Raw genomic sequence first — 71,919 nt, forward strand, 5'->3', positions numbered from 1 at the left:
ATTGGAGCACTTGTTAGGGCCTTCTTTAATAACTCATAAGATTGATGACATTCTTCCGTCCAGTGAAACTCGATAAGAAGCTTGTACAATGGACGCGCTATCTCGGCAAAGTTTAAAATAAACCTTTGATAATAACCAACATGGCCCATAAATCTTTGAACTCCTTTATAGTTAGTAGGTGGTGGCAAATCGGCAATGGCTTTAATCTTACTCTCATCTGTGGATATCCCGTTCTTGGACACTATATGCCCTAGAATGACTCCATGCTTAACCCAAAATTGGCATTTGAAAGGGTTCAATGAGATGCGATAAAATCTGCACCTTTCAAATATTTTTCGTAGATATAACAAATGCTTCTCCCAAGAAGAATAAACACAAAGGTCGTCTAGGAAAGCTTCACAAAACTCCCTTAGAAATTCTTTAAACGCAGTGTTTATTAATCGTTGGAATGTAGCAGGGGCATTTGTTAAGCCAAAAGCCATAACACGAAATGCAAACACTCCAAACTCTGTGATAAAAGCAGTTTTAGCTTGGTCCTCTAATGCAATTGTGATTTGATTGTAACCAGAGTACCCATCTAAAAAGCTATAAGCTTCCTTGCCCGCAACTCTTTCAAGCACATGTTCTGAATATGGCAAGGGATAATGATCTCTCCTAGTAGCTGCATTAACTTTCTTGAGGTCCACGCACACTCTTAGTTTCCCATTCTTTTTTGGCACAATGACTATTGGAGAAACCCATTTTGAGTGCTCAATAGGGTATATGAATCCACATTGGATAAGTTTTTCAATCTCCTCTTGTACAATTTTGGCGTACTTAGGATTCATTGGATAGGGTCGTTGCTGGATGGGTTTAGCAATGTTGATCATGGGAATTGTATGTTGCACCACAGAAGGTGGAACGCCCTTCATGTCATGATATGTCCAAGCAAAGATATCCTTGTATTCCTTGAGGAGCTCCTTAAGTACAGCCTCTTCAGTTTCGGTAAGGTCTTGAGCAATAAAGACTGGTTTAGACTCCTCACCTGGTTCTGCTAATTCTATCTCTTTAACTACCGCTGGACCATCAAAGACTCCACTGCTTCCATTGGTAGGTATTCGTTGGGCTTTGGCATACACAACCTTTCGCTCCCCCGTGGTATAAGATTTAAAATGTTCAGGAGCCGTATGTAAGTCAGCAGGCTCTTGTCCTGACGGAGACCTTTCTTTTAGTTCTGCCTCCTTTTGTTGTTGTGCTAACTCTCGGTTTTGACGTCTTCTTATAGTTCGGCTCAATTTCGGCTCTGTAACCTCCAATTGAGCGAGGTCAATGGGTCGCAGGCTGCACCACATGACACTCTAGAGATGTTCACCCCAATTGTCTACTAGCTTTCGATGAGCATCACATGCCCCTAGATAGCTAAGCCATTCTGCAGTAGATCTTTCCTTGTTTATCCTAGCTCTCACATTTGCTCGATATCGTCGTCTCTTATATGACCTTTGTTTCTTGTTAAGGTTTCGATTTTGGTAAATGTTTGAACTCGACTCGCCTAATAGGTCTTCGCTTGTATCTTCTTCACTCTCATATAAATTACCATAGATGGTCGTACTAGGCCTTGAGTGTTCAGTTTCTATACTTGGTTCACTCGATGTTTCTTCAGGTTCTGAATCCATTTCTCCCTAAGATTCCGTTTCTGATGTGTATTGCCCTGAAGCCTTTGAGGAATCATCGGTTTCACTCTCAGGTAGGTGTGCCTCTTTCTTATCATCGGATGTTACATGCACTACACCTAACATGTTTACTGGTGCAATGTGTGGTATCTCTTCCCCATCTGGTGTTACCCAGGTTGTTCCTCTAGCTCCCCATGTATCTATAGTTGCCGCTAGGTGCACCCAATCGACATTGTCTGACTCAGCCATTCCGGGTAGGATATCCATATAAGGAGAGTTCTCCCCAATATCCGTGTCTTCGTTACATGTGTAACAATACTGTAATGGAGCTGAGTGAATTGTTGTGTCTGATCGATTATCAATGATGAATTTATTTCCTAGAGGATGCGTTCGACCACTTAAAAGATCAACTCGAATGACAGAGTCTTGGAACTGTAAGTAGACGTGGTTTTTGGATCAGTCATGCACCATTTTTGCTTCCCTCATGAATGGACGTCCTAAGATCATCTCAAATGACATAGGATGCTTGGAAAAATCCATAACAATGAAAGTATGCTTTACCTTGTGTCCCAAGACCTTGATCTTGAGATCCTTTAGCATTCCAATAGGTGTAACAATAGATCCATTAGCCATTTTTACCACTACGCTTGTGGCTTCAAGGTGAGGTCTCCCCATAGACTCCCAACAACTCTTTGTCACCATGCTGACTCCCGCACCACCGTCAAGGACCCCCTTTACAGTTAATCCTTTAGTAGTGATTGGTAGAGTAGCATTAGATTCATCACCTTCAAAGTATGGCCCCAACTTGTTAACGGGTATTTCAATTACAGATTCATGTCCCGCTAGGTCATATGGTGGTGCTAAATGTTCCTCATCATTCATTACCGAGTCAGGTTTGTTCATATGTGCAAACTGTGGTAATCCGACCTGTAATTCTCCATTGAGGAAGGCTCGAAGAGCTGAGACTAGCTCGGGGTCTTTATATAGTTTGGACATGATGGTGGTTCTAACTTCTGAAGACATGAAATCCATCAATTTGGCAACATTTAATGGCATCTTGTGGGACGTAGGACCCTGACAAGAGAATGGTGAAGATGGAATCTCCACTTCCTCAAGGGGGTCGGGCATTCCCTCACCAAACATTCTCTCTAGTAGGAAAGGTGTGTGTCTACTTTCAGATGTCCTACCCTCACTCTCTTCCCGAATCATACTAGGTATAGCTAACGGCCTGTAGTTCTTGTGAGGTTGAACTTGTGTGGGAAACACTGTGTCCGACATCTAGATGTGTTTGGGTTCAGGTTCTAATTTTCGTTGAGTTTCTTCCACCAAACCCCTCAGTTGTTGGACTCGTTCAATTTCCACTGTTGGGTTTGGATAGGTTCCAATCTTTCTCTTGCGATCCTCATTTTTTGTCTCTCGTGGCTTATCTTTGGGGTTCGCAACTGGGTGGTTTAACTTTGAATACTCTTTTGGTGTTCGTCGTAATTCCCTCTCGTGATCCTCCTCACTGGCTTTTTCCTTTGTAGTAACAGTTTTGGTCTCCGTGGTCTCTATCGAATCTGAGTCATCCTCAGGGTCATTCATATACACGGGATCCTCTCCTGTCCCTATGTTAGTCTTTGAACTAGGTTTTGAGCTAGAAGCATTAAGGGATTTCTTTCTTCGTGTTTTCTTCTTTCTCGCTCGGCCAATGGATGCAGCATCTCTCTCTTCAAGGATGTAATTTTGCTTTTGGAGCATCGACCGTGTGAGTGCATTCACTGGTGCTATGTTTATAGTTGGTGGTGTCCCATCAACAATCTCTATTATGTTCAATGGTGTGATTTTCGGTGCGTTTGGATTGTTAGGACACTGTGCGATCAAATGATCTATGCCACAACGATTACAAGTGAGTATTGGCATTGCCAATGCACTCCCTTGACTTGTTTGCATTAGTGCAGCATTCTTTTGCATTCTAATGGGGCACTTAGCTACTCGATGTGGTCCACCACATTCGTAGCATTGAAGAGGTGGTCTCCTGGCAAAACTATTAATGTGGCCTCTTGCTGCTAGCGCAGTAGCTTGATATACCGGTTTGATTTGTCCCCAATGGTCTTCCATATAGTAAATGGGACACTCCTCAAGCATGTCGACTCCATAGGTGATACTAGAGTCTATGTCCTCTTCGCAATCTACATAAGTACTAGATGACTCGCAACCTATTTGGTTCATAGGTGTAACTCTTGGATGAGGGCGTTGCGGTCCTAGCACTGGAGGTGGCAACGGTGTGGTTTGGACCACATTTTGGGTTCTAGGGACCATGTGCTGTAATGGCAATTTTTGCTCCATGGGTGGGGTAGGCATCAATGCAGGAACTCGATGTGAGTCTGCCCAAGCTATAGGCGGTCTATTTTCCATGATGCGTTTAAGCATTAGGCAATCCTTCACTTGATGGCCATACCTACCACACGCGTTACAAGTCCCGTTAAACTTTACTATGAAAGTAGGGCATTCACTCGTAGTATGTGGGCCCAAGAAAATTGAGCACCATTGTTGCTCCCTTCTTGGATACATATGAGTGTTTTGTGGAGCACGATTACCCCTAAGGCTTTCTTGGATGGCCTTTGTGAGATCTGCCAAAGTCATCTCAGATATCGTTTGCTCTTTCACGATTGGCTTTATCTTCATTGGCTCATGCCCTGACGCTTGCGAGCTACTAGACTTCGGCTCGGCAGACACTCTTTCTCCTGCAATCATTAAATTATCCTCCAATTGGATTGCATTCATGGTGACTGCTTCCCAAGTAGTGATACCTCTAATGACTAGGCCATTATAAATACTTTCATGTCGTAGTCCCCTAATGAATCTATCGAGCAATTGGTTGTTGTTGAATCTCTCGTTTGGATTGCATCGAGAATTCAAATTCTTTAGGCGACTAATGAAGTCTCTCACGGATTCACCTTCTTCTCGTTGGGCTTTCTGGAGCTGAGAGGCTACACCCCAAAGTACTCCCTCTCGTATGTATTCTTTTAAGAACAGTCTCCTAAGAGTAGAGTAGATCGTTTTCTCTTCTACTTTTAAGGTTCTATACCAATCTCCAGCCTTTCCGCTTAGGGTCAAACTCAAAGCCTTACACTTATGTAGCTCATTGTGCTCTTCCAAGGAATCGCACACATGTTCAAAGACTTTCATATGCTTTCTAGCATCTCTGTCTCCACTAAATTTCTGTGTGAGCTTAGCTACTTGAACTGCCTTTCTCCTAGGCTCTCTATCAGGTGCACTACGCATGTTTTCCGCAATAGAGCGACCGATAGTTTGAGCAAATGCTGCCAAATCTCCTATTTGAGCAGGTATAATGGGTGTATGTGCTCCTGGAACCACATGTGAGATGGGAGTTGGCCTTGGCCTTGGCATACGCGCGGCTCTTGGGTCCCATATTTCGTATGGTGGTGTACCAGACGGTGGTCCAAAGTTTACAGGCGTGGCCCTAGGCATAGGGGGTGCCTGATATGGCATGTTATTATTAAATGGCATGGTTCCACTTGTATAAGATCTTGGATAATGCCATTGTGGATTGTAAGCTCTTGGAATAATCGAAGGTGTAGGAGCTACATGAGGCTGAGGTACGACAGGTGCACACGATTGATACATACATGTAGGTATAGTTGGGGGCACTGTGCTACTAGGCATCGGCGCAGTGTTAACAAATGAACTCCATGGTGTACTTCTTGTCATGCTCACCACTGGGATATGCATGGTAGCCGTAGTTTCATTAAGAGAAAGATGAGCTAGATCTGGGAAGGTAAAGCTGCCACTTGTGGGCTCAGATTGTACTGAGGCTCCTGGCGAAACAACATATGGAGGATCAATGGGGCTCACTGAGGGAGTCTCCATTTGTGATAGGGTTGGTTGGTTGGCCTTTCCCGTATCCAAGAATCTCATTAGGCCTGTTGAAGGCATGTTGATCCCTGTGTTCTGTCTTTCTAACTCGACAATCCTATGGAGGACATCACAGACTTTCTGTTGTTGCTCATCTATGCTAGTAGCACTCGATGTGGATTGTAGAACATCTAACCAACCCACATGATAGGTGCGTCCTGTGTACCGATCAGTTAAAGCTTTCGCTTGTAGGTCATACTCCCAATTTTCGTTTAGGAATATCCCATCTAGGCCTGGCGTGCTGGAGGTTTCCCTCAAGGTGGAAGCATTATTGCTCCCCATCACTTGCCCCTCTGTGACTGCTACCTTGGGAGCACTCGGTTGCTCGGCTGGCATGATTGTTGTCATAGGAGCCTTTGCTTTCAGGGCTCGACTTTGTTCTAGCCTTCGTAGGTTCTCAATTTCCCTCTCCCTTGTTGCTTGCATATAGCGTTCGATCTCTTGTACTTCGGCAAGACTCCTACCATCGAGTAGTAAAACCTCAGAGGGAGATAGTCCTAAAGGATCAGGAGGTGCAGTGGATGGAACATTCACATGCACACTCTCAAGAAGCATAGGGTCTATTTTAGGCATGAATGACGAATTTACTTCCCCACTCCCTTCATTTATTTCATTAACCGCATGTTCGGAACGAGTAGCTCTACTAAGGGTCTCTTTTAAGCGGCTAAACACGCTGGACCCGGGCCGTGGGCCCATGGCATGCATGTCTCAACGTGAACTATCAGGGTTTGGTGTAGGATACCCCTCCATGACTTCGTAGTCAGAGGAAGAATCACTAGACGCGATATGAGGATCTTGGGTCGCGCTACCTTGAGTCCCGACCTAAGGTCCAGAACCTAGGGTGGAGGAATAATGGGTGCCCGCGTAAATGGAGGCACTACCAATATGCTCGTGCTCTAACACTCGTCCAGAGCGTAGGTTCATATGACTTGGATCCCCTAGAAGTGTCAGTGAGTGCCCGTGAAGGCTGCTCACCTAGTAATTTTGGGTGTTTTGCAACCCAAGTCTTTTCTTATTTATTTATTTTTTGATTTTTTGATCCTTTTTTTCTGACCCAGCTATAGAATAGAACGTATGATAGCTCAAAACGAGCGTCTCAGTCAGAGGGACGTGCCGTGCTTTACAGCCCTCCGTTTGGTTACTTTATGCCCTCGGAATCCCTAAAACCGTCAATTTCTAGTAGGGAACTAAGCCCAAATTAGAAAGTCTAAGGGTGCAAGTGGGAAGAGAAGGGAGGAGAGTGGAGGACTTGCCCCACATGCTCTCATTCCCTATTGAGGAGGTAGGGTATATATATAAGAGTGAGTCTAATATATATCATAGGACTGAGGCCTGGGCCTGGGCCTGGGCCTGGGTCTGGGTCTGGGCTTCCGATCCCGATCAAAATTTTAGTGTAGCCCCCCAGTCACTCACGCTTAAATATTTTCGGGTTTTTTTTTAATTTTTTAATTTTTTAATTTTTTTTGAGGCGACAACCACGCGCGGTTTAGGTGACCCTTTCTTGGCCACACACACTGTCAACACCTACCTAACCTCTCTGTCAATAGCTCACTACCTTATCTACCTACTAACAGTGCTGCTAACCACTAACTAATCTGTTAACCACTTTGCTAACTGCTTACTGACAGTGAGCTAACTGTCCACCTACTTCCTCTCTCACTACCTTACTGTGCAAAGACTGTGTGCAGGCAAACCTTGACAGAAAACTGTGTACAGATTGTGTGCAAACAGAAATTGCTAACTGTCTACCTACTTATTCATTCACTACGAACAAGCTAACGACTACTAATTGTGCAAAGATTGTGTGCAAACAGAAAACACAACATTATGCAGAAATCACAGAACTTGCAGACAATACAGAAATTAACAACTTGCAGAAAAATAACTCATTCCTCTTCCTCTTCCTCTTCTTTCCTACTACAAACAACTCATAGGAGAAGCACAAAGTGCCTCTTGGGCTTAGTGCAGGGCGATTCCCCGATAGCGGCGCCAAAAATGTGCGCTCCTTGTCGTACTGTCGAAGCAAGGGCCTTGCCTAACACTGTGTGCGAGCCACAGACGGCTCCAAGCACACAACTAGCTTAACTAGTAAGCTCAAAAGAGAGCAATGGTGTGTCACTCACCGCTATATGCTCCTGCCGTGGAGGATTCCTCGCCGCGAAGAAGAAGGAGATGCCGCTACGTCGCGCTCAACTGCTTCACCGCCGTCGTGCCACCGCAATGCTCGATCGCACTCTCTCTCTCTCACACACACACATACACACACACACACAAGGAGGTGAAGAAGAAGAAGATGGAGATGGAGATGGAGCAAGAGCACTCTTCTATTGCACAAATGAGAGAATGAGTGAATTTTAGGTTTAGTTGGCTTTTATATGAGCTCACCCCCTTCACACTTGGGCACCCATGCTTAGCCAACCAATCCCTTGAATGTCCCAGTTAGAGTGCGCCTCTCATCGGCGATCACTCTTACCCTTTTCCTATTGGTCCGACAAGCCCGATACCTGACTCTACCAAATACATAATACACGTCCGTCGTAGGTGATGGGGTGTCCGTGAGCCATGAGGGTTGCCAATAGGAAAAGGGTAAGAGTGATCACCGATGAGAGGCGCACTCTAACTGGGACATTCAAGGGATTAGTTGGCTAAGCATGGGCGCCCAAGTGTGAAGGAGGTGAGCTCATATAAAAGCCAACTAAACCTAAAATTCACTCATTCTCTCATTTGTGCAATAGAAGAGTGCTCTTGCTCCATCTCCATCTCCATCTTCTTCTTCTTCACCTCCTTGTGTGTGTGTGTGTGTGTGTGTGTGTGTGTGTGTGTGTGTGTGTGTGAGAGAGAGAGAGAGAGAGAGAGAGAGTGCGATCGAGCACTGCGGCGGCACGACGGCGGTGAAGCGGTTGAGCGCGACGTAGCGGTGTCTCCTTCTTCTTCGCGGCGAGGAATCCTCCACGGCAGGAGCATAGAGCGGTGAGTGACACACCATTGCCCTCTTTTGAGCTTACTAGTTAAGCTAGTTGTGTGCTTGGAGCCGTCTGTGGCTCACACACAGTGTTAGGCAAGGCCCTTGCTTCGACAGTGCAGCAAGGAGCGCACAGAAGGCTAGGGCTCTCATAGCGGTGAGGAGGCTCTCATCGGGAAAGCGAAACCGGGTGCCCAATTGAGGGCAGTAAGCTGTCCACTCTTTGGGTGCACACAAGTATGGGCCTTGCTCCGCAGGGTTCTCTCTCTCTCTCTCTCTCTGCATTAAAATCGGGGTGGCACAATCTGGGAATTTTAGAAAGGGAAAAATTACCAAAATACTCCTCTAATTTGTGGAAATTCCCAAAATACCCGTCAAATTTCAAAAATTCCCAAAATACCCTTGTATCTATTTTGGTTGGATTGTTCAAGATTTTTTTATCTTTATTCCTTTTTTTATAATTCAGATCCATTTTTTCATGCTTAACATGTAATTTGTCACAAATTACCTCACAAAAAAGGCAATTATGTCTAAAGATAATGAAGCAATTCATCTCCAAAGCCTACATAATCAACTCAAATTCTGGATTTAGCATCTTATATTGATAAGCAACGAGTCTTCTTATGAAAAGCTACAAATTTTTTAATCTTTGGAGAAATTTAATTTCACAACTAGGAGTATTTTGGGAATTTTGGAAAATTTGAAGGGCATTTTGGGAATTTATGGCAAAATATCGGGAGTGTTTTTGGAATTTTTGAAATTTGAGGGGTATTTTGGGAATTTCCACAAATTAGAGGGGTATTTTGGTAATTTTCCCTTTAGAAAATGTGTCTTTTTGTGGGAATTCAACAATGTAAATATCTTTTCTATGATTCAACGCATATGTGAATATATTGGCTTGTCATTCTAAAGAGTATCTTCTATCTCTTCTAACCACTCAAAAATTGTGCATTAAAAAAGAAAAAACCTTCGTTTTTTCATTAGCAAAAAGGGGAGGCATCACTAAGACCTCACCCCTAAAGGGGCAGGCAAAAAACATGCCCACCCTCCATAGTAAAGGGAAAATTACCAAAATACCCCTCTAATTTGTGGAAATTCCCAAGATGCCCTTCAAATTTTCCAAAATTCCCAAAATACTCTTGGTTGTGAGATTAAATATTTCCAAAAATAAAAAACGTTGTAGCTTTTCATAAGAAGACTGATTGTATATCAATGCAAGATGCTAAAAGTAGACTTTGAGTTGGTTATATAGGTTTTGGAGATGAATTGCTTCATTATTTTTACACATAATTGTCTTTCTTTGCGAGGTAATTTGTGACAAATTACGTTCTAAGCACTCAAAAACGGATCTCAATTGTCAAAAAGGAAGAAAGATTAGAAAATCCTTAACAATCCAACAAAACTAGATACAAGGGTATTTTGGGAATTTTTGAAATTTGAGGGATATTTTTGGAATTAGAGGGTAATTTTCCCTATAATAAAATAGTTGATACGGGAGGCCGAGAGTTCAAAAAGAGAACAAGAAATAACAAGCCGAGAACCTGATAATCGTTGCGAGTTGCCCATTTCGCAGAACGACTATAGAGAGAGAGAGAGAGAGAGAGAGAGGGCACAACAGTATACGACGCAGAAAGAAGAGAGTCGCCCAGAAACCCTAAAGTTGGTTGCAGGTAATTCCATGACTGCGCTTTTTTGTTCCACTCAAGCAATCCTCCCTTCCACTAGTGTGTGATTGAACCAGTGCATTCGGCGTGCATTGAAATTGGTAGAACATAATGGTGTATGGGTTGGCAGCTAATTTCTTGGTCTCTGCTTGTGAAGATTCCTACTGCTTGCATTTAGTGCCAGATACAGCTAATCAGTGCACTTTTAGTACATCCCTGCTTGTATTTACTCTTTCCACGTTACTGAAGCGGGGAAGTTTAAACATTAGTCATATACTTCACTTAATTTTGCTCATGTTCTATTGAAAACTTACCCAAATTGATGGTCTAAGGTCACAATGCCTCCTATGTTTTGAACCTATGCTAGCTCGTTGAATTCACAAAGACTTTGTTTATTAATGAGCTTTGCATTTTGTGGTGTTTGTGTGCCATGAAGCTTATTTGAATATTATGCTTATTACCTGTTTTGACATTTCCGTGTGGCATCATGTTGTTGGTACCTATATGCTTAGTGTTGGTCGAAGCTATATATAATGCAGTCTTAGAATCTGGACATTATGCTCAAGTTGTATTAGATGACCATGCAGATTTTATGATGTGAAGTTTTCATGTGATGTCTAATTAGTTGATATGTTGAAATACTTTAGTTCGTTTTGTTTAATTGCTTTTGTTTAGGGCTAGGCTTTGATACAATTGAGTCTGTTGAGTAGAGAGAGAGAGAGAGAGAGAGAGAGAGAGAGAGAGAGAGAGAGAGAGAGAGAGAGAGAGAGAGAGAGAGAGAGAGTTGGCTATTGGAGATTCTTGGGTGGAGTTTTTTTGGCCTTCTCTTGATGTGAGAGAGAGAGAGAGAGAGAGAGAGAGAGAGAGAGAGAGAGAGAGTTGGCCTTCTCTTGATGTCGGGGTAGCCTGTTTCTGCTTCAGCTCTCTGCTACTTTCTTCCCTCATTCCCCTGCTCCTAGCTTTTGTCGTATCACCCATCTTTTGTAACTTTGTGTCATTGGTAGTTTTTCGCCTATATCATTGGGTTTTTTCACTATCAGATCCATTATCTTTGTACGTCTACAAGCTGATCTAATGCCTTCGGGCATGTAATTTTGATTACGTGATACAAAAGCCTTACTTTTGAGAGAGAGAGAGAGAGAGAGAGAGAGAGCAACCGAATCCTTGCTACGCCAAATCTCTGTCGTGCCCTTGTTGAACTATGCATGCTCATCTACATCCATCCATACTCCTTTATAGGCCACTTGGCCCCTCTTTAGGAGACCTCTTGACAACGTATGCCCTAGGGCCATTGCCTTGACATTATTGTCCTACCATTGCCTTGACATTATTCCTCCTTTGGAGAAGCGTTTTTGTTCGAAAACAAATGTGGGCTATTTCTTCCTAAGAACATTAATGTTTTTTCCAAGTGCCCCTGTCTTCAGGTCTATCTTTACAGTTGACCTAGACCATGCTAGTCAAGAATATGCTCAGGTTCATTCGGTTGAGGGTGAGGTTCAATATAATCAACAAGAACACCTTGATCGACTGCATCGTTATCCCTTTGTAAGCGTTGACTTAAACGGTTTACATGAAAAACCGGATGAATATGAGATTGTGCAGACCATATCGCCAACTTGCTTGAGGATTGTGAATGGGCCACAACATGTAAGAGGTAACTAAATGGATGATGAGTTTACAGACTTTCTGAAGGTTCAACAAAGTTTGTTCCGTTCACATCGCCCTCTTCCACCATGGGGTCCCGTCTTCACCTTTAGTCTCCTTTGCTTTTCAACCGCAATCCATCTACACACATCTGGTGTTTCGAACCTTGGTTGGGTGGTTCATACCCTGCCATGCATTCTTTGACGAGCCGGAGCATTAGATTGCGTCAATGGGTTCTTCGACGCAATGTCAAGGAAACTACTTGGAGGGCCTGAAACGAACCTTGCAAGCAAGGACTCACGTTGCAAACCTTTGGTACAAGCTACTAGGCGCGTTTGCTTTTTGTTCACCTTTCTACTTTGCTTTGCTTTATTTTTGGTTTTGCAGCTTGCAATTCCTTGACGTGGTTTATGCGTGTGTATGTCGGGTGTGTATGTAGAGTTTAATTTTGCATGCTTTGTTTTCCTCATGCTCTTTAAACTAACTTTTGGGTGGGTGAAGGTGTGCGTGCGCATGCTTATATGTTTTTGGGTGGGTGTGTGGGTGTCGGTGAAGTCCGTTTTTAGAGCATGTTTTTTTGTTTGATTTTCTTGGCTTCCTTATTTTATTGTTTACTTCATTGTCTTCTCTCCTTAATTTGTTGTGTTCTCCGCATTTGGTTGGTTGGGTTTGTTGTTGTTAGCTTGCAGCTCTGCTATCTACTTGCTCTACCAGGTTACTACGTTAGGTTGTTGTCTTAAAACCTCCTTCACTTTCTTCTTGGAGTTCCCTCCCCAACTCTGGTTCTCGGGAGCCACATTTAGCAAGTCGATTGGTGTCTTTACTGGATGATAGCCCCTTGTTAGCTCTAGCATAGTGCTTTTTTGTTGCTATCTTTTGGCATCCTCCTGTAGTTCCTTGGTGATGTCAGTTGTCTCTTCTCTCTTATCTTCATCACGGATTGCGCTCTCCCCTCTGTTTATCCATTGCCTTTTGTTGTCAGATTATACCAGTTATTGGACCATGTCTAACGTTTGAGCTCTTGCCATTGTAGATGTTCCTTGTTTTTTTCACAGTGATGTACTTGCACCATTTGGGCGTTTCGAGGGATTTTTCAAGTAATTTTTCTAGAAAAGCTAGTGCATAAGGAGTTCCTTTTCGATGAGATGACTAGATAGTGATCCTATTGTATCAAGAGTTTCATATAGATGAGATGACTTCTGAAAGGATGAGATGACTAGATAGTGATCCTATTGTATCAAGAGTTTCATATAGATGAGATGACTTCCGAAAGGATGAGATGGATCGTGATTCTAGTGTATCAAGAGTTGGATGAGATGACTAGATGGATAGTTTGCAACTGAATGTTCAGTGTGAACTATGTGGACGCAGACTGTTATTTGAAATCAAGTGTGGATAGGATATGCACAGATGCATGCTTTGTGAATGGACCGTCTTGTGAGGATGGTCCTTGGCATGTCTCCATGGAGTCAGTGTCTACTAAAAAATTAGTTTTATGCCTTTTCTGAAGTAGTAATTGAGGGCGATTACTCTCTTGTCAAGGGAGGGTATGTCCCAAAGTGATGAGGTGGCATGACCTGACAGACCGGAAGAGGAGAGGAAGAGCCGAACTGGAACTAAACCAAAAAAGCTCAGAAAGGCAGCGCAAATTGTGGCGGGATATTGGGTGGATTTGCGGTGCAAATTTCGGATGCTGATGTGGTAGTTTGTACAGACGTTGAGTTTTGGAAATGCTGACTTTTGGGCATCAGTTTTTCATAGACTAATAAGTTCCGGGGAATGCTCACCAAGAATGATCTCTTTGAGAGGAGTAATCAATGCTGATTACTCTTTGGGGTATGCCACAAAGTGATGATGTGGCATGACCCGACGGACCAGAAGAGTTGAACCGGAACTAAACCAGAAAAGCGCCAGAAAGGCAGCACAAATTGTGCTGGCGGATTTGTGGCACGAAATTCAGGTGCTGATGTGGCAGTCCATATTGACTCTTGAGTTTTGAAAGTGTTGACTTTTGGGCATCAGTTTTTGATAGACTAATAAGTTCTGGGGAATGCTCACCAAAAATGATCTCAGCGAGAGATCATGAAGGCTGACGACGCTGCCCAGGAAGCCCCGGCCTGATCTGATTCCAATGTTGGAGTTAGGGTTGCAGGAACGTGTGCACACAGCTTGGAGAAGGAGAAGCTTGAGACCACACAGCACGTAGTGTTTAATTCTTATTGTCAATGTACAAAAAGTGTTTTATTCTTATTGTCGATGTACAAAGATAAGGTTTGCCCTAGAATGATGACCATACATACAAGCCGGGGGTGAAAAACCTTCTAATGAGAGAAGAAGTGCCCTGGCAGTCCTGTGTGTGTTCAAACTTCGCACACATCACTACCATAATATGGTGACAGATGCCAACCCTGTGTGTGTTTGTATGGTAAAGTCAGTATTCATCCATAGGTACGCATGCAACCTTTCTGTGCACTGTAACATATGTTTGTAGGCACATGTAAGATCAGTTTAAAGCACTGTTAACCTGTTTTTGCAGCTCTGAATAATCGCCATCCTTCTCTCTTTTTTCCAGTTATTTGGAACTAGTCTGGCTTCGAACTGGAGGGATGAACAGTGCTTTTAATGAACAGATTCTAGCTGAGAAGCTGAAAAAGCTCAACAATACGCAACAGAGCATAGAAAGTATGCCCTAGTTTTTTAAAATTCTCAGTGCAAGTTTCAAGTTTTGCTGTGGCATGTGCACAAATAACAAGGGACTTTCAAAGGGTAGAAACATACAAAGGCACCTTTTTATACATGAGTTTATTAGTACAGGGTTCATTTCTGCTATTCATTTCTAAAATCAACATTAACGTTTGTTTCTCTGGAGTTTTCAGCGCTATCTCATTGGTGCATTTTCCACCGGAAAAAAGCACAGACAGTGGTAGAGACTTGGGACAAGCAGCTTCGAGAACTGCCCAAGGAGCAGCAAGTGCCCTTCTTGTACCTTGCAAATGATATCTTGCAGAACAGCAGGCGTCGGGGATTGGAGTTCGTCCGTGAGTTTTGGAAAGTACTGCCCGGAGCTTTAAAGGATGTAATTGAGAAGGGTGATAGCCGTGCACACACTGTAGTGTTCCGCTTGGTAGGGTTACCATTGCTTTCATAGGTATCTTGCAAGGTTAAATTTACTATGTTTATGTGCGTTGATATGTCTGCTAGGCAGGTAGATATCTGGGACGAGAGGAAGGTGTTTGGATCAAGGACAAGAAGTTTGAGAGAAGAATTGCTTGGGAACGACCCACCGGCAGATCTATTGGAGCATCGTGTTAAATCCAATCACAGCATCAAAATTGTAAGCTCACCAGCATTATTCTGTTGAAATTTTAGATGCACTTCATTTAAGAAATCTTGATATGCTTCTTGACATACTGCCTTTTCTTGCATGCAGAAAGTTCCGGCAGGTGGAATACAGGAAAAATTGGCCTCAGCATATCGATCGGTGCAAGATGTTGTATCTGATGAGGATGCAACACTGGGTCGATGCAATGCAGCAGTCAGCCGTATTGATGGTTTGGAAAAGGAAGCAAACACTGTTCGAGGTTCTCGTAAGTACTCCACTTATCTGATTAATTGAGCACCACAAAATCACGACCAATTGAGAAATCACAAGAGGCCTTATGCTCTCTTAAACATTCATGTAGTACATACTTGGGAAATGGTTAAATGCCCGTGAGGTTAGCAAGCACACCATCTGCTCTCAAATTGCTAGACTTTTGCTCAAGAGTTGCAAATGTGGAGATGGGTTGTTGACTGCTAGCACACACAAGAATGGTCGAATTTGGTGAAGTCATCACTTGCATGTATGTGAGAGCACTCATCATTGTCTTGTATTTGTTATTCAGCACAAGGCTTTGAGTGATTCAAGGCAATCAAAAGCTCTAATAAGCGTGGAGTGCCAGCTTCGATACAGGTCGTGATTTTGGCCCTTTTGTGTTTGCAGGAGAGTCACAGGACACCACAACGCTTGTTGAAGAGCTACAAGAGCAACAGAAGATACTGTCGCACTGCATCGAGCAGCTAGAGATGTGTGAGCTTGCAAGAGCAGCTCTTGTCTCATGCTTGAAAGAGGCATTGAGAGAACAGGTAATTACGTCTTTATTGGTTACAGATGGATTTGTTAAAAGGCTTTTCTTAATCGTTGCTTTTGCTTTATCAGGAAAGCAAGCTAGAGCTGATTCGCTCCCAGCGCCAGGTGGGCTTGTCGATTGCTTGTACTGTTTTTCCCATGTACTAGCATTCAAGGCACTTCAATGCAACTTCCAAATCTCATTGTCTTCATGTGTTTATAGACTGCACGAACTCAAGTTGAACATGCAGCCAATTTGCATCAGCAGCTCCTTTCAAGCAGCAGTGCTGGGGCTGGTGAGATTGTTCAGCTTGCACCTAAAGAAAACGAATCAAACAGCACAAAAGATTTAGAAGGAGATAAATATCAGTGGCCGCCTCCTGCTACCACTGAAGGCACGGCTTCTGTTATGGATGAACCAAAGAAACCCACGAGTGCAGCTTCTGCTGCAGCTGCTGAAGTTGCAGCGAAGCTTGCGGCTTCATCCTCATCAGCGCAGGTCTTGACATCTGTATTATCGTCGATGGTAGCAGAAGAGGCGTCCAATTTGCGGTCCACAAGTGCACCTTTAGATACATCCACAGGCTCTATGTTTGGGGAAAAGAGGCAGCGTCTGCATGGCCAAGTTGATGTCCTGCAAAGCACAGAGGGCAGCCTAGGTAATGTACATCAACCCCATACATCTCTCTTGCCACTTCAAAGTGCAAGCATGCAGCACTATTCCGGTCCATTGCAGCTGCACATGCCGTCATCGCAGCATGCACAAAGCCAGTATCCTCTTCCACCCCCACTGCCCCCTTTACCTCATTTTAACACTAGCAATTATGCTCCTGCTGGCATGCAATCGTTTGGGTATACAGGGGTACTTCATCCACCCCCGACACCCCCTGGAATGCAGGGCCAGGTGTTTGCTGGTGGCCCGCAGATGGTTGTGAACCCTTATAACCCTGTCATCTATCCTCCTCTTCAACCACCTGGAGTAAGTGTATATGGGCAATCAAGTTTGCCGGCACCCCATCCACCAAGGCCTTAAGAGCACCCTTCTGGAATTTGCGTTTTGCCAACCGTGAGTGCCTTCTCGCTATTATTCATGGGTGATGATGTTGGTAGATATGTACAGATTGTCAACTCAGCTCGAGGTTGGGGCCATTTGAGGCTGATAATGAGTATTTGCGACCAAATGCTGTGTATCAGTGAGATGATTGGCCAGGAATTGACTAGCATGGAGGAAACGATGAAATTCGTGGGGATCACAAGGATTGTCTTGTCGACATGTCACTTCTGGAAGACAACTGACATCCTTTCTATCTGGAATATCGCCGTGGCAATGGGAGAGGTCTGATGCTGCAAATGTGAATCTCTTACATGCAAAGACTAATGAGGAAATAGAGCTTTGCCAGGGCAGAATTAATTATGTTGTCAAATCTTTAGCATGAATGGGCAGTTCCACATTCGTTTTACTTCAGTGATTTTTTTTTGGCCAGAATCAAGCGTCACACTAGCTAGCGTTCGGGTGTGAATTCATGCTCAAAAGCAATACAATGACTCATCTCATGGATCAATTTTGACATACACCAATGGCCCCATTGTGATTGAGAAAATTCTAGAGGTAGAGTCATGCTTGCTCTTCTTCTATCAATTAGCAAGGTCTTTGGCGGTTCTACTGTGCATTGAGGTTACCTTTTTCCTGTGGTGATCATTGAAGATGTATACTTCATTCTCTTGACATTTTTGAATGAAACCATAGCTTAAGAAATGTGGGAAGCGTAAGGGTTCTGTTATCTGTCATTCCGTGGTGAGTTTAAGGCCTGTGACACTCCTATTTTGGATTTGATGCTAGATGCCCATGCGTTCCCCCACTTACTAGCTTTTCTGAGATAATGTTTCGCTGCCGTAGCTATCTATACAACTTATGTGCTGAGTTACTGGATGTCCTTTTATTTTTACCAGGGGATGTTGTTGCAATGGGGTAGTGGTCACCCAAATTTTCTTTTTTGAGAGCAATGGAAAAAATTTCGAACTCAAATTCCTGTCCATTGTCTGAGATGATTTTACTCTTAAATGTGTTAAATTTTACCCGCTTTCAAGGTAAGAAATATCTGTTTTAGCCAAAAAGCTTGCATTTGCTCAAAAATAGCTGTAGTAGAGTCTGTTTTCTGAGGACTCGGGAGAGGGCACCAGTAAAATTTCCATTATTTTGATAATTTTTTGTGAGGTACAATTTCATTATGTGAGTGGATTCGCGAGATTTACATGCAACTAAACTGTGTCCACCCACCCTTTGCACATTTTAGGAGAATTAAGGGGAGAACATCCTGAATTGTAGTAAACATATTAATTTCACCTATTTTCCTTGTAATAATAGCTTTTTAAATGTACTATCAAATGAAAACTTAAGGGTAATTTGTAGCCACACGCGCACAATCCCTGTGGGAGCACTTTTGGTAAGTCAAAAGTTTACTGTTTTTCCCATACTTCTTCTAGTGTTAACCAAGTTGCCATTTTCCTTTCATAATATCACACTATTCTAAATGCAATAGGGGATCTGGTCTTTGAGGGTGTATGGGGGAGCCCTCTAAAAACAAGAAAAGGGAGTCCTTTTGTATACTTATGATGTACAAATTTTGGAAATAAAGGAGCTCTCTCCCTCTCTTTGTGGGGGTGTGTACATAGCAAGAGCTTTAGGCTTAGCCCCCTACACATGCGCGGAATGAATCATGTAAGAGCTATCAAGACACTCTTACTTCTCTATTGTAATGCTTTGTATTGTATTTACACTAGGCCATGTTGCCAAATGAAATTTAAGCAAAGCCACATTGGCATTTTGTAGACATAAACATATCCTTCTTTTTTTCTGTCTATCTCTATCATATCACTCTCCACATCTCTAGCTCCAGCAAGTCTTCTGCACAGATTGGGGTTCAATAAGGGACCCCCTCATGCGTAGTATTTGCGTCACTTATTGCCAAACTCTGTAAATGTCGTTGGTTTTGCCGAACTGCACTTAAGCAATGCAACAATGGACTGACCTCCTCAAATTCCTAAAATCTGACCTTGTTACTTAACAATCTTGAGAAAATAGCTGGCAGTGAGTGCTGCCTCTGTGTTTCCCAATTCCAGATCGTACGGTGTGAAAGATGGTCAACTTTGGAAAGTAATTAAGCTTCTTACATTGGGAACTGATTCTCTCTCATAAGTGATTGTGTCACTACCCAAGCCTCTTTGCCTTACTTCCCCATTTCACAATCTTGCAACTATGACAGGAACATACAGAAGAAAGAGGGCAGAAAGAATATCAATTTGCCTTTTCATTTCCAAGATACACACTTCTAATTAGATCATTGAAGCATACATGTTCGAAAGAAGAACAGGCCCACAAGTACTTTGAGGTCCAAGGCTCAGGACAGACTCTGCAGCTTGCTCTCCCTGGCTCGACTCTCCATGCAGGCTACAAGCCCCGAGTAAGGTCACCCACACCTGTTTATCTGGTTTAAAGGGTATTCTATGGATCACCTTCTCAGCCTCCTGAACATTCCCTGCCCTTCCTAGGACATCGATAATGGCATTATAATGCTCCATCTCAGGCACTATGCTCCATTTGTTGATCATGCTGAGAAAAGCGAACTCAGCTTCCTCTACTAAACCCTCTCTGCAGCATGCAGATATAAAGCAGACGAAAGTAACACCATCTGGCCTGAAACCTAGCTGCTCCATCTCATGCATCAACAGATTAACTGTTTGTATCATCCCAAACTGTGAATAAGCAGCTACAAAGGCGTTCCATGAAATATTGTTATGTTGTCTCATTTTTCTAAACACGACACCTGCATCCATGAGGGCACCCCATTTTCCATACAAATTCAAAAGGGCATTTCCAATTATGATGTCAGAGTCAAAGCCCCTTTCGAGAATTTCAGCATGTATGCTCAAGCCAACTTCCAAAGATGCGAGCCACTCACAAGGACCCATCAAGCCAATCTGTTCCGAATCTTTGCATGCCTCAGACCCAGCTTCCCCATGGTGGGAATAAGCAGAAAGAATAGCAGTCCACAAAGCCGCATCATGCTCTTGTACTTTTGAGAGCACCAACCAAGCATCTAGCAAACATGCAAACTTGGCGTAAAAATCGATGATGGTTGTCGCAAGCACGACATCAGACTCCCAGCCATACTCCACTATGTCAGCATGAATCGCTCTGCCCTCAGTTAAGCTTGCTGAGACAACACATGCCGCGAGTGCACTAACAAACGTTTCCTTGTACGGTGGAACACCCAGCAGCCTCATTTCCTTGTAAACCGTGAGCGCTTCCCTTCCCTTGCCATGATCACAATACCTTGCAATCATGGAGTTCCAAGAGATTACACTTTTTTGATGCAAGTCATCAAACATAGCACGAGCTTTATTGAGAGCTCCACACTTGCCATACATGTTGATAAGAGCATTGTGCAGGATAACATCGGATTTGCAAATGGAACCAAGGATGCGAACATGTATGGTGCAGCCAAGGGCCAAAGCCAATGGTTGGGCACATGCACATACCAAATTGACGAAGGTTCTCTCATTTGGATCCATGCCGCATTGAAGCATCAGATGAAAGACATGGAAAGCTTCCTCAGGTTGCAATCGTTTGGAATATGCACCAAGCATAGCATTCCATGTGACAATATTGCGGTGAGGCATGCAGTTGAACACAGAGCGAGCGTCATGCAAAGCATCGTTGCGTTCATACATACACAGAAGGAGGTTGCTGATAAAGGTGTCATTGGAAAGCCCGGATGAGTGGACTTGGGTGTGGATGCGCTTTCCTTCAGGTAAGTTTCTGCATGTTTTCAGAAGATCGACAATAAGTTGCCGGTCTGCAGGCTTGCCGAGGCTAGTGTGAGTACCACTACCATGAAGAGGTTGCACTGCAACCTCGTCTGGGAGCATATGCAAGTTCAGCTGGCCCCCAAGCGCCGTTTCCATTTGCTCTCTCTCTCTCTCTCTCTCTCTCTCTCTCTCTCTCCGTGTTGAAGCCTGCACAGAGATCTCTCTCTCTCCCGCTTCTTTCACCACATGTTCGAGCGCCAGGATGCATGACCTGTCTGCTGTCGAGTTGGTTTTTGTCACAGGCTAGCATCTACGTCATGGCTCTTGCCCATGAAATTCGCAGGCTAACATCTTCGTCTTTCACGGGTGGGCAACCACATCATAAGTTAGAGCTTATATTAGGATTAGGATTAGGAGAGCTCTGGTGGTGACACTATGGAAATGGTGTGAATCATAGCTTATTCTGAGGCTTGGTAACAGCCCTCCTCCAACGAGCTGGCCGAAAGCTCGACGACCTCGCAACATGATTAAGATTTGGAGTCAAACGATGTGTGATGAAGGAGAATTTGCAAATGATAACCTCTAAAAATGTTGAGAGATGCAATTTGTGCATTGTGATGCTTGTGCCCATCAAAAACAAAAAAAAACCATACAGTATGTGTGAAATTAGCACCATTCTCTACATTTGTAATAATATCATAGGGAAGCTTCTCTTCCCGAGTCACTATTATCCCGTCTAGTGTTGAAGGGGGACTAATGCTTCTCCTCTAGTGTTTGAGGGACTTTGTCATTTTAAAATACTTTAGTTGCACAAAGAAGAAATCATTACATTTGATGTTATGGAGGCTTATATCATTCCAGATTGTCATGCCTCCCTTCGTTGAGCAGTGCAAAAGTTCTTCAATCCTTGTCACCTTCTTTTAAAATCTTTTCAAAAAGATGACATAAATTGCTTTAATTCATGTGTGATGAAATTCAATTTTTAAGTACTTTTGAGATCACATGCAAAAAATTGAATATATGAAATATAAGTATAACTTTGGTATTAGTCGTATGTATCAAAGGAAAACCTTGGATGGATCGGCTCATAAACCTTACTTTTAATGTTCCACCACGTGGCCACTAGTTTTTGTTTTGTTGATATACACCATCAAAGCACAAATTGACTCTTAAACCTTCCATTCACTATTGCACCACCTAGCCACTATTGTGTTGCTATACCTCTTCTTGTACACTTTATGTCATGTCAACTCATCAAATGGGTCAGTAGCAACAACAAAAGCTCTTAGCATTCCAAAGAATTTGGTCACAGCTCTTGGTATCATTTCATTCTTGTACACGCTCTCTATGTACAAACGATAGCACTTTCCTAGCCTCATTCTAATTGCTCACCCTACTCTTTGCTTTGGGAAGGTGGCTTCTTCCACCAGATATCTTCCTTGCACATTGACCATAGGGAATTACAATGGTCAGCAATCCAAGACCGTAATAGAAGAAGAGTATACACCTGTCTAGCAGCCACCATAGCATCAAAGAGCATGTCTCGAAAAAACCAATCAGACATGCGAGCACCATCAGCCAAGGGACAGAATGGACAAAAAGTCATCCAGCATGTGTTGAACCTCTCTCCAAAGCTGACGGTAATGCATACCCAATCCAAAACGTCAAGCGGCAAGGGGAAACTGAAAAGTGTAGCTCGCCTCATCAACCACATCACCAACTACTTGAAGGCCATGACAAGAGATAAAGTATGCCCAGCGAGGCGAACGGTCAACCAAAGTAAGAGAGAATGCCTGACTCCAATGAAGACTCTCCAGTCAAAGCGAATTCCCTTCCCGCTATTGTTGACCATGCCAAGATAAATGAATTGTAACCTCTTTCCACACAAAAATAAAATTGGAAGTAAGTGGGCATCTCAGAATGTGTCCTTCCATCTTGCCAAACACGACCTCCCAGAGAGAAGGTTGCTAGTGACCAAAGGAGGAAGCGACAACATGCTGACACAAGCAGGCAATCATAAGAGCCCAAGGCTGAGATTGTTGCAAAAGAGCAGGTAACAACGTGGCCTTCCTAGCAAAAACATGTCGTTGCAAATCTAAGATATTTAGACCGTCAAAGCACTTGGGAGTGGAAAGCTTCTCCATCAACATCAAATGCATGCCTTTTTTGTAAGCATGAGTTCGCCACAAATAGGACAAAAGTGATGACATAAGAGAAGTGAGACAATGGCGAGGCCAATGTAGTAATGGCAAAAAGAACTGAACATAAGCCATCAAGATACTTTAAATGATTTTCAAGCGAGCATGCAACGGCCATGTAGATAATTTCCAGTAATGCAATTTAACATTCAAGCATTGCATAATCCGATGCACTTTTTGACCGTGAGAGACGTTCCTTTGAAGTGGATACCCCAAATGCCTGACAATCACATTCGAAGGAGCAATCACTCCTAGCCACAACAAAGCATGTCAAAAACAAGGATTCATCGGTAGAAGCTTCGATTTGTGAAAATTGACTCTAAGACCAGTCGCAAGCCCATACAACTCCAAAGTGTCCATATTCACTCGAACGTTAGCATGGAAATTTTGAGGCATAAACAAAGAGTCGTCGACATAAGCGTGCCCAATGAAGTTGTGACCCGGTGGTAACTGCAAGCCATGAAGACGACCAAAAGAAGTGAAGTGATCGAGTTGCATCAACAAAGGGTGTGTGGCAATACATACAACAATGCACTACTAAGGGGGCAGCCCTGCCTAATTGAACAACCAAGAGGCCAAGAATCTTTCAGTTCACCTTCAAGAATCCCCGAAGACGAACTGCGAGCATATAAGAAATAAACGACATTGGCTAATTTGGGACCAAACCCAAGACACCGCATTGTAGAAACAATGTCTTCCCATTGCACAATGTCAAAAGCCTTCTCAATGTCAACTTGTATAACAAGTACATCCTGATGCGTATACTGTGCATACTCCATGCCAATCAGAACATTAGCCAAATCGTTAGTGATTTGGCGACGCGGTATGAAACCATACTGAGCCTAATGAATTCCAGTAAGAAGGTGATCTTTAATTCAATTCACCAACAACTTAACCAATATCTTAGAAACAACAGGCATCAAAGTAATAGGTCACCAATGAGAAGAACGCTCGCAAAGTTCTTGCTCAGGCAACAATTTAAGCAAACCCTCTTTCCATGATACTGGCAAGTCTTTTAAGAATCTCCCAAAAGGAGAGGAAGAACTCCACAGTAAGCATATCCAAGCCAGGGGATTGCCAATGGACCAATGCAAGCAACGCGCAATGCAGTTCAGAATCTGTGAAAGGTTCCTCAAGGCTTTGTGCATCCTAAGAAGAAATGATTGGTTGTACATGAGAGAGCAACATCTGTTGTGCTTGACAAACTGTTATAGATGGCCGAGGAGGAGCAGCAAACACCTATCTATAATGCGAGACCATAGCATCAGCAAGCTCCTGTTTGGATGATGTCCAAACACCTGAAAGAAGCTTTACTCGCTTAATGTCCTGGGAAACCCTCGAGTGATGCAGATGCTTTAAAAACTGTTTCGAAGCACAACCTTTATCCACAAAGGCCCGTTGACGAGCATGCGTATGGCATTTGTCAGGTCTTTGTTTATTATTAAGTTGTATATATACTCGAGCTTCACATAACTCTGATAATTCAAAGTCCGATAACGATCGCGAGTCAGCTAATTCGTACAACTGTTGCTTGTTGGCATCATTAACATTGCTTCGAATCCGATGCATGTAATGTTTACCATAATCTTGAATAGCACATTGCACTCGCATAACAAAACGAAACCAAGCAACATCAATATCAAGATGCATGTGAGCAAGCAAAGGGGAAACCCGTTCGGAGATCAAATCTTGAAAGGCCTCATGAGTAAGATAAGCATTGTTAATAAGAGCAGACTCTTTTGAGAAAGAGGTCTGTCACAAAGAGATTGCCCGGAGTACAAATTCAATAAAACAGGGTGACGATCTGCAATAACTGCAAAGTGTAATCCATTCTCCTATCGTAAACAAAATAGTCTTACTGCTGTGAGTTTAGTGTACACACACAATGCATAAGATATATATCCGCTCTCGTAATAGGACTTGTGTCCCTCGCCTTTTGAACATGTGGCCTATGTAACAGTATGTAACATGTTCATTAGTGTGCCTTCAAAGCAACCCGTCTCTCTTCTCCTACGCACGGTACCGCGACCCCGCCGTACACCGACATAGCCAGGCAGACTGCGTCGTCGATCACTTGACCCTTTTCCTCTAGGCTCTTTTCTCTTCTGTTTTCAGCAGAATCGCCTTCGCCCGTTAATCGATTTATTGTACCGGTTGAATTTGTCACGTGGGCGCACTACGGCAGTCACTGAAAGCTCCATGTCACGCTTCGCAGACTCTGCCTAGAAGGATTGTGAACGCAGCAGTCTGTTGATGTATTGCGGCTGTGGAGAGCAAAAAACGTTCATAAAATAGCGCTCTGATCTTCAACTCAGAGATTGTATCTTTGTCTTGTGCTAATTCACCAGCACCATGGCAAGGGCAGCAGAGAATTTAAGCCTTTCAGTTCTTCTGTTGTTATCCTTGCTTGTATTTCCTGTGTTCGGCAGGTTCGTTGTGGAGAAAAATAGTATTTCTGTGCTCTCTCCCGAATCTATAGCAGGAAAGCAAGACAGTGCTATTGGCAACTTTGGAGCCCCAGACTATGGAGGCTCCATGATTTTGGATGTCAAGCTGCCAGAGAAGGGTGCTGATGGATGCAAACCCTTCGAAACCTCTTTTAAGCGAATGAATCCAAAAGCAAATCCAACAGTTGCCTTACTTGATCGAGGAGGTATAAGCTAGTTCTTGATCATCCTCCTTAGATGCATATAAAAAGCTGATGGTGATAGTATCTTTTCATTTATGGTTCAAAAGGGGTTTTTGAAACCTCAGGGTTTTTGAGCCGGGGTTCTGTGACAGTCAGCTTTTGGGAGCTCCCTTCTTTTGTTACATGCTATGATGTCGTTTTCGATAGAGTACTTTATGTTCGGTTTCTTGGATCTTTAGGTGCATTGAAAAGTTCATCATTCTGTGTGGAATTTGAACTTTTTATCATTGTTTTTGCAGGATGTTACTTTGCATTAAAGGTTTGGAATGCCCAAAATGCCGGTGCTGCATGTGTGTTGGTGGCAGATGATCGTGTTGAGCCTCTCATCACGATGGACTCTCCACAAGAGGATGAGAAAGCTGCAGAATACTTACAAAACATCACAATTCCTTCTGCTTTAATTGAGAAAACGTTTGGTGACCAAATCAAGGGAGAGTTGGCGAAGAAACAAACTGTGACAGTAAAGCTGGATTGGTCGGAGTCTTTGCCTCACCCGGATGAGAAGGTTGAGTATGAGTTTTGGACCAGCAGCAATGATGAGTGTGGAGCAAAATGTGACGCTCAGGTGGACTTTGTGAAGAATTTCAAGGGTGCAGCACAACTGCTTGAGAAGGGGGGCTACACATCATTCACTCCTCATTACATCACTTGGTATTGTCCTGACGCATTCGTAAAGAGCAAACAATGTCAGTCACAGTGCATCAATCATGGGAGATATTGTGCTCCCGATCCCGAACAGGACTTTTCAAAAGGGTATGATGGAAAAGATGTGGTCACAGAAAATCTGAGGCAGCTCTGTGTGTTCAAGGTTGCAAATGCTTCCAATAAACCATGGGTGTGGTGGGACTATGTCACGGATTTCCATATAAGGTGTCCCATGAGTGAAAAGAAGTACAATCAAGAGTGTGCAGAGAAGGTCATAGGCTCCCTAGGCAAGAAAATGTTTGCTTTTGTCTGTTCTGTTTTCAAATCTTATCCAACAATGTGTAGGCAGCGTTTCAAAATGTGTGTGTGTGTGTACATATGCTTGAGCAGGAATTCCAGCAAACAAGGTTCGTGAATGCATGGGAAATCCAGATGCGGATACGAGTAACCCCTTGTTGAAGTCCGAACAGGATGCTCAGGTTTTCAAAAACTTTACAACCGCTTATTTCTGCTGGGATGTTTTTATGCAATAATCAGCTAACAGGAAGAGCTTGTAGGTAGGGCAAGGAGCACGAGGGGATGTTACGATCTTGCCAACTCTTATCATCAATGACAGGCAATATCGAGGTGAGTTACCGAGAAAGTGTCAAAAGGCCTTTATCCCAGATTGAGGTTGGTTTCTTATGGGCTAACACCACTGCAGGCAAACTGGACAAAGGAGCCGTTTTGAAAGCCATTTGTGCTGGGTTCAAAGAGAGCACTGAACCTCCTGTATGCCTGAGTGATGGTAATTCTCTTGTGGCCTGGGCCAAAAGCCATATCACATATTCACTTGTTCATTTCGATTTGCTGTCATTTCAGATATGGAGACAAATGAATGCTTGACTAACAATGGTGGTTGTTGGAAGAGTACTGAAGCAAACATTACTGCGTGCAAGGTAATGTACCCCGTGATTCGTGCATCCTCATTTATCGTTTAAATTTGCATCAGAAATCTTTTTCTGTCAGACATTTGTTTTCTAGTGTTGTATATTGAATGTCTTGTCATGCAAATTATACCATCATCATTGCAAATTGAATATTGAGCCCTTATGTGTCTCAATGATCTTGTTTTGGCTCTGAAATCTTCAGAGGGATTTATTTTTTCTGTGCCCATAATGTATTTGGCAGAACACGTATTATATTTTTAATATCCTGCAGTAGTTGTGCATTGTTCATGATAAATACTGGTGCTAGGTTGCTATTTTCATCGGTTAAGATGATTCAAAGGTACTCACTGTACTCTGATTTGGTGGTGATAGGATACTTTCCGAGGGCGCATTTGTGAGTGCCCTACAGTGCAAGGTGTTCAATTTCAAGGCGATGGCTATACTTATTGTGAAGGTAACTCTTGTGGTGCTTTCCCATCTCAGAGGTGTACTGACTTTACGCACAAGAATTGATAACGCTACTCCAGACTGAGTATTTAAAAGAGAACTTTGCATTTGTGTTACTATTTCAGCTGTAGGTCCAGGCCGGTGCAAATTAGATAATGGGGGTTGTTGGTCGGAAACAAGAAATGGGCAAACGTTTTCTGCTTGTAAGTCAAGTCATTTGAAGGGCTGTGACTGTCCTCCCGGTTTCCATGGAGATGGTAAAAAGCATTGCGAAGGTAAGTCTTCATGCAAGAGTGTGTTTTTCTGGGTTCTGGTGTATATCTGGTTGGGTGTGACTAATGGGTCTGGATCATTATCATCCACTATCTAGATGTCGATGAATGCAAGGAGAAGACTGCTTGCCAGTGTGCAGATTGCAGCTGTAAAAATAAGTGGGGCGGTTACGACTGTACGTGCAAAGGTGGCCTCCTTTACATGAAGGAGCAAGACACATGCATTGGTATGTCGATGTTGGCTTGCCTTTGAGCTTTTTATCTACCTAGTGCAACAAGTTATTTATTCGTGTGTGGGTCCTCCGACTCTAGATTTAAACTTTTCCTCCTTTTCATTATTTTGGGAAAATAACCAAAATACTCCTCAAATGTGTGGACATTCTCTAAATACCCTGCAAATTTCTAAAATACCCCTCAGATTTGGCAAAGTTTGTCAAAAATTCCAAAATTCCCTTAAATTTTAGAAAAAATTCTCAATCTTGCAACATCTCTTAAGGCATTCGTTTCCGCATCAATTTATAGGAAGATTGGTTCTCCCTCATTGCAAGATGATAAGAGGATTTCTTATGGTATTTGCGGGTTCTTGGGAGGAAAATGTTCGTTATTTGTGGACGCACATGAGCTAGTTGGTGAAAACTTTTGTCTGAGGCATGTAAAGATAGATTTTCATTATCATAAAAAGAAAAGCTATGTGAAAATTGGAGCAATTCATCCAAAATTGGTGCAAAGGTAGTCTGGTAAACATTTCTAGGGTATTTTGGGTATTTTCGCTAAGTACAGGGGTAATTTAGTAATTTTCCCCATTATTTAACTGACGTTGAGTGCTAATACATCCAATCTGGTTGACAGGTAAGGGTTCTGGACGTCTAGGTTGGTTTGCGATATTTGTAATTGTAGCAGCAATGGTCGGAATTTGCGTAGCAGGCTATGCTGTATACAAATACAGGATTCGAGTAAGTTGTTGGTTAAATTTTATTTATGTTTTGTGGTTAAAAAGGTTTTTGGGGCCTGTCTAAGTGATGGTTGGTTCGACTTGCAGTCGTACATGGACTCGGAGATTCGTGCCATTATGGCGCAGTATATGCCTTTGGATAGTCAAAGTGATGTCCATCAACCGTTGCGAGAGGGTTTGTGAAAGGCACTCTTTAACTTCTAACTGGGACGGGGATTGGAGCCGAATTTTGTGATAGTGCCGTATGTCACCTCATCTATTAGGAGGTAGATGACTCATGTCATTAGGCTGGCACACAATTGTTGACATATATACAGAGAGCGAGAGAGAGGGTATCTATAAAGCTGTTTGCTATAACAGCAGAGCTATGAGGGTGCCAGGTGAATGTGGAATTACATTCTGTTGGTGGCTGTTAATAATACCTTAACCTAATTTCCAAGTTTAGTCAGAACTCTCTCTCTCTCTCTCTCTCTCTCTCTCTCTCTCTCTCTCTCTCGTCGAATAGGTCTCTTGGGATTGTTCCTACGATGTCAAAAATTTCTCTCTCTCTCTCTCTCTCTCTCTTTCTCTCCATATCCATTTTTTGAAGTTAGACCGAGCAAGTCATTGTATGTGCTTGGAAATAAGTGTTTTTTTTTTTCCACTTTGCAATCGATCTATTTTATGGTTTATTATTCTCCATGTTTTGGGAAGAGAGGAACTTGTGTAAAATATATGCATCCATGGGGAGGCTTTGTTCTTTTGCAGGAAGGTTTTAGGTTAAATATCTTGGAAAATATTTTTTAGTGTTTTTAAGTACAATGCCCATGTACATGGTGCAAGCTACCTTTCCATTTGAAGTCGGAATCTTCTTTTGTTAAGGTGGTTAATTGATGATTCATTTTATTACATAGCCTTGGATGACTTGGCTTATCTTCCATTTTATTCTTTTAGAATGCCAGAGTACCACTTCATGAAGCTGTATGCAAGTTTTAGCATAAATTGAGAGAGAGAGAGAGAGAGAGAGAGAGAGAGAGAGAGAGAGAGAGAGAGGTGATTTTGGGCATGATACCTGTCAACCCCAACCTCTTCTAGAGCTTCAAACAATCCTGTTCTATTGCTATCGTGTCTCTAAATGCAAAAGGGGATAAGATATGATATTCCAAACCCTAATTTTAGGTCATCGCTCGGTCTCATTAAAGTCCTTTTTTACCTCCATCTCATCCTCGTTTGGTTGTGCGTTGACCATGGGTTCATATCTCTGTGTAAATCATGGCTTGAATTATGCTTTGTTCAAGATTATGGGCTCATACAGAACTATGCCTTAATTCATATTAGCTTTTGTTGTGAGAGAGAAATGAAATGTTATATTTACATCTTCAAAAGGCCAAAATGACCTATGAGACCAAAAAGTTACAATTGGTGAATATGATACCATGTCTGAGTACGGAAATTACAAAGTTACAAAGAACTAACGCTAAAACACTAAGGAGAAAGGAAATAAGAGGGGGGGGGGGGGGGGGGTTGTTCAGATAAAATCTCTCATCGGTCGTTGTCGGATCTCATCAACCTCCTCCATGGTCAGTACTCTGGTTGGGTGTCTTGCATGTCGAGCTAGAGTGATATGTATCTTCTGTTGTAGCCTTCGTCAGTATTGGGAGACCCCTCTAGGGCGTGGACGTTTGGATCTGCTAAGCTAAGTGGCTCGGTCAAGCAGTGTACCTCTAGTATGAGTAGGCTCTGAGATCTGTTGTAATGATTGCTCTGTTGGCTCTCCTATGGTTGGTGTAAAGAAATCTGTGATTCGTCTTTGAGACTTTCCCCTGATGTCCTCAACAAGCTCTCCCTAATTCTGTGCAGCTCTAGCAGGAACAATCCGAGACACCTCTGATCCTTGTATCTCATGACTCTAGAAAAAGGTCCAAACCCTTCTCTGAAGAGGCAGTGGAAGCGGCCACGTATCTCATAGTATGCCGGGCAATGACATGTGTAGTGCAGCTCTATCTTTGGCTCTAAGTTACATAGGTGACATATCTTGGCTCCTACCGACACCCCTCGAAATCGGCCAGTCTCGATTTGGAGCTGATGTGAGGATGTGCGTATCTGTCCAATAGCGCATCTTGTCCCATGAGATAAGTGTGTATCCATGTATGCAGGCCTGGTCACAAAGCCGTCCTCTATGAGGTAGAGAGAGAGAGAGAGAGAGAGAGATGAGAGAGATGATAGTTGTTTCATACATTTAATTGTTGAAGTTAACCGTGTTCAAGGCATTCATATCCTTTCCATTGCCTTGAAAAAGATTTTGTTAGTTAGACATGCTTTAATGCAAGAAACATCAATAAAGACATGGTGCGCTTGCATGCACCCATACATGTAGTATCAAGTCCGATAAATATGAGCAAGATTCAAAAAACAACAATGCTAGCAAGCAAGATTGGAACTTGGAAGAGTGAAGGGTTAATGTGCTATGTGTTGAAGAGGGCTCCCTATGTGACCAAAGCTTGAAGAGGCAACACTCAATGAGGACAGCATGAAACGAATGCCAAGCTCTTTACCTCTCTTCAACTTTGAAATTCAAAGAACTTGACACTTCCCAACACAAGTAGAACCGCCCCGCCCCGCCCCGCCCCGCTCCGCTTGTAGTACCATAAACAATAGAGCCGAGCTTGTGTAGTACCATAAAAAAATAGTTATGCCCTTCATAAAACTCTTGTCATTGTGCTGCAACTAAGAGTACATCACATTATGTAAGTGTAGTAAAACCAAACAAAGGAAAACTCCTCTTCTAGAATTCTCTCATAGAAATCCTAAACCTAGTTCTAATTAACTAATTCAATTTATAAACTCTTGATATGGTTTGGTTATTGTTGTACATGAGCGGTGCTATACATCTCAAGCAAATATTAACCAAGGACATCTATTGGGACCAAGCTGAGTGGATCTTGGAAGGAACTCCTCCTACCTTCAAGATATACATTATTAACATGTGTACTCCTTAAGCATAGTTTGGCATCTAAGGATAACCAAAAGGTAGATTACTATTTGGTTTAAAAGATTTGAGTATCGACATTCCCATCGACAATAACATTTGTAACAAGCATCATACGAACATGCATAAAGAAACCAAAGAAGAGGGTATCTCCAAGTTTCATATCCAGGATTTTCTAACTTGAGGTAGACTAGCTTTCACATGCACTCTTATAAACTTGTCACTCATGTGTGTGACATACTAATTGGATGATTCTACGCATTTAGTGATTAAAACTATCCATCATGCTGGCAATTATTTTACCAACCATAGTTGTGTTCCCCGGTCATAGAGAAAAAGCTATGCAAGAAGCAAAATTGGTGCACAAGGTTATTGGTTTTACTATGACAGGCCCCCTCTCGAAAGTTATTTTGCATTTCATGACCCAAAGACTTGATTCATTAGGGGAATTTTGAGGTCACTTTTGTGCCCTGTAAGAATATGTAGAGAGAGAATATATACTTTATTTTAAAAATAGTGAAATGTTTGTAAAAAGGTGAGTTTGCGTCCTTTTTACCTCCACCGAAACATGTCATTGTCAAATCTTTCTAGGATCTTTCGTATTCTAAAAAATACTCCCTCCAAAACTAACGAAAAGGTCAGTTCTGGCCCAAAATTCAAAATTTCCAAAAGCTGAAACAAACCTTTTCTGTGTCGTCTTCTTCCTCGTATCTGCACAGCTTTTTCCTATAGTACTATCTCTAACAAATACTGTTAACAGACTTTCATGAGGAAGAGAAGAAGCTTATACCATCTACACATTGAGCTAAATGAAGAATATTGTCCAGTGCGCAAGAGAAACAAATGTGCAGAGGTGTCCTCGTCCATATTTGAAGCAATGCGGCAAGATCAAAAAAATCACATTGATCTCTGGACTGATGGAAGATTGTATCCAGTGGACCCAATGACAAAGAGCACTCCCCCATTCTCAAATTGTTCATCTTTGATAAAATTTGTGGGTGATGGTCAAAGAGGGTTGCTGGGTTATACACAGAGTCTTGCGGCAGAGAGAGATATTCTTAAGTTAGAAGATCATTTGACCAAACAAATGATAAATACTCTTAAACAACAACTTGAGGAATGTAAAGAGAGCAATGAAAAGCTACAAACTCAGCTCAAACAAGCTAGAAGCAAGAATACAATGTTAGGAAACAGACAAAGAGAAAAGAAGTTAAAGAACATTGAAGCCTTGAGACGTGGTGGAGGAGGTTGCAACAGGAGAATCAGAGCAGCAAGGTATTGTTATTTTATATGATTCTGCTTATGTTAGGTTGTTAATCTTTTTGTTAAGTTGTATTGTGATTCTTTTTGTTAAGTTGTATTGTGATTCTGCTTATGTTAGGTTGTTAATCTTTTTGTTAAGTTGTATTGTGATTCTGCTTATGTTATTGTTATTATGCTATTGTTCTTTATTAAATGATTAATATTCAGTTAACTTTAATTTAGTTTGTTTATTTTGTTGGTGTCATTTGGACAATAATCAGTTAATTTTGTACCTTTTGATTTAGGACTTTGCTACAACCAAACTCTGCATCAAACATGGAAATGGAAGCTAAACATTATTGTGATGTTTTACCTCTCAAGGTTGCCAAAAAGATTTTCACAGAGAAGAAGTTTAAAAAGGCAAAGGAGCAGTGCATTGAGGGATTTTTGCAGAGCTCTTGCTTGGACAAGGAGGATGTGCAATATACTATGGATAAGGTAGGCATTAGCAGAGATGGTTATAGCAAGCTATTCAGAAATATGAAGTCAAGGTTAAAGCAATGTAAGGTCAGGTCCTCTTTGCTTCCAAAGCCATCCATTGTGCAGCAGGCAAGGAAAAAGATCAATGAGAGGATAATGGAGATGTTGGGTGAGCCTCACCACATTCATGGTACCTATCATGGTAAAAAGAGGGATCTTCAATTTGACGAGTTCAATAATATTTTCCTTGACTTGAAGACACTTCAGAAGGAAAGGATCAGATTCTATGAGCTGGAGCATACAGAAGCAAATGGTGTTGTCAGTTTTGTGATAAAGCTTGATGAATGTGAGATTGTTAAGAACAGAAAATTGAGAGGATTTCCATAACTTTAATGAACAGAGCATTAAAACCGAAGGATACCAAGTACTTCAGCGTGCAATCGGAGAAGAATGTCTGGTGGCTAGGTGCTTTTGAAGTAGAGAGTGAAGACTTTGATGTTCTGGATTGGGTTTTCCATCAAACAACAATACCCGAAGTCATTAATGCACAAGAATTAGGGGAAGAGCTTGAAGTTGAAGGGTTTGGAAGTTACAGGGTGGAATGGCACATGGGAGGAGACCTTAAAACCCTTAAATGTATGTACAATGTCTCCAAAGGAGCTATGGCAAAGAGCCCTTGTTTGTATTGTATGGCATCAGCAAAAGAATGTAATCCTGCAAATTGGAACAACCCAATAGGCATACTCAAGATCCAAACTTCAAAGCAGTTTTAAATATTCCACTTGCTAATGTCCACATATGCACTCTGCATGCTCTTTGCAGAATTGTGGAGAAAATTGTACATCTCTATGTGGGGTTTGCTTGGAAGTTACAGCCAAAAGCAGCTAGAGATGCTGCAATCAAATGTATTGAAACTGTTTTATCAGAAATTGGCCTTCACAGTGGTAAGGTTAAGATTGAAACAGACCTGAAGAGGTCTTCAAATGGAAACAATGTGCCTAAAAAGGTATCTGTTGGTGGTGTGAAGGCCAGAGCTTTCCTAGGGTTTCATGGCAAACTAGGAAAGGTAAATGCCAAGAAGGGTTCATCCAATGTGAAGTATAACCAGTGGAAAGCTCTCCACAATGCCATCAAAGATCATGGTCTTGAAGGTACATCAAGAAACAAAAAGGCAGAGGTATGGGAATCACTAGACAAAGTATTTTCCTACTGTGATAAGACATCCTGGGGAAAAAATGATATGCCAAATTTCAAGAAAGTGCTCAATAACTTCAGAAGTGCAATGAAAGATGCTTGGGATCAGGAATTCACACATTACATGGTAAGTTTTTTATTCCTTTTTAATATGTACATACTTTTAGTTTGGAAGCATATGATTAATCTCATACTTACTAATTATTGACACACTTTTACTTTGCCAGCATATAATTTACAATCACACTCCCTGGTTTGTAAAGAGATGGGGCTCCCTGTCCATATGGTCTACACAAGGCATGGAGAAATCCCATTATCAAGCAAGAACCAAGTTTTTCAAGCATACAAGACATGGAAGAGGTGCAGTGAAGGCAAACAGCTTGCTTGAGGTTTTCCAATGGTTCTATAGACAAATATGGCATAGAACCAGATCAAAAATGACAAAGAAAGCACTTCTGAACTCAGATTTAGCAAATGCCTTACACAGGAACAAGCAGAAAAGACAAAATTCATATAATAGTTCATCTGCAAATGAAAAATTCTTACAATGGCTAGCTACAAGAGAGAGACAAGGTAGAAAGTGGGCCAAAGTACAGGTATGAGCAAAGTCAGTCTTTTGATGAAGGTACATCAACTTCACCCCTAAACTTCAGAAACTTCTGCTTATTGTAGCCTATCATTTGTCTCTTGAGGTCCCCAGAGTGGGCAAGCACATAGGATGCCATTGTTGCAAAATAACCAGCTCTAGAACCAGTAAGGCCAAGGAAGAATCCAAAAATTCTAATGGCTTCCTCCTTTTCCACCAATATTAACTTCTCTAACCCTGGAGGAAGCTGATATGAACCAACAACCTTTGTAAGTGCTTTAATTGCAAGCATTGGCAGCAATGGTTCTCTTGTAAACTTGTTATGGAATATAATTACAGTCTCTTTGTTGAGCTTCCCAATAAAGTGTCCCAAGCTCTGGTTCCTTCCTAAATTTAAGGGTCTGGAACCCTTCCCCCTGCCAAGGAATTTGTCTGTGTCCAGTATTTCAATCTGCAAAAATATGTCTTGGTTAATTGTTCAGCACATTAATAAGACAGGGCAAAATGGTCATTAACATACCTTAGGAGACTCATCCTCCTCAAACAAGGCAGGTTCCCATATATCAATGGATCTAGTTGGCCTTACTTCATAATCTCTGGTCTTTTCCTCTCCCATATGCTCTATTTTGAGCCTTTTCTGGATCTCATTGAACTCCTCTTCAGAAGGTACACCCTGTCGCTCATATCTCAGAACAATGTCCTGCACATGCTTTCCAACACTTGAGGTGTCAATAAAATTTTCTGCCTCTGTGTCCAAGACTGCTAAGGGGCAAGGTGAGTAATCAATAAATCCTATGTCATTAGATCCCCACTCAGCCAAAACTGCCAAAGCATAATCTTCCCTTAGATCAAAAAGATGCTGAATGTCATTCAGCAAAACATATTCCTTTTTGTTAACTTTGTATGTGGGAAATGTTGCTGTGCAATGCAAAGGATCAACATCTTCATCCTCAATGTCAACATTCTCCACTTTAGTGATGTTTTCTGCTTTAAATTTTGCAATGTCCAGCATCTCAGTGCTTTGTAGCTTCTCTTCCTCTTCATGGAACTCCATCTCTATCTCCTCTTTCTCCTGGTCCTCCTCAGCCTGGGAAATCTGCTTTGGAATCTCTTTGCCCTCTGGTGTTGGGAGTACACTGAAGAAAATGATAAGTCCAAGGTCATAATCTACCAACTGGCAATGCATATTACCATGAAATTTGCAAGGCTTTATGATCTTTTGCCAGTCTGGATGAAGGCTTGACCACTTCTTTGCAATACCTGTCCTTGACAAGCTACCTGCTTTGCATATATCAACAAAATGAACAAGATTGTCAAGCCTGTGATCTCTGATCAATTCTGTATATATCTCTTTCAAGTCACTAATTTGTGTAGAGAAGCCATCCACAAGTGCTTGAAGATCAAAGGCAGCATTAAAAATCTGTTTGGCACTTTGAAATCTTGTAAGTTCATTAACTTTGTAAAGAAAAGACATCAGCCTATCATCAGCGGTCTCTTGTATATCCTCTGTATCCATTATGACAATCCACAAATGCTAAGCTGAAAAAGAGAAAAGAGAAGTCTATCAAGACATTAACCACCCTTCTTTATATCAAGTCTACAAACAAATTAAAAGCATAAAATTGTCAAGCAAATTAGGAGCACAAATTAAGCGCAAGCAAAAAAGAATTACATAAAATTGTGACATGCTATGTTTGTCACTTGCTATGCTAACTTTGAGAAGTTAAGAGAAACTCGTCACTCACTAACAACGCGCACAATGTGACACTTGGTACGCGTTTTCCTATTGCTAGGAAGAGGTTGACGTCCACCAAAATCGCGCACGGATGTCGCGGTGTGTCGCTTGGAGGGTTGGAGGCTTAAATTCGTGAATGACAATAAGCGAATCAACGGGTTGGGTAGGTTCCTTTTATGGGCAAAAACGCCGCCTCGGGAAGTGTGCAAATCCGTTGCCGCCTCGAAGTTTGGTCCAACGGCTAGTTTTTAGGCGCCTAGGGACTTGCGCCATGCACCCTATATAAACATCCTTAAAGCCCAAACTAAGCTCATTTTGAATAAGGTTTTGAAGGAGTTCCACAACCCAAAATTTCGAGCGCTTTGAGCGTACACCGTGCGCGATATTCGTAAGTGAGAAGACTTTGCCTCTTTTATCATTTCGCGTACCGAGTTTCAAAGCAATGTGTTTACTATGTCCACATATGTGATCATGTTTACGATGTGTACCTTAATGTGTACCGCAAGAGGTTTTCACCGCTTGGTTTTCCCGTCACCCCGTGCACGAATTTGGTAAGTGGGAGGACTTTGCTCCCTTCGAAATTTCGCGTACGAAGTGTCACCGTATTTGTGTAATGCTCCGTCACATCATGCGCGATCACCGTTAGTGTTAGGACTTTGGTCCCTTTGTGATTTCGCGTACGGGGTGTCATCGCAATGTGTTCCACTATGTACGGAAATGTGTGCCACTAAATATACATTTTGAAGGACATTTTGTCATTTCGCTTACAGAGTTTCAAGGCAATGTGTTCCACTATGTCCACATATGTGATCATGTTTACGATGTGTACCTCATATGTGCCATTATTTTCACCATGCGTACAACATGTGTCTCAAGATGTTTAAGAGGTTATCACCGCTTGGGACTCCCGTCACCCCGTGCGCGAATTTGGTAAGTGGAAAGACTGTGCTACTTTTGCAATTTCGCGTCCGAAGTGTCACCATATTTTGTAATGCTCCATCACGCCGTGCGCGACCACCGTTAGTGTGAGGACATTGGTCCCTTTGTGATTTCGCCTACGGGGTGTCACCGCAATGTGTTCCACTATGTACGGAAATGTGTGCCACTTAATATACATCGTTTACTTTTTTTACTAATGTTTGTTGTGTTCCACTATGTACGGAAATCCCTTTTGAAGATGGCAAGGACCAAGAAGACTGCAAGGAAGGTTGATAAGCCGGTTGATAAGCCTCTATCCGAAGATGAAGAAGAAGCTCAGCCTAGCAAAGCTTTAGCTGGTACTTCAAAACCAAAGGAGAGCACATCTCAGAGGAAGGACCCTAAACCAAGTACACCTGACCCTCAACCAAGCAAAAGAAAGACTACACATCAGAGGAAAGCTTTCAAGCCAGTACAGCTTAAGCCTCTCCTTACAAAGAGAAAGTTCAAGCAGGGGGTCAAATGTTTAAGAGAGATAAGGAAGGCCATAAAGGCCATCAATCTTGCAATTCCCAAACTGCCCTTCCAAAGACTATGCAGACAAGTTGCAGAGGAGTACAAGATTGACATGAGGTGGACTAGAACTGCATTAGCATGTATCCAAGAGGCTTCTGAGGACTTTATGATTGAGGTTTTCCAAGATGCCTATATCTGTGCAGCTCATGCCCATAGGGTTACTTTGATGGACAAAGACATGATCACCCTCAGGAGGCTGAGATACAGGTTTTCAAGAATGTTGGAGCCTGTCCCTATGCATGATATTAAGGCCTTTAAGATTCTCAACATTCCTCCATGGAGGAAGCCCAAGGAGCCTGAAGTAGGAGTAGTTGATATTACTGAAGAAGAGGAAAAGGAAAGGAAAAAGAGAGCAAAGGAAGACAAGGAAATTGCAGAGAGAAAGGAGCTTGACCTGTTGGAACCTCAACTAGTGCCCCTCTTGAGGAGTGTCAATCCTACTGGTTTTGTTGTCGCTCTATTCAGTGAGGAGGATCCTAGGGAGGATTACAATTCACTTGACTCTGAGACCTTGGAAATTCTCAAGGACTGGACCAAGGAGATCAATTCTCCACTCCTTATCACATGCCTCAGGTTGCTTTTGTTTTCCTATGTATTTTTGTTTATAGCAAGAACTCTTTATATAACAATATCTTGTACCAGGTCAATGATGCATACATATGAGCCAGACCTTCAAAAAAAGGTGGAATTTTTAGACCCTTCTATCTCCCACTTTCTCAGGACAGAGACAAATATTAGAGAGCTCACAAAGTGGTTGATTCATGTGGACTTGGAAATCTGTGAAATTTTCTTGATTCCCTATCATGAGAGGTAAGTTTCCTACCTACACCTTGTGAAGAGAATTTACTAATTCATGTTAGAAGGCTAATTGAGGCTTGTTTTTATAGCTCACATTGGAGTTTAATTGCAATTGATATTGTGAAAAGAAAATGCTACTTTGTCAATTCTCTTGCTGGAGTACATGGTCAAGCAAAATTGTAAGTATAGTAGCAGACACATTTTGTAAACCACAAGCAGAACCTCAAGCACATACTTTTAATAAAGAATTTTGGACAGTGTTGCTACAAGATTTATAGAGACACTGGAGAATTGTCCACCCATGCCAAAGATGCTGACTGAAATCCAATTTTCAGTTGTGAAGGTTGGAATTCTTTATGCTTTGTTCACTTCAATGGATTATCCTCAAATATTTTTTCCCATAAATACATGTAATGAGTTGCAGGTTCCAATCCAGCCTGAAAGCCATTCATGTGGATGGAGGGTAGTGACAAATGCCAAGCTCCTCTTGGACTTCATATACTGCAATGACAATCAAAATATAGAAGTATAGCATATTTCATATTTGCTAGCTGTATTTTTTCTCATTTTATTGTTCCTAAAACTTGCTTTCTATTGCCTTGTATAGATCAACATAGAGTGCTATAGTGAGAACCATGTATGGTTGACAAGAGCAAAGATTATCAAGTATATGATTGAAGCAAATGGACGACTGCAAGAGGTATTTAAAGATGATGATGCTGAAGAGCTAGAAAAGGCAAAGGGGAAAGCAAAACTAGAAAAGGCAAAGGGGAAAGCAAAACTAGAAGAGGCAAAGGGGAAAGCAAAGCTAGAAAAGGCAAAGGGGAAAGCAAAACTAGAAGAGGAAAAGGGAAGTGAAGAGGGAGAAGAGAGTGGTGAGCAGGAAAAGGCAAGTGAAGAGATGGATGATAAGAGAAAGAGGAAGCAGCCCTCAAGCCCTCCTGCCAAAGAGCCCACAAGAAAATCTCCCAGGACAAAAGAGCCCAATGCAAAAGCACCAACCCCTAGGGACAGGAAAACTCCTGGCAGAAAACTATTCTAGCTTTTTGTAGCCCACTTGTATCAAGCTTCCCACTTGTATCCAATTGTCTATTCTATAGCCCTTTGTATCAAGCTTGTATCAAGCTTTTTGCAGCCCACTTGTATCAAGCTTCCCACTTGTATCTAATTGTAGCCCACTTGTATCAAGCTTCCCACTTGTATCAAGCTTCCCACTTGTATCCAATTGTCTATTCTATAGCCCACTTGTATCCAATTGTCTATGTAATTGCAAATATTTGAAATTGAATACATTTTGATCACCTTGTTTTAAGACTCTGCTACAAAATCAAATCATTGAAGTAAAATCATTGATGTTTGGAAAAGTTGCATTTCAATAACAAAATAAAGATCCTTTTAGATCTTTATTTCAATAAGATCCTTGCAGGTCATGTGATACAAAACAAGATCCTTGCAGGTCATGTGTTACAAAATTGCCTTAAAGGATGTTCAAGGCACCAAATGTACAATGCCATCCAAGATGTCCTTGCACTATAGCCTCTTTTCATTCCTTTTTGATACCTACAAAAACAGCCCAAGTTAAATAAATAACCAATAAGAGAACAAGAGACTTTTAGTGATAACAATTACCTTTCCACCATTTATTTGAAAGCAGAATGTTGTGGGCAGTTCAATTTCATCATTTTGCAGGTCCAATCTCAATTGATGTAAGCTACACATGCCTCTTATCTTTACAATTGACAGATGCTCATTGTTTACCCATATATCAATGTCTTCTATTGGGCTGTCAATGAAGTCCTCCATGTCTTGATCAAGTGGAGTTAGCTGACCACCAACATAGTGCCATCTTCTGTAATAAAATGACATAATGAAGTTTTGTGTCCCTATCATGTATTTGCAAGCAATTGAGCCAGCTTGCACATTACAAGTGATTCCATTCACTGTTTTGGTGTTCCAACCCTCATCCACAAATTCAAGTACATTTGCTGAGTCTAAAGTCTTCACTGAAAACATTGTTCTAGATTTTCTGACTTCAGCATTAGAGAAGAAGTCTACAAAAACTGTAATGGGCATGAATATAGAAATTCTACTCTGTTTGCTTGCTATGTTTGCTTTCAAACACTTTTGAATCTCACAAAACAGTTTGCACCTGTAGCCCTCACTTGTATTTGAGCTAGGGAGTGACCATTCTCCACTTTTGAAATCAGGCAAGTCTAGCTTAGTTGTGGCTCCAAGTTCTCCAGTCCTTCTAGGTGGAACATAATAATGGTCAAAGAAGAATATTCCATTCTCTGCCAATGAACCCTTAGTCCTTCCCTTGTATATTTCTTCACCAATTGATCCATGACACACATCCAGAATATTTATAACACATTCTACTGGCTGCCATTCCATAATGTTTGAAGGATACAAATCTGTACAACAAATAACCTTATACAACATGCATTACAAATAAGAATTTAAGTTAAGAGACTTACAGTTTGCTCTATGTAATGGCAAAGCAGAACTCTCTGAGTTAATATGCAGATCTTTATGCATGTACACATGCTGCACCAGCACCTCTTTGATTGATTTTTTGTTGTCGCCAAAGCTGAAATCTTTAACAATGCCCTTCCATCCCGCCAAGAAAGAGTTTTTGGTGGAAGACTTTATTCTCTTGTTCTGTTGCATCAGTATCCACGTTCCTTTGTGTATAGTTATTGGAATCCATTCTCCATTTTGATCAGTCCTGTTGTAAGTGACAATGGCTTCAATGGAAGTTCTTGGTCGTTTTGATCGTGATGAAGATTCCATGGTGAAAAAATAAATGAGCAGAGAAGTCTAGTCTGAGTTCAAGAGAAGAATAAGCAGAATGTGCAAAAAACGGTTCAAATCTGGAAAAGATCATGAGATAGAATCCAAACGTTGTTTTATGATGACGACGTGCAAAATGAAAACAATATAATATGAGAAGTACGTCTTTCTGAAAGCGACAGCTATTGAATGCCTTTGCACTTTTACTTGTTTACATTGCTATTTACCAGCTCAAAGTTGCGATAAAGATAGAATATTTGCTTTTCTTGTGAGTTTTCAAAAATAGAGGTTCCGTAACGGAAGCTCTTCAACCATTGGTTGAGACCACTCTCTCTCTACACGCTAAAAGGCACAAAAATGACCTCAAAATTCCCCTAATTACAACCCCATTACAACAAATTTGGCACACATGTATAACCATACTGAGTTGAGGAGGGTATGATGGCTCTCACCCTCAATGCCTCTTGCCTACATGAGCCTTAAGTGCGTGCAGAGAGAAGAAGCAGCTTCAAAGAGGTGAAACCACTCTAAAAAGAATTCATGTACTTTTTTTTTTTCCTTTTGATCATTTTAAAACTTTGATTAGAGCCTCTTGAAAGAGGGTATTCAGCCTCTATCTAGAGTTATGAGATATGAGGATCAAAGATATCTTGTCTGAGACATCAGCAAGGTTACCCAAAGAGAGAGGCTCATAGACCAAGAGACACACCCAGAGACTAATCACAATGTTCCTCCATCCAGAGATAGAGCAGGGACGAGAGTAGCCAAAGAGGAGGGATACATGGCATATCACTAGCAGAGGTATATTGAACATCAGAGCTAGGGAGATCCAGGAGGCCCAGGATGAGGGGATGCTCCCATCGTCGGAGAAGGTTGCAATAGAGGATCATATCTATATTGGTGAGACGTGGGAAACACTCTATGCAAACTCGCACCATGCATGACATCGACACGATCATGCACCGATTGATGCTAGCATCTCCAAATTCTGACACACACATATTCTGATAGTTTCCTACAACGTTAAAAATCTCTTCTTCTTCTGTGGTGTGTGTGTGTGTGTGTGTGTGTGTTTTGGGGGGGGGGGGGGGTTCCCCAACTTAGATATTGGGACAACTTGATAGTTGGCCTTCCTCTATTTCAAGTTTATTAATGACACCTTACTCCAATTCAAAGAAGCAAGGATACGAACAATAGAAGTAAGAAAATCCTCCATCTTTCACAGTTGTGGATGTAAGGGTCATCCACCACAAGCCAGGTCGATAACCCAAAGGTTACAATGATAGCTATATCCTATATCACAAAAGTAAAATCTCATTGACATAATCTATAAACAACACCTTTTTTCCCGCATTTAAGAGGCACGGTTGCCATTCATAGAATCTTAGATGTGATATGAAACTTATCCTTAACTAACAGGTAGACTTGTGAAGAGTACTCGACCAATTGGATCCACCTATCTGTAGACATAGTTCCATTCAGATATTGGTCTCCCACTTTCCACATCACACTTACCCATTCCTCTTGTTTTTTCAAAAACTACCACATTGTTTTAGATGTATAATCAAGGTTCCTTTATTAATTTTAGGCATGAATTCTTTCATACAACTTTTCAAACATCACCCAAACAATTATTTCAACTTAATTTAAGAAAACACATGCTTGTCTCTCGTAATAATAATCACATTCTTGGTCAATTTAAGACATTCTAAGCTTCCTGTGCTAAGGTCAACTTATGTATTAACATTGTAAAACTGACAATTGACTTACCAAAATAAGAGCATGTGCGACAACATCTTGCGATTAAGGATGGCCACTAACAACCTCATTCTCTGGTGCCACAAGTTGAGGGTTCAATGGAGGTTGAGACACTACATTAGAACTTTGCAAGTAGGGCCATCTCTCGCGCAACACACAAAAAAGGTAAAAGGTGCTTCTAGGTACGATTGCTTACAAATCAATCTGCTATTCCAATTGTACCTAGAAGCACCCAAAATGTCTATTTCTATTCTAAGTAATTGATGCAAAAAGCAGTTCCCACGTCAAAAAATTGCCATGTAGCAGTCCTATGGCCTGTCACATCAAACCCAGTATGGACGTCCTTGATTCACGACGCATTTTTTGGGCAGTATGACGTCTTTATGTCTGTTACCATGAGTGTGTCATATCTACGCTTTTGCACTGTGCTATTTTGACATGGTATTAGATGTCTCTGGCTCATAAACCTTGGCAATGGCAAAGAAGAGGAGCTTGCATGGAAGGAGAAGACGACGGAGCAGAGACTGGATATTTTCTTTTGCTCATGACAACTAATCTTGCTGGTGTGGTTGTTGCAGGTTGCACTATTGTTGTGGATTGCACCATTGAGATAGTAAGGCTTCCACAATTCTTTGTTCTTGTGTTAATGAATACAAGTGGTGTGGTTGCAGGTTGCACTTTTGTTGTGGGTTGTGGGTAGCACCATTGAGATAGCAAGGTTGTAGAAACGTGTGAGAATTCACACTTCCACAATTCTTTGTTCTTACCTTGTGTTAATGAATACAACTTTGTGTTATTCATGGTTCCTTTTATAGATACTCGAGACAGAGAAGGATAGAGACAAAGAGATTGTAATGTGCTTGAGTTTTTATCAATAAATTTTGCTTCCACTCAAGGTCCTTATTCTAAGTTTAGGATCATTCTTAAGCGAATTAATAATTAGGTATTTGTTCAAGACAATGGGTTATGAAATTGAACATTGTACGTACAAGTTATGTTAATTTTATGTTTTAAATCTTAGTTAATAAAGAGAAGGTTCTAAAGGCCTTTCTTTTAAGAAAGTGGGTGTTAAATATTTTGTGGCTCCCGGATATCTGAGAGAAAAAGAAGACAAAAATAGTGATACGCAAGGTAAATATCTTGAAATCATGCACCAAGAATAAGACACCTTTATTAAAAGGGATAGAGGGCGAGTACGAAACAGACAAAGAGCAAGAGAAAGAGAACTCTGTAGCAAAATTTTCGTGCGGCGGCGAGAGTTTGCCATCCCGACACTACTCTCTCCCTCCTCTTCTCCCTCCAAGGTGATTGACCAAAGCGGCGACCAAGACATAGCCCATGGCATACTTGGCAATGAGGTTATGAAGGCTTCGTTGGTGCCATTTGCTACGTGCGAAGGACAACTGTTTACCCTCAACACTTTTCGGGAGGTCACCCTCCCAGTACTGTTTTGCAGGAGAACACTTAACTGCAAGATAACTAATCATTGAATTAAACCTCCTTGTTGTCTATATCTTCAAAAGAATATAAGGTTAAGCTTGAGTTTTTTGTCTACCTAAGCTAAACCATGTGAATAATAAGCATACATAAGAACATTTACAAATAGGTAAACATGTGTGTATGTGGGTGTATTATGGACGCATGCACTAATAATTAAGAGTAGAATCCATTGTTTTTGTGTGATTTTTTAAACCTCAATCACCCTTCATATTAATATGATTTCTCATTGAATGCCCTTTTTACGAGAATGAGTTATAAGTATATCTCCTTGTTGTAACTAATATCCACGTAGGTTTGACTGGTCTAGTATTACATCCTTTTACCTTTTTTGTGTGTTGCACGAGAGATGGCCCTACTTGCAAAGCTCTAATGCCGTGTCTCAACCTCCATTGAACCCTCAACTTGTGGCACCGGAGAATGAGGTTGTTAGTGGCCCTCCTTAATCGCAAGATGTTGTCGCACATGCTCTTATTTTGGTAAGTCAATTGTCAATTTTACAATGTTAATACATAAGTTAATACATAAGTTAATACATAACTTATGTTAATACATAAGTTGACCTTAGTACGGGAAGCTTAGAATGTCTTAAATTGACCAAAAATGTGATTATTATTACGAGAGACAAGCACGTGTTTTTTTAAATTAAGTTGAAATAACTGTTTGGGTGATGTTTGAAAAGTTGTATGAAAGAATTCGTGCTTAAAATTAATAAACGAACCTTGATTATACATCTAAAACAATGTGGTAGTTCTTGAAAAAAAAAGAGGAATGGGTAAGTGTGATGTGGAAAGTGGGAGACCAATATCTGAATGGAGCTATGTCTACAGATAGGTGGATCCAATTAGTCGAGTACTGTTCACAAGTCTACCTGTTAGTTAAGGATAAGTTTCATATCATATCTAAGATTCTATGAATGGCAACCGTGACTCTTAAATGCGGAAAAAAAGGTGCTGTTTATAGATTCTATGTATGTCAATGAGATTTTACTTTTGTGATATAGGATATAGCTATTATTGTAACCTTTGGGTTATCGACCTGGCTTGTGGTGGATGACCCTTACATCCACAACTGTGAAAGATAGAGGATTTTCTTACTTCTATTGTTCGTATCCTTGCTTCTTTGAATTGGAGTAAGGTGTCATTAATAAACTTGAAAATAGAGGAAGGCCAACTATCAAGTTGTCCCAATATCTAAGTTGGGGACCCCCCCCCCCCCCCCCCCCCCCCCCCCCAAACACACACACACACACACACAGAGAAGAAGAAGAGATTTTTAACGTTGTAGGAAACTATCCCAAGAGACCTTAAAGATTTTTAATGTCGATGAGGTCTCATCCAACCCTCTCAAGTCCCCTCACACCGTTTTCAATGCAGTATTTGCTTTAGAGGTACATAAATGGATTGCACAACAATTCAATACCTCAATGCAAGACTCGAATCGACTTGAAGGGATGATAAGCCACGATAACTCTTTGAAATGAACCACCTTTGATTTTGATTTGATACACCTTAGTAATCTGGCTTGATTCAGGCTATGGATGACCACCATGATGGTTTGACTGATTTACACACCTAATGTGAGAGAATTCAAGGGCAAAATGACGGCAATGCTAAAAACATAGTAACTCGCACAAGAGAGCTAGCTGAAACTGGCTCTGGATGTTGTGGCTTGGGATGCGCAAGCAGAGGGAAGTTAACTCCAAGGTGACAGAGCTCCAGAGAGGAGGTGACACAGGACTACCAATGCTCCATAGGTTGGAGATGGAGCGCTATATGATAGAAATGCCAAGGCTAACTATCTTACCAAAACACAAGAGAAATAAAATGAAATGTAATATTATATTAACATCGTCTAACACCCAAAATGACCTATGACGCCAAAGAGTTACATCATGGTGAATCCAATACAAGGTCTAGATAAAAAGAAAGAAACTAACTAAAAAAAATACAGCTAGAACTGTAAAAGATGGGTATCAAAAAGATTGAGGGGTACATATAGAAATGATGGATGTGTATCTCAGAGAACAGATAGACAATGGTGATTGTGTGTGTCAAAATTTGGAGATGCTCGCATCAATCGGTGCATGATCCTGTCGATGTCATGCATGGTGCGAGTTTGCATAGAGTGTTTCCCACGTCTCACCAATATAGATATGATCCTCTGTTGCAACCTTCTCCGACGATGGGAGCATCCCCTCATCCTGGGCCTCCTGGATCTCCCTAGCTCTGATGTTTGATCACTCAATATACCTCTGCTAGTGATATGCCATGTATCCCTCCTCTTTGGCTACTCTCGTCCCTGCTCTATCTCTGGATGGAGGAACATTGTGATTAGTCTCTGGGTGTGTCTCTTGGTCTACGAGCCTCTCTCTTTGGGTAACCATGCTGATGTCTCAGACAAGATATCTTTGATCCTCATATCTCATAACTCTAGATAGAGGCTGAATACCTTCTTTCAAGAGGTAATGAAAGCGGCCATTTATCTTATAGTATATTGTACAATGACATATATAGTGGAGCGGTGTCTCTTGCTCTCTCTAACATAGATGTCACAACTTGGCCTCAACTGAGATGCCTCAAAATGAGCCAATCTCAGTCTCCAATTGGTGCGATGATGTTCGAATATGTCCCATAGCACATTGTAAGCCGTGGGACATGTGAGTGTCCATGTAGGTATGTAACATTAAATGGCCTAGTAACTTGTGTGTAGTGGAAAATAACATGAACATAGTGAGCATTTCATTAGAATAGATTCCTAATGAGCATAGCAAGAGTGCTTGGATGGAGAGAGGTACCGAAAGCATAACACCTAGTTAGATAGGCATGAACAATACTTCAAAACAGAGAGAAATTAAGCTATTGACAACAGTTGAGGACGAGATTTATATGGAGACGGTCCCCCCTCCAAAAGACTTTGTATTATAGGTTTCCCCCATCAAGGGAGACATTTTACAATACAATTCTTTGTGTTCCTTCAATAACTAGCTAGTGCAACGAAGATGGAAGCTTCAAGCAATAAGCAAACACTTATAAAACACAACATCAATTCCCTCATGGTCTCAGACACAAGACCTCACACACCTTCGAAGATGGTGAGAGCTAGCGGGTATGAGAGTAGATTGAGAGGAAGAAGGAGTAGTCTTACGAGAGAGAAGTATATCTCCTCACCTAATCACTCATAATAGCTTAGCATAGCTTAGTAATTAGCATGGAAGAGGAGATGAGCATGCATTAAACCTTGGCTCTTGGTTGGATTTGCATCACAAAGCCAAGAGTTGTTGGTGTAGGCCTCCCTTCTCCAAGCTTGGAGTAGATGATGAGCTTTCCATTAAAGCTTGAGAAGGAGAGAGAGAGAGAGTCTTCTTCCTTCACACATGAGATTGTGTGAGTGTGTGTGTGATAATGCCTTGCCAAAATCAGCCCCCCCCCTCTCTCTCTTGGTCGACCCCTCTTGCAAAATACTCATGCTAACACCCCATTGGACCCTGCAAAGCTTAGCCAAAGAAAACTGAGAAGCAGAAGTGATAGCCTTGTGACATGTGTCCCCATTTTCCCTTTTGTGAGAGCTTTAGGTAATTAATTAATGCAATTAAACTCTCATTGGACCCCTTTTTTTCTGGCCACCAATAAGAATTAGGCAAGCCATTGGGCCGCTGAATGCTCATTGGACTCCTTGGGAGATTGGCCAATAGTCTTCTAGAGAGCTTAATTCTTATTGGTTCTTTTATGAAGTGTTTTTAAATGAATTATACTAGATTTACTCTAGCCTAATTCTCATTGGTCCACCTCTATGTCCATCCAATAGGATTTGAGTGCACCTTGTGGGCAATTGGCCTAGGGAGCTGACATGTGTCCACTATGCCCTTTGTGTAAAGGGGCTCGCATGAGTGTGTGTGTGTGTGTTTCTCTCTCATACCCTACTAAAAGGGCTCGCCCCCTCCTATGTACGAGCTTGCAAAGACTTTTTGGCACACTACAAAAGCATCCAATTCCACTAAGCTTGACCATTGGACACAACCTTTGAATTTTGGAACCTTAGCATTTTGGAAGTCTTAATGGGCTGAACGTTAGGGTCTTTAAATCCCATTGTTGCACATTGCTCTTTTGCAGATGCCCCCCCCCCTTTGGATCCCTATTGTGGCCGGTCTACTAGCTTAACCAATGATCTAGCTTTTTCTCCCTTGGTACTTCCCCATATTAAATGAGTTTAACATGAGAAAATCATTTGGGAGAATTAGACATTAGTTATTATGACAAGGTAGGCCGTCCATATATGAAACTACCCTCTTTGAGTTTTGGAGAAAATTCTCTTTGTAGTCATCTTCATGCCTAGCTCCTATATAGGTTGTATCCATGTATAGGTTGTATCCTATATAGGTTGTATCCATGTATAGGTTGAAACAAATTTTGTTGTTTAAGTCTAGTGAAGGTGGATCTAGAGAATATTGAAAGGGGGGGGGGGGAGCCTATCCATTAGGGTAAAAAAAATTAGAAAAGGGTTGCTTGCTAATCTAAGGATTAAAGAATAATCCAATAGTCATTTGAAATGTATACAAAAGTATGGCACTCCTGTCTCCTCTACCTTGGGACTTAATGGTCCTATTTTGATGGAGAACGGCTAAACATCTTGGTCACTTTCCGAAAGTGCTACATTAGGTGGTTTCGACGATTAATCGCATTAAATTTGGGGCTCAACGTACTAGAGTCTCACCTTTTGTTCTATTTTAAATTTCACAAATTCATTGCCAGAAGATACAAAATCTCTCTTTGAAGGCTCTAAAAACAAGGTCATTAATGACAAATCACCAACTTTTTTCACCTTCCCTCTATTTTGTGAGAGCTTTGCTTCTTTTCTTCACTATATTTTCATTTTTCTTCTCTGATCTCAAAGTTTTCATGGTGTCTTCTACACGTTGCCCTTCTCATAGCATAACTTCTTATGATTTTCACAATGTTAGAGAGGATGGTCTTTGGAAACCCATGTCTTTTCGCGTGAATGATTGGGTAACAACGCTTCCTTCACGTAAAGGTGTGCACAAGATGAAGAGAATCAACAGAGATAAGTGATAGCCTTGTGAAATGTGTCCCCCTTTCCCCTTTTGTGAGAGCTTTAGGTAATTAATTAATGCAATTAAACTCTCATTGGACCCCTTTGCCTTCTGGCCAATAGGAATCAAGCAAGCCATTGGGCTGCGTAATGCTCATTGGACCCCTTGGGAGACTGACCTATAGTGTTCTAGAGAGATTAATTCTTATTGGTTCTTTTATGAAGTGTTTTTAAATGAATTAAACTAGATTTACTCTAACCTAATTCTCATTGGTCCACCTCTATGGCCATCCAATAGGATTTAAGTGCACCTTGTGGGCAATTGGCCTAGGGAGCTGACATGTGTCCACTATGCCCTTTGTGTAAAGGGGCTTGCATGAGTGTGTGTGTGTGTGTTTCTCTCTCATCCCCTACTAAAAGGGCTCGCCCCCTCCTATGTAGGAGCTTGCAAAGACTTTTTGGCACACTACAAAGCATCCAATTCCACTAAGCTTGAACATTGGACACAACCTTTGAATTTTGGAACCTTAGCATTTTGGAAGTCTTAATGGGTTGAACCTTAGGGTCTTTAAAGCCCATTGTTGCACATTGCTCTTTTGCAGATGCCCCCCTCTTTGGATCCCTATTTTCCTTCCTTTGGATCCCTACTTTGGCCGGTCTTCCAGCTTAACCAATACTCTAGCTTTTTCTTCCCTGGTACTTCCCCATATTAATGATCAGTTTAACATGAGAAAATCATTTAGGAGAATTAGATATTAGTTATTATGACATTACCTCTCTCTTGAAATCATAGTCGTCCTCGACTATGGGGTAGAGAAGATAAAGCCTATTCATTAGTCCCTTTTCTAGCGGGTAGAGGATCCCTATCTTACCCTACGACATCGTTCCAGAATGGATGAATAATCCATTTGGCACTTGAGAGCCTAAGCTTCCCCCCGCAAGCATGTGAGCGCATTAGTCCTATCAATCTTCCATAGTAGAGTGACAAACTCTACTTGGTGTTTGGGAGACGTCGTCTCCACAAACTTGATTCTAAGCATGCATACTACTTAACATTTGTGCACAATAAAGAAAAAGAGAGTCTTATAAGACAAAAACTTTGTTCATTTTAAACATTTGTACATTTGCTTACTCTAGGGAAGCATTGTATGCATTGACAAGGTTTAGGTTATCCTTTAATTGTATGCCTTGCATCCATCTAGCATCTTCAAAAGGATAATTCTTAAACTTAATAAGATTCCGTTGGATAATCTTATCGCCTCTTAATACCTTGTCTTCATGTCGGAGAATGGACTTGGGTTGCAACACCTCTTCTTGGTCCTCGATCTTCGGTGGGTCTTCGATAGTTGGTTCTTGAGGTGGCTCTCCTTTGTAAGGCTTTAGTAGGCTCACATGGAAAGCATTGTGTATGAGCCAATGATTGGGCAACTTGAGTTGATAGGTTATCTCATTGATTGGTTCAAGAATATGGAAGGGACCATAGTACCTTTTTGCTAACTTAGCATAGTACTTTTTGTGTCCCGTAGGATTCTTGCCCGTGGTGTGCCTTAATCGAGCTTTGGGAATTTAAGCAAGACCCAATCATTTTCTTTAAAGGCTTGGGCTCTTCTGTGCTTATCAGCAGCAGCCTTTTGCCTTTGCCTTGAGATAGAGATAGAATCCTTAATCTTTTGGAAAGATTCTTGTAGGTCTCGGCTATACTCATTTGCAATGAAGATCTTCCCGTGTACCTTAAGTAGCAAGGGTCTTTTAGATCTTCCCTCAATTACCTCGAAAGGTGCTTTTCACTTGGAAGTATGTACAATGTTATTGTAGGCATACTCCACTAAGGGTAAGTACTTCTTCGATTGGGACCTTTGATCTACCTCCGTTACACAGGCTTTTACTAGATCAAGAATTGTTAGGTTAGCTATTTCACTTTGGCCATCCGTTTGCGGATGATATGCCGAAGAGAAGTTTAGCCTTGTCCCTAAATTCTCAAAGAGACCCTTCCAGAAATTACTGGTCATTCTAGGATCTCTATCCGACACTATGGACATTGGCAAGCCATGGTACTTGAAGATTTGTGATATGAAGAGGGTTGTCATTTGATGGGCTTTGATAGTCTTTTTGACAGGTATAAAATGAGCTTGTTTGCTAAACCTGTCTCCTATTGTCCATATTCCCGTATTTCCATGGATAGACTTAGGCAATCCAAAGATAAAACCCATGGATATGCTCTCCCACGGTGAATTAGGGATTGGCAATGGTTGAAGCAATCCAGGTTGCTTCCCTCTATCAAACTTCGTCTTTTGGCATACCACACATTTAGAAACATACTCTTGTATGTTTGCTTTCATGGTAGGCCAATAGAAATATGTTTCAATCCCTTTTACGGTAGACTGAATCCCTTTTAGGGTAGACTTAATCCCTCTATGCCCCACATAAGGAGGAGCATGAGATTCATACATTACTTTCTCACGTAGTGAGTTGGTAACACATAGTCTATTACCATAGAGAAGATAACCATCTGGTAAAGGAAATGGTTCCTCTTTCTTCCCTAGTGCAAGGGCTGAAATCACATCTCTAAAATTGGGATCAATAGCGTACTCATCTATCATAGAAGACAGATCATTGTGAGTTGATATGGAAATCGCATTCACTCTCGGCCGTCTTGAGAGTGCATCAGCTACTTGATTATGCTTGCCAGCAATGTGAGCAATATGAAAATGAAATTTTGAAAGAAAATTTGCCCACCTCATTTGTTTGTCGGAGAGCTTGGTCTGCGTCATGAAGTACTTAAGGCTTTGGTGATCCGTCCGTAGAATGAAAGGAGTCCCCAATAAATAGTGCTTCCATGAGTCTAAGGCATGTAGAACTGCGAGGAGTTCCTTTTCATATATGCCTAGAGCTTGCTCAACAGGGTCAAGCCTTCGACTTTCATAGGCTATGGCGTGCCCTTCTTGGAGTCCAAGGCACCAAAAGCGTCACATTGGACCTCAAATGGCTTTGAGAGATCCGACAGTGTAAGCACAGCTTGAGAGATAAGATTTTCTTTGAGCCTTTTGAAAGCATTGTTCTCCTTGGCAGACCATGTATACCTAATGTTTTTCTTTGTTAGGTCATGTAATGGTCCTCCTATTAATGAGAACTTTTCTATGAAGCGTCTATAGTATGCACACATACCTATAAAGCTTCTTAGTTCATGAAGATTTCTTGGATTAGACCATCCTTTTACTACCTCTAGCTTTGATGGATCCATTTGGATGCCATCTTGAGAGATAATGTGACCTAAATACTGAATCTCTTATAAGAAAAACTCACTTTTCTTTTGATTAACATAAAGTTTATTCGAAATATTACCTGGAGGTGTTGCTTGTGTTTGTCTAGTGAATTAGAGTAGATGATGATATCATCAAAGAACACTCCAGTAAAGGTTCGGTGAGGCCTGAATAACTTCTCCATCAAGCGGTTGAATGTGGCTGGTGCATTGGTCAAACCAAAAGGCATGACAATGTATTCGTAAAGACCAAACGTTGTGCAAAATGCGGTCTTTATCAACTATCCTTATTTGATGGTAGCCACTTTTCTACTGAAGTAGGTCGACCCTTGCAGCTTATCAAATAGGTCTTCCACCCGTGGAACGGGAAACCTATTATTGATAGTGATCCTATTTAGTGCTCTATAGTCGACACACATACGGTATGTGCCGTCTTTCTTTTGCACTAATAGCACGGGTGAACAAAATGGAGATGAGCTAGGCCTAAGCATGCCCTTTTCAACTAACTCATGCACTTGCCACATAATCTCCTCTTGTTGAGCTTGAGAAACTCTATAAGGAGGTTTATTAGGCGATGAACTTCCTGGAAGAAGTTCAATTGCACGTTCATCATTGCCTCGTTTAAGAGGTAGTTCACAAGGGATGTCGTCGATAAAAACATCATGAAATCCCTTGAGAAAATTGGATAACTCTAATTCTTTGTGATTGTTTATATTTTCTTTTGCTAAATCATTAGGTTCATTTTGAAAGTCTTTAACAAAAATCATGTACACGGAAATAGAGCTCTGACTTATTGAAAGCTTGCGTATGTACAATGGGTATGGTATTACCCATCTCTTTGGCATCTATGTACATATATTTATCCCTGAACCTAAAGTAGAGTTTCCTTTCAGGGAATTTAACATTGGCAGCCATGCGATCAAACCATGGTGCCCCTAGGATTACATCCTCGTGCTTGAGAGGAGAGATAAAGAAGTCCTCTTTGTCCACATAGCTTTGGACATGGAGCCTCAATTTCCCAATTAAGGGGGTGAATGAAGATTCTTGCCCCTTGCAAGCACCATCGACGGGTAGGACATCTCCCCTCTCATAGGCTTGGATGCCTAGCTTGGTGACCAACTCTGTGGATATGAAATTGTGAGTAGAACTAGGGTCAAAGAGAATAAAAGCATCATGTTCTCTTACATTTCCCCAAGCATGGCGTAGAGGAGATCCTTTGTGGTGAGCTTCCTCTTCTTGGATTTTGACTAAGGTAGCTCTAGGAGGCTCATGGCGGGTGTTCTTTTGGGGACAAGCGTGGTTCACATGCCCTTGCTCACCGGCATTTGAAACAACGATTATCCTTGTGAAAACGCTCAAGTTATTCAGGAGAGAGTTTACTTTTACCTTTATAAACTCCCTTCTCCTTAGCTTTGTTGTTGTTAGCGTTGCCTTTAGGAGACTTTTCGACATTGTCCTTCCCCTTAGGCTCACTAGAACCCTTGTTTTCCATGGGCTTAGGATTTCTCTTAGACTCTGTTTGGAAATTGATTCATGAAGCCACCATAGTATGGTGTATGACCACAGATATGGTGCGTGGCCTTTGGGAATTAACATACTCCGCCATTTCTTCAGTTAAGCCCGCATAAAATTGTTGTTTTTTCTCTCCAAAATCCATCTTTTTGAAGATAAGTCCCAAAACTTGTCTACATATTTGTGAATGGATTCGTAGGGAGAGAGCTTCAAGCTTTGCCATTCGGTGAGTACTTTGTCTTTGGCATCGGTGGCCAAAAACTACTTCATAATGGAAGCTCTTAAAGCTTTCCATGTTCGTGGAGCGTCACCGTTTGCCCGTAGGCTAGACCACCATTGCCTAGTGGACTTTTGAAAATGCATAGCTACATGGCGTAGCTTAGAGGACTCCGTGAAGCCATCATCTCCAAACGCCACATCAAATTGTTGGATGAAACCCAAGACTTTGTCTGTAGCACCAAAGGTGCCATCGTAGGTAAGGAAAGAGATTCTCTTTCCTCCCTCTTTGAACTTCTTGAGCTTGGACGATCTCTTCCACGTGGCATAGGATTTCCTATGGCCTCTTCTTTTTGATGGTTCAAAAGTTGCACCATCACTTTCTTAAGAAGATGAAGAATTTGAGGCAGATGGAGAAGAGGATGACCTCTTTCTCACCTTTTTCTTGCCTTGTTCCTCCTTGTCTGCACCATCACTTTCTTCATAAGAGGAAGAGGATGAAGAAGATGGAGAAGAGGGTAACCTCTTTCTCACCTTTTTCTTCTCTTGTTTTCTGTCATCCCTCTTTGAATTATGATGTGGAGAAGTGTGTGATGGTCTTCTCCGTTTAGGAGGTGATGGAGAGCGTTTTTCTCGCCGTCTTCGTGGAGCCATCTCCATCGAGGTGGGAGGAGACTCACTTCTTTCTCGTTTCTTTGGTGGGGGCGCTTGAGTTCTCCTTTGGGAAGGAGATGCATCATCAAGAAGCAAATTTTTGAGCCCTTCGTATGGATCCTCCTCTTCGTCCCGAATCGGAGAGAGGCCTCTTTTGGAAGTCTCACAAGGAGGCTTTGTAGGTACTCTCTCTTCATGGTGGGGAGCTTGGAGAATCCCATGAACATGAAGTTTCCGTTGCACTTCACTTTGGAGGAATGGATTGCCCATGGCTCGTTGAAGCCTAGATACAAGGTAGTTAACAAGCATCGATGCATCATTAGTAGCCTGCTCATTAGCAAAATCAAAGCTATCAACATTAATCTCACTCTCTTTACTATTGTCAGCCATTCTAACAATTTTTAGGTGTACTTTGGCACTTCAAGCCCTAGTTGCTCTCCTCTTTACCCCTTTAGAAAAACACTCAAGATACTGTACCCATGGCTCTAAAATCATTAATTGCAAGGAATAGAAGAGAGGGTCTTTCAACACCAAAACAATACTGGCTCTTGTCAAGCTTCTAATAGCTCAAGCCGTAGGCAAGCCCCGTAGGACTCCACTATTAAGACCATAGCTCTCGACGGTAATCCCCCGTTATCTGCACAAAGGCAGGCACACTGCAAGGCTAAAAAATCCCTATTCTACTTACTCAATTGCAATTAATAATACCAACCATTTATAGCTAGCTTGAGGACCTCCCTTCTTGAGCAAGAAAAGAGAAACCTTGTGCTCTGATACCAATGTAACATTGAATGGTCTAGTAACTTGTGTGTAACAGAAAATAACATGAACATAGTGAGCATTTCATTAGAATAGATTCCGAATGAGCATAGAAAGAGTGCTTGGATGGAGAGAGCAACAAAAATCATAACACCTAGTTAGATAGGCATGAACAATACTTCAAAACAGAGAGAAATTAAGCTATTGACAACAACTGGGGACGAGATTTATATGGAGCCGGTTCCCCCTCCAAAAGACTTTGTATTATAGGTTTCCCCCATCAAGGGAGACATTTTACAATACAATTCTTTTGTGTTACTTCAATAACTACCTAGTGCAATGAAGATGGAAGCTTCAAGCACTAAGCAAACACTTATAAAACACAACATCAATTCCCTCATGGTCTCAGACCCAAGACCTCACACACCTTCGAAGATGGTGAGAGCTAGCGGGGTATGAGAGTAGATTGAGAGGAAGAAGGAGTAGTCTTACGAGAAAGAAGTATATCTCCTCACCTAATCACTCATAATAGCTTAGCATAGCTTAGAAATTAGCATGGTAGAGGAGATGAGCATGTATTGAACCTTGTCTCTTGGTTGGATTTGCATCACAAAGCCAAGAGTTGTTGGTGTAGGCCTCCCTTCTCCAAGCTTGGAGTAGATGATGAGCTTTCTATTAAAGCTTGAGAAGGAGAGAGAGAGAGTATTCTTGATTCACACATGAGATTGTGTGAGTGTGTGTGTGATAATGCCTTGCCAAAATCAGCCCCCCCCTCTCTCTCTTGCTCGACCCCTCTTGCAAAATACTCATGCTAACACCCCATTGGACCCTGCAAAGCTTAGCCAAAGAAAACTGAGAAGCAGAAGTGATAGCCTTGTGACATGTGTCCCCATTTTCCCTTTTGTGAGAGATTTAGGTAATTAATTAATGCAATTAAACTCTCATTGGACCCCTTTTTCTTCTGGCCACCAATAAGAATTAGGCAAGCAATTGGGCCGCTGAATGCTCATTGGACCCCTTGGGAGATTGGCCAATAGTCTTCTAGAGAGCTTAATTCTTATTGGTTCTTTTATGAAGTGTTTTTAAATGAATTATACTAGATTTACTCTAACCTAATTCTCATTGGTCCACCTCCATGTCCATCCAATAGGATTTGAGTTCACCTTGTGGGCAATTGGCCTAGGGAGTTGACATGTGTCCACTATGCCCTTTGTGTAAAGGGGCTCGCATGAGTGTGTGTGTGTGTGTTTCTCTCTCATACCCTACTAAAAGGGCTCGCCCCCTCCTATGTACGAGCTTGCAAAGACTTTTTGGCACACTACAAAAGCATCCAGTTCCACTAAGCTTGACCATTGGACACAACCTTTGAATTTTGGAACCTTAGCATTTTGGAAGTCTTAAGGGGCTGAACCTTAGGGTCTTTAAATCCCATTGTTGCACATTGCTCTTTTGCAGATGCCCCCCCCCTTTGGATCCCTATTATGGCCGGTCTGCCAGCTTAACCAATGATCTAGCTTTTTCTCCCTTGGTACTTCCCCATATTAAATCAGTTTAACATGAGAAAGTCATTTGGGAGAATTAGACATTAGTTATTATGACAAGGTAGGCCTTCCATATATGAAACTACCCTCTTTGAGTTTTGGAGAAAATTCTCTTTGTAGTCATCTTCATGCCTAGCTCCTATATAGGTTGTATCCATGTATAGGTTGTATCCATGTATAGGTTGAAACAAATTTTGTTGTTTAAGTCTAGTGAAGGTGGATCTAGAGAATATTGAAAGGGGGGGGAGCCTATCCATTAGGGTAAAAAAAATTAGAAAAGGGTTGCTTGCTAATCTAAGGATTAAAGAATAATCCAATAGTCATTTGAAATGTATACAAAAGTATGGCACTCCTGTCTCCTCTACCTTGGGACTTAATGGTCCTATTTTGATGGAGAACGGCTAAACATCTTGGTCACTTGTCGAAAGTGCTACATTAGGTGGTTTCAACGATTAATCCCATTAAATTTGGGCCTCAACGTACTAGAGTCTCACCTTTTGTTCTATTTTAAATTTCACAAATTCATTGCCAGAAGATACAAAATCTCTCTTTGAAGGCTCTGAAAACAAGGTCATTAATGACAAATCACCAACTTTTTTCACCTTCCCTCTATTTTGTGAGAGCTTTGCTTCTTTTCTTCACTATATTTTCATTTTTCTTCTCTGATCTCAAAGTTTTCATGGTGTCTTCTACACGTTGCCCTTCTCATAGCATAACTTCTTGTGATTTTCACAATGTTAGAGAGGATGGTCTTTGGAAACCCATGTCTTTTCGCGTGAATGATTGGGTAACAACGCTTCCTTCACGTAAAGGTGTGCACAAGATGAAGAGAATCAAGAGAGATAAAGTAAAAAACCATTGGAAAGGTCATGTTCTTGCCTTCAAAGTGATGGACAATGGCTGGCTAGCTAAAGTTCAACATGTGTACATGGCTTGGATGGCCATCCCATGCTCCATTCTTATTATAAGGAATACAAAATCTTATCTATTTGATACAATCAATTTAACATTGTCCCATTGTTCTCTTTCATTTTTTGATTCTATTATAGTATCTTTTCGTCAACAACTATGGAGTGGCAACCCGTGGAGAGCCTAAGTGGCACATTCAAAGCAATTCATGAGGGGATTGCAAATGTTATGTATGCTGACAAGCCACCTTCCTTTTACAAAACAATGTATTTGTTTGTATATTTTATAGAATACACGGTTCAATAAAGAGAAGGTGCATATGGAAAGCTACATGAGATGTCCGTTCCCACCATAAGATCACTTGATTGGGAAGCCCTTGATGCATGTACCATATTAAGCTTCAAACCCATAATCAAAGAAGATATCCTTAAAGCTATTTTTGGGGTAGGATTTCAAGAAGGATTAAGGTTTAGTGGCTCTTGCCTATACATGTCTTTGTGGCATGTTTCAAAGCAATGGATTTGTAGAGGACAAGGGTGATAATAGAAGACTATCTATGACTGAATTGGATACTATACTTGGAGAAGGTTGGGGTACCAAAGAAACTTTTTATATGGCAATAATATCAGTTGTAGAGTAAGCCCAAAATCTATGTCTATCTCATACCAACTATGTCATCAGTCTCATTAGTTTTGGGCTATGACTATAGGAGATGGAGAAGCAAGTTAGGTAGTTGGGTTCCTCTCAACTCCGAGGAAAATTTTCCAGAGTTTGAATTAAAGGCCATAGTCCATCTATTCACTGAGCCTATTGGAGACTACAAGATGTCAAATGATCTCTTGAGTTTCTTGATGAAACATCCGATGAGTATAGATTCAAAGTGGATGGCATTGTTGTGAGCACAAGGATAGAGAATTCAACCTCATGCATCACATGTCTTCCCCCAAAAAGAGTTGCATTTGAGCCACTTGCAAGGACTTGACAAAAGTGGAGTTCAATGCTGTAATCATTACATTTTCAGAATATACATACCTTTTCTACCTTATTGTGATTCTTATTTATGTGGTATTAAATCTAAATGACACCATGATACACAGTTGAGAATCAAATAGTTGGTATTAAATTTTTAAGTACAATATTATGAACTACCAAAGGGTGTCTGTTCATATGGACCAAAAAAGAAAATATACATAATTTTTGTGGAGTAATGTAATCAATCACAAAACTCCACTTTTCTTTTCGCACGAGAGGATTCTGCATCCTCAAAGACCCTTTTCCTTTTGTGTTTAGGAGGGGGTGGTGGTGAGTTGGGTTCCTTATGGGGTGATGACTTGAGCTCCTCAAGGCTTGGCTTGGGGGACTTGGCAATGGATGGTTTGGGGGCTGCTGCATTGGGCTCCTGAGGGGTTGGCTTGGGAGACTTGGAAGCCTTCCTGGCAAACATGAATGGAAGTTTGAAAGGTGAGCTAAGATTTTCCCCCTTACCGTTCTTAGTTCAACAAAGCTTTTGAACCTTGAGTTTCAATGGTGAGTGGAATGGAGGGCCCTTTGCTTCTGATTTTCCCTTCGCACGGCTCTTCTTCTTGGTAGAGCTCTTCCTCTTGAAAGGGATCTTCTTTGCATGGCTCTTTTTTGTAGGGCTCTTCTTTGCATTGTTTGTAGGGCTTTTCTTCTTGTCCTCGCTTTTCTTTGTAGATACACCCTTGGTGGCTTTACCTTTCTTTGGTGGCATAGGAGAGTCTAGATCATTTGGGCTTGGTAGCATAGGAGAGTCTAGATCATCTAGGTTTGGTGCCAAAAGAGAGTCTAGATCATTTGGGTTTATTGATCTTTCCAAGACCATAAAAAAAGCCTTCTCCCTCACCCACATGACCCAACACTCTGGATATTCATGCAACTATAGCAAATAGAAGAAAAATGAAAAACATGAGTACATAAGCTAAAAAATAAAAACAAATCAATGGCAAATGTGATGCACACTTACAGTGAGTGTAGTCATCTTGCACCTTGACTCAAGATATCTCCATGCATTGACAAGCACCCTCAATCCACAAGATGTTGAGTGTGTTTGTAAAGGAACTTTTTGATTGTAATACTTGGATGCTTCTATATTGTAATTCTTGTTTGTGGTTCTTAGGTGACCGACAATAAGTTTGGCATCTATGCAAGCACAAAAGGAGACCTCAAACAAAGAGTTAATAGGAAACAAGGGGCCATCAAACATAGACCATGCTTTAGGCTTATAGTTTACTTCTCCCATGAATACTTGGTAGTGAATTCATAAATATAACATTTTTCTCCAAAAGTTAAAGATGATAAGACTCCAATGGCCTCTGCAAGAAAAATGACAATTACCTAGGAATACCACAATAAAAAAAAAAGTTAGGAGTTAGACTTACTCTTCAACATAGGAGTATATTATGAAATTGCATGTCAGCATGTCTTCAAAAAAACTTGAAAGATTTTCCTTCTTCTTGTGAATAGGCATTGTGTCACTAGAGGATCAAGTATGGATACTTACATAGCCATAGCCTCAGGAAGTTCCCTCATAAGACACCTAGAGACAAAGGAAATACATCCCCCTATGAGGCCCATGCAAGTATGCACCAATAATTATCAAAAGGAGTAACACATACCTGAGACAAATAAGCAACACAATATCACCAACCCCAATGTTGGGCTTTACAAGCATACTTGTGTTTTGAGGGAATATGTCATAGTACATCTCATCATCCCATGCATGGAGACATATGCAACCATTTGGCATGTCACTTTCTCATAAAAAGGGAGTTGGATCCTCTTAAATTTTTTGCTTTCTTTGTTAGGATAACATCTTTTGATATCCTCTCTTGCTCTCTCTCAACCCCCTTGCTTGCTTTGATATCCTTGGCCTTTCTTGTGTCATACATGTGTGTAGCATATTCAATGAAAATCCCTGACTTCTTCTTTTGCATAGCATGAGGAATATTCAAAATTTTGTATGCCCTAAGGTCCTCACTAGGAATTGGCTTCAGAACCTTGTCAAACTTGTACCTCAGCCTTGAAACAAGCACAAAGTCTTTGCTCATAAGTGTGACCCTGTGAGCAAAATGCAGCTGCAATGTAGTAATCATTCATAAAGTCTATTAAGAAGTCTACAGAAGCCTCTTGAAGGCACATGAAGGCTTGGGATTGCCACCTTATTGAAACAAAGGGTTTAATTCTCATCATGCTAATCAACCTCTCTGATATCTCCTTGACAACTCTCAAGGGAGAAGAAGGCAAGTTGACTTTTGTGCTTTCCTTATCTCCCTTAAAGAATTCACTTGATAGTTCATTCTCTTTCTAGCAGTGAGCCTGGCACGAGGCTTTGGAGCTGGTTTCTTTTGGTTGTGTTCATCCTTCTCTGATTATGGCTTTAGAGTTGGTTCCTCTTGTTTGTCCTCATGCTTCTCTGATTCCTCTCGAGACTTGTAAACATTCCTTGCAGTTTGTTTTGTTCTTGCCATGTGAGAAAAAGTATTTTTAGAGAGCAAGGGGGATGCCGTGGATGGCAGGCACAAATGCCTGAACAAAGTGAAGAGGAGGTGTTCCACAACCTCCGACCTTCAAAGATTGCGCCGTGTGGGATGAAATATCAAAGCAGGGAAATCCCCAATCAAAGTGAAGAGGGGGGGTTCCAGAGCCTCTGACTTTCAAAAATTACGTCGTGCAAGATGGATGGTTTGAAGAGTCCAAATGAAGCGAGGAGATGGGGTTCCACAAAATACAACCTTGCCTTATCGAGTTGTGCAAGACTAAGAGAATGGAGGGCCAAAACGAAGCGAGGAGGGAAAGTTCAACAATCAAAGGGCTTGCATGATCGTGCTGTGTGGGATAGACGGGAAAGTAGAGAGAGAGGGGTTACAACAAGAGTGTTACAATCTTTGAAAGCCTAAGAGCATCGTGAGATACATAGTAAGGGACTGAAAAATGAGCACCTACATGTGTACTTTTATATGACCAAACGTTCGTACAATTGATCGTTGGGCATGTGCCATGTGGCATGTGCACCACCGTTCATGTTTTGGGTCTTATATTACGTTCTTTGCACACTTCCCCATGCGACCGTCACCTACCTTACCTTTCCCACACGACGCAATCTACTATCTTCGTACATTCTCCCTCTTCCTCATATTGCATTGTTTTGGCCATTCCTCCATCTATCTCTCTCTCTCTCTCTCTCTCTCTCTCTCTCTCTCTCTCTCTGTCTGCGGCTCTACAGGTTGTTTCTCTCTTGCCAACCCAACTGGTATGTGATGCTCGCTCCATTGTGGGGTTTCTCAAAGCAGATAAGCAAGGGCCCAAAGTGTTGGGGTTAAGGCCTATGTGCCTTGACCGGTCTCCCAGGTCATGGACGCCCGGCGCCCACTGTTACCCTATACTTATAGTGAGTATACTGTATAGGGGGAGCTACCACTTCACAGTCTCCCCACCCACATCGTGTGTGTGTGTCTCCTTCTCTCTCTCACTCTCTGTCTGTGGTGCTCCCCGATCCCCTTCAATTGGTATCAGAGCGTAGGTGCGGAGGGAGCGCGTGTGTGCACAGTCACGATGACAGCGTAGAGCCAGTTTCATTCCCGAAATCGCGTCCGCGCGTGCGCGCACTTTTAAGAGTGCAAACAGGGTTTCGACTTCGGCATCGGAAAATTCAGCTTTCCGAGAGCGTTTCCATCAGGCGTCTTGGTGTTTTACCCCCCTTTTGAAGCCATTCGAGCCATCAGAAACCTCATTTGAGCTACGGTTGAGGAGCTACATTTTTCAGCCCTCTTTTGGCAGTTTATGCTGCGTTTTTGGGTCGAAACGGAGGTTTTTGGCATAGCTTTCACACCCGGACTCGGATACATGTGATCCAGGAGTCTACCTTGGGGTTTTGGCATGCTCCGGACGCGCTCGTCATATCAGAATTTTAAAATTCTGAATGCTGAATTTTCTGCAGCAGCAATTGTTTATTTTGTGTCGAGGATTCCACACATGGTTTGCTCTCAGATGTGAGAGTGATATTTGCTGCAAGTTTCCTCACAGGTGGGAGGATACGATGTATGCCTTATGTGGTTTGATGCTCAGGGAGACTAATGTGATTGCATTTTGAGCTCGGCAATGTATGCCTCGAGCATGTTTTTTGGCAGTCACAGGTAGAGAAGATATTTGTGTACTAGATTTGAAGGTGTTTGCAATGATGTATGCAAAGTGTGGAGATTGGTGCATGAATTTGGAGTGCGGTTTGATGCGCTTTGGTTGCTCATGGTTTTGAGCGTGCAGTCAGTTTGGTTACTGGTTTTGTAGCCGTTTTACTGACGAAACTCTGGCGAAATTTTCCCAGGATTTTTATGCGCATCATTTATGCGATCTAGGTAGAGATTGCGGGTTGCACTCAGCATTTGCGTGTGGTGTTCTCTGCAGGTGGGAGATTTGTGCGTGTGTATGCATCGATACCGCACATTGTGGGCTTGGTGATTAGCTCACGGGTTTGACAGGCGTACAGTTATCTTGGCACACTCACAGGAGTGAGTATTGTGATGTATGCTTGTGTGGCTACGAGCTAGGTAGCCGGATTTGAGCACTAATGGCTTGAGGTTTTTCAGCAGGTTTCTTCTATAGGTTTACAAGTTTATAGGCAGGTTTGAGGGATAATTTGGGCGCTGAATTTTCAGCCATTGTTTCCTCTTTGCAGGTGTCCTTGTATGGCTCAGTTGTAGGCTGATCTGGGACACGTTTGTGACTTGTTTATGCAGCTGTTTAAGAGCTGAATTTTGGGGCTGATTTGTAGCCATATTTTACAGCCATATTTGCAGACTTTTGTTTGATGCGATTCGAGCCAGTTTAGGGCTGATTTGGTTGACATTGCGGGAGCTCTATTTTGGAGTGTGTCTCATAGGTTTTACATTGTGTTTCTGGCCATATTGGTAGACAGTTTCCAGGTGTTGTTGGTGAGGTGGTTTTGCTTTCTAGTTTGCTACATTGTGCTCATGGCAGAGACAGGTGATCGATCAGATTGTGACCTCTCACAGATGCGCGTGTTTGATGGGTCAGACTTTGCGGCATGGAGAGATTGTATGCTTGATGCACTGACACAGCGAGGGTTGCATCGACCATTGAGTGGTGATGCAGGTAGACCTTCAAACATGTCTGACGATTAGTGGCAGGAGCTAGAGGAGATGGCACTATCTACACTCTCTTTGCACCTTGCGGAATCTGTATATGCTCTTGTTATGTATGAGACTACTTCGAGAGCACTTTGGCGCAGATTACATGATATGTATGATAGATCTGAGTCATCAAGGATCGTGTGAGACATGTACATTCACGAGTACGCCGACAGGTGATATGTTGGTATTGTGGTCATTCTGGACACGTTAGACGGCACTGTTTTCGTCGTATGCGACATCGTAGGAGACATGGCAGTCTCAGAGATGTATGTAGTGATGCCATGGACTCAGTTGCTTTGACAATTGAGGCACATGTAGTGTCGGAGTATACTAGTGACGGGGATGTCACTTTTACCTCGAGCTATGCACGAGATGCTATACATGTGGATAGTGCACTCCCTTCGCAGTGGTTGCTAGACGCAGATGCTATGTTTCATGTCACGCCGTATCGTGCATGGTTTTGTAGCTATTCTAGCGGGATGCTTGGCAGTGTACGTTTGACCGATGGATCGGTGCATGCGATAGCAGGTGCAGGAGATGTGAGACTGTCATTACCGAGTGGTGCATCTTACTTGTTACGACATGTGTGCTATGTACCAGATTTGACAGTGAGTTTGATCTCGATTGGTCAGCTTAGAGATTGTGGATGTCAGATTTCGCTACGAGAGCGAGATTTTGTGATGCATTTGGGTTCGCTAGTGATTGCGAGAGGTGCCAAGAGTGGTACAGGTTACCCATTGCATGTGGATCACGAGAGAGATGGTGTTGTCTCTGTGATCATGCAGCCAGGTAGAGAGCGAGAGAGCAAGCGAGTCTCTTTTGCTTGTGGGTTGCAGGATGCTTTGCATGGAGTGCAGAGCATTGACCTTGTTGTGCAGGTTGCGTCTACGGATGCACAGGTAGAGCGGGACAGCTCTAGTGAGTCACAGCAGGATGAGTCATCAGAGGTGATGACAGAGATGACTCACATGGATGCTGAGATGTCGGCTATTGTGGAGTCATTTCTTGATATGCTTATGCCAAAGCTTGATGCAGATTCAGGACAGATGGATACTCTTGGTACACATGTGATATGTGGTGGGCACAAGGAGTCACTCCAGAGCTCGGAGTCAGAGTGCCATGGTCTCTATGATAGGGGACAGGATTACCATGAGTTGAGTTCTGAGTTGGAGGTGGCAGAGGTTGCCAGGGTTGCATCAACGTTCGGTGTCCTCATGTACGAGATGCTGATCTCGAGGCCCGACATAGCAGCTGCAGTGGGAGCATTTGCAGCAGGGTTGATTAGTTGTTCGATGATTGATCTCGGCATAGAGCATAGGGGAGGTTTGCAGGTATTGGACCGATACTTGCAGGAGTGCATGAGCTCTTATAGACTATTTGCAGAGCTTGGAGCTATAGCTCTGTGTGGCTTCCGCAGCGGGATGTTTGTCTATCAGTAGAGCAGGATGCACTAGCTCATCGAGAGTCAGTGGGCATAGGTTGAGAGAATCTATCACCTTCTATTAGTTGTACACTAGTAGATCTTGCTTAAAGGCACATTGGCCTTTAAGTGGGAGGTTGTTGGGGTTAAGGCCTATGTGCCTTGACCGGTCGCCCAGGTCATGGGCGCCCGCCCATTGTTACCCTATACTTATAGTGAGTATACTGTATAGGGGGAGCTGCCATTTCACAGTCTCCCCACCCACACCGTGTGTGTGTCTCCTTCTCTCTCTCTCTCACTCTCAGTCTGTGGTGCTCCCCGATCCCCTTCACAAAGCACGCATGGTGAGTGGACAACGCCATGCTAGAGGATGCAGCAGAACAACTGGTAGCGGCAAGGGTGTAGTAGAAAAATACACGCCATGATAAGAGAGGCTGTGTTAGGAGAGGGAAGACTACTAGAGTGAGCGGCAGACAAACATACTCTCTCTCTCTCTCTCTCTCTCTCCTGTCTCTCAGATGAGCACATGCAGGTAGCCGTGTCTGTGATGTGCGTACCTTGGACCGATGAACGACTCTCTCTCTCTCTCTCTCTCTCTCTCTCATGCTCAGTACAATAGACAATGGCTTCGGTTTCCATGATAGAGATAGGAAGATAAGGCGACACGCTCAGGGAAGTCAAAGTTGACACGAAGGAGGATGAGGACAAGGATCCAAGGGGCAGCACGATGGTATTGTGTCTCTCTTTCTGTGATACAAGTTAGCACGCACCCAATGAGGCCACTTTGATGCTGGCATTGAGTGTCTTTGCTACTACAGGAGTGGTCTAATTGCTGGCAATATTGTAGGGTAGGGTGAGGAGGGGGAGATAGGTAGACAGAATGGAGCATGTGCATCGCCTCCAACTGAGCACCTATGTTTAAAAGTTAAGGTGGTGAAGTAATCTTCTTAGCAAATTAATTGATGGAGAATGAATATAGCCGTATGTTAATTAAAAGTTTATTTTTTCTTATAGACATGGGTTAATGATGTTGAATTTGTATGCAATCTATTTGAAATGAAACAACTCAAAACTTTGAACTTTGAGATATTGCTAACCTTTATCCAAGTCGACACCTTGAATATCTTTTTTTTCTTTTCAAAACAGAAAACCTGAATATCTCTAACACTAGTCTCCTCTTTGCATTGCTTAATTAGAGGGTCAAAACAAGGACCCCCAATTTGCATGCCCTTGTGGCCATGTGGTGTTTGGTCAAAATTTCCCCTCGCCACCCCATTGTTGTCACACCAAGACAACTAGTATGTGATCATTCAAATTTGGGTAAACCCCCCTCTCCCTTTCTTTAAAAGGATAACATTTGTAAGTATTGTTTATGGATCCAATTCACATAGTGAGATCCAATTCACATAGTGACAACCCTATCTTAAATGCTTTATTATGTGCAATAAGGTTTTACATGCTTTATGGTATCAACCTAAATCACATCTACTTTGTGCAACAACAAAAAGTGCATAAAGGATTGAATGAACATAACAACTATAGAACATAAACTTAAAAGATTGCACGTTTGTTGGGTTGGGGGGGGGGGAGAGAGAGAGAGAGGGAGGGAGGGAGGGGGAAACTAAAAGAAAAACAACAATCCACTTCCATTATTGTAAGTAGTCTTTGTAAGCATAATCTAATATTCGTCTTTAAAGATTTGTTTTTTGAAAGCCACTAAATCTTAACTAACAAAACAGTTGCAACTTCAAAACAACAACTTTCGGGATGTTGCATTTGGTACTCGTAGAACCCATGGACCCACACAACAAACACTCCTACTAAAATGACGATGCCCTTCATGCAAGGTGTACAATATAATCCTCCAATTTTGCAAACACTAGTTCAATGCTTACACACCAAATGAAATCTTAGCAAATCCGCTATAATCAAAGTGTGGAGTAGAGCCACGTATGCTCTTTGAATTCTTTGGGTCAATGTAAGGCAATATATAATTCTTAGCTAGATTCCGAGCTTGCCTAAAAGAACACTGAAAAAATGTACGAATTTCAGTGCAAAAAGCTGGTGAATGCTTCAAATTTTACCTAAAACCTGAGAGAGCTTTAAGTTTTCTACCCTTGAAATGCTTAAAATTGAAAGATGCTTAATTGATGTTTTATTGTGGTTTTCTGTGTGCAACGTTTTATGGGATTGCGCTCACACACTCATTAATTAATACATATGGGGTCTACGATGCTTTAGTTAAATTCGCAAGATTCGCCTCTAGCTTAACAGTTAAATGCAAGGTGTTGGTTGGATCTGGTGCACGCGCTCTCTCCAAGCAACTCCAGCATCATCTCTTGCCTGCACCCCGTCTCGCCCTTCTGCACACAACCCTCTCGCAAGGAGCTCCTACTCTTGCAACATCTCCTCGCTCCGCCCTGTCTTGATGCTCTCGCCCCTACCTCCTGCATCTTTCCGTCCCTACGATCGCCTGGGCTCCATGTGCCTATCTCCGAACCAACTCCACGTACCTGCAACAAACACACACTCACACTCCCTGCGCACTCCTACCCTTGCATATCCTACATGCTCTGCACGACGACATGGGCATGGAGCAGCCATAGACGCCTGTGGCCTTGCCACACCCACACATGGCTACTATCGCTTGGATCCCGCAGCTGCACCGTGTCTCTCTTACTCTCTCGCCTTGTCCGTCTGTGCCTCTCCTCGGCACGTGCCTCCTGTCCCCCCTCCCACCTACACTCACGACAAAATTGAACAGCTTGCGAAGGGAAAAAATCGACTCCCCGACGACCTGCCACGTCGTCTCTCTCCGTCTCTCTCTACACACGCCACGTCACGCGTTTTGGGCCTTATCCTTAAAAAAAAAGTGAACATCCTCGGAGATTTCGCTTAATGTGACGTGCTTGCAAGATTTGGGACACATATTCATTTGTTTGACACAAGAGTTTAATTTTAATTTTGAAATTGTTATTTTGGCCTTGAGAAGGGCTCAAGGTGATTGCACATGCAAAACAAAAATTTAACACAAAAAAACCTTCAAATATAGCAAAGGGTTGCCGTTCGTCGCCCGCAATTTGCTCACTCCCATCTCCCCATCCTTAGTCACCCACGGCTCTTTGAATTCTTTGTGTCAATGTATGGCAATAGGGAAATATATCCAGCTTTTAATGTTATTTTTATTGGCAAAAATTGCAGATTCTTAGCTAGATTTCGAGCTTGCCTAGAAGAACATTGGCAAAATTTACAAATTTTAGTATAAAAAACTTTTGAGGAGGGCGAGACTACGTGAATTCTTTCTTCCAAGGAATAGATCAGTCTTGAAAAAGCCAATTTTCCATGTTCTTTGGACCCACTTGCAAAATGGAATTCTTGAAGTATCTGGTTTCTTCCCCCCACTTTAAGACTCCTGCTGCTCTATTGCATTTTCTTACCAATTCTCTTGAGCTGCCCCCCAGTCTAGGGTAGATCACGTCGGGGCTAATAGTTTGTCATGAACCTCCACCCCTCTCCACTTTAGAGAGCTTTAAGTGTGCCCCTTTTCTTCACTAGCCTACCTATTTATGGAATGCCTAGCTATCAGAGGCCTCACATGAAAAATATGCAAGTGGGTCCAAAGAACATGGAGAATTGGTTTTTTCAAGATTGATTATTCCTTGGAGGTAAGAATTTGGGTAGTCCTGCCCTCCTCATCAATACTCAAATTGTCAAGTACTTCTTCTTACATAATGTATGGTAGACAAGGAACCACCGTTTGTTTGAAGGAGTTCCTGAGGTGACAAGCTTCACATAAATTATACAAGAAAGTAGAGTGCTAATATGGACGTTCGGGCGCAAGCAAAACTTAGATGATTGGTCTAGGATTACCTATGCCTCAGATGAAATGCTTAGGAAAGGGGAAAATCTTGGCCATTGGAAAACAGAATATCTATGAAGAACATGATAATTAACCTTGTGTATCAAGGGCAAGGGGGCAGGTCGTTCTGGATAGCTCCCCAGATAACTGATGTAATTATGGTCTCTTGATGATGTCATGGCTTGGCACGAGCATGGCAAGTTCTTGTAATTTTATGGGATGATCAATATAATTCACTCGCAATTGTGAGTTTTGCAAAAAAAAAAAAAAGTGTGCCCCCTTTTCTCCGTGCCTTAGATAAAAAGCTCTTGGTGAGCATAAGGCTTTATTTCTCGCTGCCCAAGCTCTTCCAATTTCACAGAAAAGGTTATAGTATCTCAGGGAGCTCAAATAGCCTCGTCCTATTGAAGTTTTTTACCCTTGAAATGCTTTTGATTGGAAACTGAATATTTGATATTTTATCATTGTTTTTTTTCTGTGTAATGTTTTATGGGATTGTGCTCACACACCCATTTGCCTACATAGGAGTTGAATTTCAATTTTGAAATTGTCATTTTGGTCTTGAGAAGGCCTCAAGGTGATTGCACATGGGAACGGAAAGTTTAACGGAAAAAACCTTCAAATATAGCGGAGGGTTGCTATTCACCGCCTGCAAGTCGCTCACTCCCGTATAACCACCCTCATTGCTTACCTTCAACACCCACCACCGCTTGCCCTCATTACCCACCGCTCTTTGAATTCTTTGTGTCAAAGTATGGCAATAGGAAAATATCTATGGCTTTTAAGGTTAGTTTTACTGGCTAAAATTGCAAATGCTTAGCTAGATTCCGAGCTTGCCTAGATTTCTCACATATTTCATTGGTTTTTCTTTTGTTTACCATGGTTTGCAGCTAGCTAGTCTCGATTTCAATCGGCTCAAGAGTAAGCTGAGGCAATCCTTTGATACCAGTTTAATTCAACCTAACAATTTTATCACTTTCTTATTGTTTTTGAAAGCCGTCGTGACCCTTTCACTTGTTTCTTACAGTAATCACTCAACTGAGTGACTTGTGATAAATTAAAAACATAAGACTATACATCAAATCCATGTGCAGAGAGAGAGCCATGGATGCAAAAAGATGGATATTTGTTGTTTTATAGTGG

General features: G+C 41.9%; 3 protein-coding genes across 3 annotated transcripts; 2 read left to right on the forward strand and 1 right to left on the reverse strand.

The window, feature by feature from the left end:
- Window positions 1–10,046: 10,046 nt before the first annotated feature.
- Window positions 10,047–17,728, forward strand: LOC147451188 (uncharacterized). The gene is made up of 8 exons (XM_086520149.1): window positions 10,047–10,199; window positions 14,410–14,519; window positions 14,714–14,961; window positions 15,043–15,171; window positions 15,268–15,424; window positions 15,820–15,962; window positions 16,036–16,071; window positions 16,169–17,728. The coding sequence occupies exons 2-8, from the start codon at window positions 14,444–14,446 to the stop codon at window positions 16,976–16,978; spliced, it is 1,599 nt and encodes a 532-aa protein (XP_086376275.1). The 5' UTR covers window positions 10,047–10,199; window positions 14,410–14,443; the 3' UTR covers window positions 16,979–17,728.
- Window positions 17,729–18,653: 925 nt separating this feature from the next.
- Window positions 18,654–21,198, reverse strand: LOC147451189 (pentatricopeptide repeat-containing protein At2g33680-like). Its single transcript, XM_086520150.1, has one exon. It carries the CDS (start codon window positions 20,908–20,910, stop codon window positions 19,279–19,281), a length of 1,632 nt encoding a protein of 543 aa, XP_086376276.1. The 5' UTR covers window positions 20,911–21,198; the 3' UTR covers window positions 18,654–19,278.
- Window positions 21,199–24,917: 3,719 nt separating this feature from the next.
- Window positions 24,918–29,337, forward strand: LOC147451190 (vacuolar-sorting receptor 1-like). Its single transcript, XM_086520151.1, has 11 exons — window positions 24,918–25,605; window positions 25,881–26,573; window positions 26,677–26,765; window positions 26,844–26,913; window positions 26,990–27,073; window positions 27,148–27,224; window positions 27,588–27,669; window positions 27,788–27,937; window positions 28,033–28,161; window positions 28,784–28,887; window positions 28,974–29,337. Exons 1-11 carry the CDS (start codon window positions 25,305–25,307, stop codon window positions 29,067–29,069), a joined length of 1,875 nt encoding a protein of 624 aa, XP_086376277.1. The 5' UTR covers window positions 24,918–25,304; the 3' UTR covers window positions 29,070–29,337.
- Window positions 29,338–71,919: the final 42,582 nt, after the last annotated feature.

The sequence above is a fragment of the Adiantum capillus-veneris genome, chromosome 9 (genome assembly GCF_014529385.1).
Source record: "Adiantum capillus-veneris isolate H3 chromosome 9, ASM1452938v2, whole genome shotgun sequence".
Lineage (NCBI taxonomy): Eukaryota > Viridiplantae > Streptophyta > Polypodiopsida > Polypodiales > Pteridaceae > Adiantum > Adiantum capillus-veneris.

Coding starts and splice junctions, on each gene's coding strand:
- LOC147451188 (XM_086520149.1), top strand. CDS start 14,444: ATGAACAGTGCTTTTAATGAACAGATTCTAGCTGAGAAGCTGAAAAAG. Junction 14,962..15,042: donor ACACTGTAGTGTTCCGCTTG/GTAGGGTTACCA, acceptor TCTGCTAGGCAG/GTAGATATCTGGGACGAGAG. Junction 16,072..16,168: donor TGATTCGCTCCCAGCGCCAG/GTGGGCTTGTCG, acceptor ATGTGTTTATAG/ACTGCACGAACTCAAGTTGA.
- LOC147451189 (XM_086520150.1), bottom strand. CDS start 20,910: ATGGAAACGGCGCTTGGGGGCCAGCTGAACTTGCATATGCTCCCAGAC.
- LOC147451190 (XM_086520151.1), top strand. CDS start 25,305: ATGGCAAGGGCAGCAGAGAATTTAAGCCTTTCAGTTCTTCTGTTGTTA. Junction 26,574..26,676: donor GAAGGTCATAGGCTCCCTAG/GCAAGAAAATGT, acceptor ATGCTTGAGCAG/GAATTCCAGCAAACAAGGTT. Junction 27,225..27,587: donor CAAACATTACTGCGTGCAAG/GTAATGTACCCC, acceptor TGGTGGTGATAG/GATACTTTCCGAGGGCGCAT.